Below are 72,089 nucleotides of genomic sequence, written 5' to 3'. Positions count from 1 at the left end.
AATCACAAACTGGAAAATATGTAATTCAATGTGGCTTTACTCTGGTTACCAGGTTGAATAACAGAACTTTCTTGAGTACTTGTCTCTTGTGACCAAGGGGACTGTGGGAAGTATTTAAGGGATTATTTTTTGAGTCAGAAAAAAAATATATATGCATTTTAATAGGGCAAATCTTTGCTATCTAGGAAGAAAATGATTTATTACCCTGGTCATGTCAGTGAGGTAAGCCTATCAATTAATTTTAAGACTTTACTGCATTTATGTGGGTTACCCAACAAAAAAGAGGATGATATATGACCACTGGCACTGAGTATAATATTATGTCTGGCATTAAAAAATATTTTAATTCTTACTTTGGTTTTTTCACCAATTTTCTTTAAATTTGTTATCTTTAACATTACTTAATAATTTAGGATATTCACACCATCTTTTAAACCAAGTTTGTGGGCACAAGTGACACTTTAATGTGAACATTTGATAAAAGAAGAATCTGTGCATTTTATTTTATTATTTATTTTTTAGAACTGTTGTTTTTTCAATGAACTTAGTTATGATTTTTAATTGAATTTATTGGTGTGACATTGGAACTCACTGAATAGGAGAACATATTTGTCAATGATACATCTGAAAAGGGGTTGATTTCCCAAATATATAAAGAACTTACATACCTGAACACCAAGAAGACAAACAACCCATTTAAAAATTGGGCAAAGGACCTGAATTGACACTTCTCCAAAGAGGATATACAGATGCCAACAGATGTATGAAAAAATGCTCAATGTCACTAATCATCAGAGAGATACAAATTAAAACCACAATAATAACCTGTACATTTTAGACTGTGGTATACGTATCTAAATGGTAAATACCCTGTACAAATATTGGGTAGGTAAGCAAATTTAAGCTATACAAAGAAATCATGCACTTTGACTGGACTGACAATGGAAATTGTAAGAGCAGGGCATCTGCTTTTTAAAACTGCCTTTGTTGAGCTCTTCCTCAACTTACTGTGAATAGCAAGGAAACTTAATTCCTGGCAAGTACTTGTCTTTAATACAGTTTTTACAGGTTTCTTTCTTGTAGCTTAATAAGGTCTTAATTTTTGTTTCTATTTTGAGACAAAATAAAATAAAATAAAACTCTTTGACTTTTCCATAACTGTTTTCTCCAGCTAGGGAAGATCTAGATGGAATTATTTTTGTCATTAATAAGTGATGGAACTAGACCCTGATGTGCATTGGTTCTTGCTATATTACTTAACCAAGATGACTGGAAAGAAATGTTATTTTCTCTCTACCAGACAGACTAGGTATGTTTGATGAGTCTTATCACTCAGGTCCAAACTTTCAGGTTCAAATCCAATATTTACTATGCTTGCTTCTCTCTTGTCAGTTAAATATTGGTCAGTATTATTTCGAGTTAAATGACAGACAACTGGACTCACATCCTACAGTTGGCTGTGACAGCACCATCAATTGATTCTCTCCATCCTGCCTAAAGAACAGTTAGTAAAGAACACTACAATATTTAAAAATAAATAAATGGAAATATTCTTCCCTTAGTTTTTTAATCTCTCAAGAGGTTAAATACTTTTACCTCAAGTATTTAGCTTTATGGTGTCTTTTGATTTCTCTCTTTTTTTAAATTTTAATTTATATTTATTGTTGGAAGTATTACAGTTCTTTCATTTCCCTCCCCCCAACTGACCCCCTCCACCTTGCTCCCACCCCCTCCCCAGGCCTGCACCCCGTTAATGACTGTGTCCATGGGTTATGCTTATATGCATATAACTTCTTTGGTTAATCTCTTCCCACCCTACACCCTCCTTCCCTCTTTCCTATGAAATATGATTGTCTGTTGCATGTGTCAATGTCTCTGGATCTATTTAGTTTGTCAGATTCTTTTGTTCATTAGCTTCTTCTTAAAGAAAACCTGTCAACATTTCCTGTAGTGCTGGTCTGGTGGTGATGAACTCCTTTCACTTTTCCTTGTCTGAGAAGCTCCTTATTTGACCTTCAATTCTAAATGATAGCTTTGCTGAGTAGAGCAATCTTGGTTGTAGTTCCATGTTTTTCATCACTTTGAATATTTCTTGCCACTGTCTTCTGGCCTGCAAAGTTTCTGTTGAGAAATCATCTGACAGTCATATGGGTGCTCCCTTGTAGGTAACTAACTGCCTTTACCTTGCTGCTTTTAAGATTCTTTCTTTGTCTTTAACCTTTGGCATTTTAATTATGTATCTTGCTGTGGGCCTCTTTGGGTTTCTCTTGTTTGGGACCCTCTGTGCTTCCTGGACTTGTAAGTCTATTTCATTCCCTGGGTAGTGGGGGGGGCGAGTTCTCTGTAATTATTTTTCAAATAGGTTTTCAATGTCTTGCTCTCTTTCTTCCCCTTCTGGCATGACAATAATATGAATGTTGGGCCTCTTGAAGCTGTCCCAGAGGCTCCCTATACTATCTTCCTACTTCTGTATTCTTTTTTCTTTTTGCTCTTCTGGTTGGGTGTTTTTAGTTTCCTCATGTTCCAAATTGCTGATTTGATTCTCAGCATCCTCTACTTTACCGTTGATTCCCTGTAAATTATTCTTCATTTCAGTTCATATAGCCTTCATTTCAAATTGGTACTTTATTATGTTATCAATTTTCTCAGTTATTTTTGTAAAACTCTTACTAATATGGTTGAGCATCCTTATAAACAAAATTCTGAACTCTGTGTCTGTTAGCTTGCTTGGATCTACTTCATTTAGTTCCTCTTCTAGAGATTTCTTCTGTTCTTTCCTTTGTGACATGTTTCTTTGCCTCCACATTTTGGCTGCTTCCAGGTGTTTGTTTCTATGTATTAGGTAGAGCTGCTATGACTCCTGGAATTTGCAGAATTACTTTGTGTAGTGGGTGTCCTGTAGGGTCTAGTGGCTCAGCTTCCCCAGTCACCTGAGCTGGGCCTTCTAGGTGCTCCCCTGTGTGGGCTGTGTGCATTCTCCTGTTGTAGATGAGCCTTGGTTGCTGTTGGCATCACTGAGAGGAATTGACCCCCAGACCAATCAGCTGTGGAGAGCAGCTGCAACTACAGCCAAAGAGCTGCTGTGCTGGAGACACCCCTATGGAGCAGGATTTACTTCAGTGGAGCTTTGGTGTTCACCAAGTGTGTCCCTTGAGTGTGTCACTCGTGGATGAAGTAAAGTTGTAATCCAGCATGGTCTAGTCTGACCACTGGGTGCACTGTCTCTGGGGCCTCCCTAGAGGTGCAAAGTCAGCCTCTGCCAGTGCCTTGCCCAGGGCGGCCCAGCATGAGCTACACAGCAAACTGTAGTTAGCTGCTACTTGTGCTGGGCTTGGAGGTATCCAGGAGAGACCAAGCTATGAGCCAATGCAGGCTGCCACTAGTGCCAGGCCTGGGGCCACTTATCAAGCCATATGGGGCATGCTGTTGCTTATTAGAGATTTTAGGAAAGTCCTAAGCATAAGGTTTAAGAAGTCACTTGCACAGAAAAGCCACTGGAAATTGCTTGGATCAGCTTGCAGGTAGGGAGGAGCAGAATCTCAGAGAATCATCATGCCAGGGCCAAAGGTGTGAGTCAGGTGGTGGATATTCAAATATGGTGCCTGCCTTCCAGCTGTGTGGGGGGATGACTCACCAAAGGAGCAATGGCCTCTGCCAGCTCTTCTGCCTGGGAGAAAGCTGTCCCTCCACCTCTCCCCAATTTCAGGCAAGTTAGTTCCTCCCTGAATGTCCTAGCTTCCTTTCAAGCTGCTTCCCTGTGCTGGAGCTCAGAGGGAGCGAGTCTGAGTGAGTCTGTTCTCAGGCCCTTTGAGAGGAGCCTCTTGGGACCTTCGCACCCTCTGGGACCCTCAGTGACAGTCCCTGCTGGTTTTCACAGCCTGAAGTTGTGGGAACTTCTCTTCCCAGCCCTGGAACCCTGGGCTGGGGGGCCTGTTGTGGGGCTAGGAACCCTCACTCCTCTGGGAAACCTCCACTGCCAAGATGTCCCTCCTGGGTTTAAACCGCTGCACTGGGTGTGGGCCCGTGGACTAGTGTCCATGATTCAGCCCCGATCTGCCCACACCTCGGCCCCTTTTCCAGGTCTCAATGCTTCAGTTTCCTGGTTGTAGGGCTTCTGTTCAGCTGTAGTTCAGGAGGCTCTGAGTGATGGTGGTTCTGTATTTTAGTTGTAATTTTGATGTGGTTGTGAGAGGCGGCGGGTGCAGCTGTTACCTACTCCTCCATCTTGTTTCCTCTCCCTCTGATTTCCTTCTTGATTTCATTGTTAAGCTAATCATTGTTTAGTAACATGTTATTTAGTCTGTTTTTCTAATTTTTTTTCTGGTTTCTGGAACAATGCATAAAAATTTTTAAAAATTAGAACCATACAAAGCAGAGTAGCTAACATTAATTGAGCTTATACATGCGTTTTCATTTTATCATCAAGAAAAACCTCTGAAATATGTACACATTTTGGATTTCTCTTACATATGAGTAAACTGGACTTAGCGAGATAAAATAATTTATATGAGGTCCCATGCCTTAATAAGTAGCAGATGTGAGATTGATATATTCCTCCTCATTAGGAGAAAATGAAAGTCCCCCATAAATTCACTTCATAGATTACAATTTGTCATTTGCCTTGCACAGAATTGTACTATGAATATATTAACTTATTTTTTTTTCATAAACGGACTCATATTATGCATTCTTTTTAAAAATTGCTTTTTTCAATTAAGAATATGTTGCAGACATCTTTCTGTATCTGTACATATATATTTACCCCATTCTTTTCAATAGCTCTATAGTATTCTTTTTTTTAGAAAGTTTAAATATTCATTTTTTATTCTCAATGATATCTTTTTAAAAAATTTATCTTTATTGTTGAAGGTATTACAGATGTCCCCTTCTTTATCCCTCATTGACACCTCTCCCCCACTCTTCCCCAGGCCTTCACTGCACTATTTTCTGTGTCCATGGGTTTTACACATATGCTTATAAATTCTTTGGTTAATCTCTTCCCATAGTATTTTTTATTATATTTTTGAGCTATACTTTATTTAAATAATTCTAAATTATAGTTCATATCGATGGACATATCTACTTCCATATTGATGGACATTTAGATAGCTTCCATTTTTTCTCTATTATAATCAATGATGAACTAAACATCCTTGTTTGTATTTTATTGTACACTTGTCTAAATGTTTCTGTAGAAAAAATGACATTCCAAAACTTCAACAACACAGTAAATCTGTTTATCTTTATAGATATTGCCAAATTGCCTTCAAAAATGTTGATACTGGTCTTATGCTATGGCCATCCCCATGAGAGAGTGACTCTTTTCTCATAGCTCCACCAACAATGGGCACTATCCATTGTTTTCATCTTTCTTCTATTATAAACAAGATTTTGTTTATTCCCATGTATTTACTAACCAAATGTATTAATTCTTGTTCAAGTCGTCACCTAATTATTGCTCATTTTTTCATGGATTATTTTAAATTATTTTATTTATTTGTAGATGCTATAATATACAATGAATATTTTATGGTATTTTCAAATGCTTTAGTTTTGTCTGAATATTAAAATAACCAAACCCATATCATATGAAATGTTAAAGTGTCTTCTTTAAGAAGAAAGAGATAAAAAGATAAAAAGATTATGAACAATAAAATATCAATAAATACTTATGTATCAACAAATGTATCCAAGATCTCAGAGGTTAGGTGGGAGGGAGGATAGGAAGAGATTGACCAAATAACTTATAAGCATATATGAACAACCCATGGACACAGACAATAGATAGGGGATGAACAGCGGATGGGAGGGAGATGTGGGGAGGGGGTAAAGGAGATAAAATGGGAGACATCTGTAATACTTTTAACAATAAAATAAATTTAAAAAAAATAAAAAACAAAATAAGCAGAACAGAAACAGACTCATAGATACAGAGAATATTTTGATGGTTAGCAGATGGGAGGGAGGTTGGAAAACTGGATGTAAAAGGTGAAGGGATTAAGAAGTACAAATTGGTAGTAATAGAATCGTCATGGGGATGTGAAGTACAACATAGGGACAATAGTCAATAATATTGTAATAAGTATGTATGGCGTCAGATGGGTATACAAGATTTATCAGGAAGATCACTTAGCAAGTTATATAATGTCTAATCACTGGGGTGCACACCTGAAATTAATATAGTAATGTTTGCCAACTGTAATTGAAATATAAAAATATTTTAAAAATAAAAATGTACTCTTCAGAAAATATAAAATAATAAGTTTATTTGTAGAAAAACTGGAAAATTAAGAAAAATAACAAATATAAAAGAAAAATTTTTAAATTGTTGTTAACCACTTAAAAACAAGTATTAACATTTGATGCTTTTCCCCCATATATATAATTGTAAAAAAAAACACGTGTGATCATTGAGAAAAGTGGGAAATACAGAAAACTAAAAATAAAAAATTAAACACTATATGCAAGTCTATCATATTTTTAGTCTAATTAGGATTATGACATGTACAGTTTCATATTCTTCTTTATTGCTTAGCATTGTATTGTAAACTTTTCCCAGGCCATTAAAGATTCTTCCAAAACTGTAATAAACTTTCTAACAGCTTTATTAAGATATAATTTGCAGGCCATAAAATACACTTCTATGTTTGCAGCAGCACAATTTACAATAGCTAAGATCTGGAAACAGCCCAAGTGCCCATCAGTAGATGAGTGGATAAAAAAGCTGTGGGACATTTACACCATGGAATACTATGTAGCTGTAAAAAGAAGGATCTTTTATCCTTTGGCACAGCATGGACAGAACTAGAAAGTATTATGCTAAGTGAAATAAGCCAGTCAGAGAAAGACAATTACCACATGATCTCACTTATATGTGGACTATAATAAACAAAATAAACTGATGAAAAAATGGATTCAGAGATGTAGAAGCATGGCACAGACTGAGGGATCTCAAAGGGAAGGTGGGGAGGGGGTGGGGAGAGATTAATCAAAGAACTTCTATGTTTATAAGCGTAACCCATGGACACAGAAATTGTATGAGGAAAGCCTGGGAGTGGGATGGATGCAGGGTAGAGGGGATCAATGGGGATAAAAAGGGGACAGCTGTATATTTTCAGCAATAATGATTTTTAAAAAAAGAAGTACAAATTGGTAGTTGTAAAATAGTCATGGGGGTGTAAAGAATAGCATAAAAAATATAGTCAATAATATTGTAATAACTATGTATGGTGTCAGATGGGTACTAGATTTATTGGGTGATCACTTTGTAAGTTATATAAACATCTAATCACTATGTCATACACCTGAAACTAATATAATATTACATGTCAACTGTAACTGGAAAATAAAAATTATTAAAAAAAGAAAACTAATTTAAAAATGAATAGAAAAATAATGTGTACAATTCAATTACATTTAGTTCACAGAGTAGTGCAAGAATCATAATCAATTTTAGAATACTTTCATAACCCCCAAAAGAAACCTTGTACCTATCAGCAGTCACTCTTCTTTCCCTACTGTGACTCAGTCTTAGGTAACAACTAACCTATTTTCTGACTCTACTAATTTGCCTATTTTAAAATAAAATTTTAATGCTAGCATATCTGTTTCTACCTACCAATATGATCACAGACACCTTCTTGAAATCCTCCAGATGATATGTGCTCAGGAAATGTAAACTTATACTTAATACAGTAATCATTTTATTACATGGTGTTCAATAACATAACTTTGGGTATACCATAGGTCAAATCTTGTCCTGAGGCAAAACATCTGCTTATGTCTTGGGGTTGAAGTCTGGAATATGAGTTAAGGCTATAAGTGCTAAAAAGAAGGTGGTCCTGCTTTACTTTGAACTTTAGCTTGAAGTAGCCACCTTGTCTCCAATTCTTCCTATACAAGACCTACCAAGTCTTCAAAGTGTATTTCAAATGCCATCACCTCCTCCTCAATATCTTTCCTGACCCTTTGGGGATTTAATCCTTTTTTCTCCTATTGTTTTATAGTACTTTAAACACCTAGTTATAGCACCTTCCACATTCTTTTTGGTTAAACCTAACAAATGCTAAACACATACCAGACCCTGATCTGGGCTCAGAATTAGAGGTGGATCTCATAGTACAAGATGTTGTATTGGTTAGTGGTAGCCAGGTCAGGGACTCTGGTACAGACTGCTTAGGTTCCATTTTCCAGCTCCACTTCAAATTAGCTATGGAGCCTGAGGAAAATTATCTGCATTCCCTGAGCGTTACCCTTGTCATCTGCAAAATGTGAATAAAATTTGTACCTTTCTCATAGCTTTGTTATGAGGGTTAAGTAAAGGAGACAGTCCCTGTAAGTATCACAAACCTGACACAAGTCACTAATAAAACCTTTTGATGAAATGAGCTGGAATTAAATTGAAAGTCCATTCAGGAGATGGAGAGGAGAAAGACTGGCATCTCCAGCCTGCAAAGGTTCTTCTTAAGCATTGGAATATTAGCGTGTCTTGCTTAACGCTTCAAGTCAATGGGAAGAGTGAGTGGGAGTAGGGAACTCATGAAATTTTGACAGTGTGTCTATATCACATCCACCCACTCACAGTCACCACAACTGTCTTACTTCTTCCCCCCCCCCCGTCACCTTAAGAACCAGAGACCAAGAAACATTGATTTTTAAAATTTTTTATTAAAAAAAATCAGCAAAAAACTGGTAGCATACACGTGTTTCATTTTTTGTTTGTTTCCTGTTCTGTGTGCATGCATGCAACCAATAGATCCAGTTTTGATTTTCAAGTGCATACTTTGCTATTACAGTAGACTTATCAATTATATTGGCTATATATTTTAGAGAGAAGCCATGGCTCAGTAAAGACAAAGAAGCTCCACAATGCCCAGGGGCTTCTTCCAAATACATTTATTAGGGTGATTGAGCAGAATCTGTAGAATTAGGGGATGTAGCAGCATAAATGGCAGTGTTATGCATTTAAAATTGGTGTGAGTTCTAGTCCTGCTTCTGACACTGGCCTTCACTGTGTAGCCTTTAATAAATTCCATTTTCTTTCTAGGGTTCAGTTTTTCCCACCTACACAGTTGAGGCAAAGTAGGACCCATTGTAATCTCAAAGGGTTTGCTAGGCTTTAACTTTCTGTGATTCTAAGTATGGGTCTGTAATTGGTGGCAAAGGAGGAATTAAGGTGTCTTATAGGAACACTCATTTCTTCATCCTTGACTCTCTGCTTCTTTCTCCACTCTCTTCTCCTTAGTGATATGCCAAGCTCTCATGGCTTTATCATCACCTCTCTATAAATGATTGTCAAAAATCTCCCTCTTGCCATGATCTTTTTTTTCTGAGTTCTAGTCCCTACTATAGTCTCCCTAGAAAGATATCTCAATGCAGAAATCACATCCCTTCTATTCTCAATTGGCTGGTTGCAAATTATCTTCTGCTAAAAATAGCCTCTTCCCTTCAGCATTTATTGAGGTTTATTTGTGGCCTTACTGTTGCCCAGGCCATCCAGATCTTCCACCTGAGCACTATCTGTGCTTTTCATTTAGCCATGATTCACTCTGACACATAGCCAAGTCCTAGTGACTCTTCATTCCCCATTCTCTGGTATTTACTTCTACTCTGATTTAACTGCCACCATCTTATATTTACTCATTTGTTGCAAAAAGCATCCAAGCTGGTCCCCCTGATTCTACACTGCCCCTCTAGTGTTTACCATAGAGAAGCCAGAAAAATCCTTTTAAAGCACAAATCAGATCATGCCATCCTTATGTTTAGATTCCTCTAATAATTCCTTATCTCAGAGTAAAAGCTAAAAATCCTTTAAATAACCTACAAGACCTTACATGATATATTCCCCCTCAACCATACCCTTTCCCATCACATCCTCTACCAAGTCTCCATTTCACTCACTCTGCCTTCCATGTGCCCTCCTCAGGACCTTTCCACTTAGAGACCTCCATTACTGGAATTATCTTTCCCTAGATAGCTCGCAAGCTTGCTCCTTCACTTCATTCAAGTCTCTAGTAATATATAACTTTCCCAGAGAGTGTATGCCAACTTAGGACTCTCTGTATTAGTTTTATACATTGCCATAACAAATTATCACAAATTTAGTGCCTTAAAACAACACAAGTTTACTATCTTTTGTTCTAGAATTGAGAAGTCTATCACTGATCTTATTGAGCTAAAATCAAGATTTCAGAAGGGTTACATTCCTTTCTGGAGGCTCTAGAGGATAATCTAATTTTTTGCCCTTCTCAAATTCTAGAGGCCTCCTTCCTCCATCTTCAAAGCCAGCAATGTTGTACCTCTCTGTTTTATGTATAGTTAACATTTTCTTTCTTTTTTTATTTATCTTATCTTTATTGTTGAAAGTGCTACAGATGTCCACTTTTTGACAGCATCAACCCCTTCTACCCCCAACCCACCCCAGTCCTTCACCACACTGTTGTCTGTGTCCATGGGTCAGGCATATATGCATATAAGTTCTTTGGATAATCTCTTCCCACCCACCCCTGTCTTCCCTCTGAGGATGGTGAGTCTGTTACAAGCTTCTATGTCTCTGGATCTATTTTGTTCACCAGTTTATTTTGTTCTTTAGATTCCACATATGAGTGAGATCATGTGGTACTTTTATTTCTCTGACTGGCTTATTTTACTTAGCATAATACTCTCCAGTTCCCTCCATGCTGTGCCAAAAGATAAAAGATCCTTCCTCTTTACAGCTGCATAGTGTTCCATGGTATAAATGTACCATAGCTTTTTTATCCACTCATCTACTGATGTGCACTTGGGCTGCTTCCAGATCATAGCTATTGTAAATTGTGCTGCTCTGAACATGGGGAGGTATATATCCTTTCTGATTGGTGTTTTGGGTTTCTTAGGATATATTCCTAGAAGTGGGATCACTGGGTCAAATGGTAGTCCCATAAATCCATCTGATCTAGTGTGTCATTTAAAGTCACTGTTTCCTTGTTGATTTTTTGTCTGGAAGATCTATTCAGTGAAGTCAGTGGGGTGTTAAAGTCTCCTACTATGACTGTATTTCTGTCTATCTCTCCAGTAAAGTCTTCCAGAAGTGTGTGTGTGTGTATGTATATTTAGATGATCCTATATTGGGTGTATATATGTTTACCAGGGTTATATCTTCTTGTTGGATCAATCCCTTTAGTATTATGTAGTGACCTATCTTGTCTCGTGTTATGGTCTTCATTTTGAAGTTTATTTTGTTAGATATGAATATTGCTACCTCAGCTCTTTTTTTTTTTTCATTTCATTTGCATGGAAAACTTTTTCCATCCCTTCACTCTTACCCTTTGTGAGCCTTTTGCTCTGAAGTGGGTCTCTTGTAAACAGCATAAATTTAGGTCATGTTTTCTAATCCATGTTTCTACCCTATGTCTTTTGATTGGAGCACTTAATCCATTTGCACGTAAGGTTATTATTGATAAGTACTTATTTATTGCCTTTTTAATTCTTTATATCTATGTTTCTCTCTCTATTTCTTATTATTACAGCAGTCCCTTTAACATTTCATGCAATGCTGGTTTGGTGGTGATAAACTCCTTTAGCCTTTTTTTTTTTTTTTTTTTTTTTTGTCTGGGAAGCTCTTTATTTCACCATCTATTTTGAATGATAGCTTTGCTGGATAAAATAGTTTTGGTTTCAGTCCCTTATTTTTCATTACCTTGAATACTCATGCCATTTCCTTCTGGCCTTTAGAGTTTCTGATGAGAAATCAGTTGACAACCTTATGGGAGCTCCATTGTAGGTAATAGATTGCTTTTCTCTTGCTTCCTTTAAGATTCTCTCTTTGTCTTCAATTTTTGACAGTTTAATTATGATGTATCTGGGCATGGGCCTCTTTGGGTTCTTCTTGCTTAGGACTCTGTGCTTCCTGAACTTGTGTGACTATTTCCTTTACCAGTTTAGGGACGTTTTCTGCCATTATTTCCTCAAACAAATTCTCTATCCCTTGCTCACTTGCTTTACTTTCTGTTTCTCCAATGATGTAAATATTGTTACATTTCACCCTGTCCCACAGATCCCTTAGACTCTCCTCTTGTTTTTTTAATTGATTTTACTTTTTGGCTCTCTGATAGTAATTTTTTCTTCCCTGTGTTCTAATCAGCTTCTTGTAATCTGCTGTTTATCCTTTTCAATGTATTCTTTATTTTTGCCATGTCATTCTTAATTTCCTTCATAGTTTCCATATCTTTTCTCATGCTGTAGGGCATCCTTACAATCATTATTCTGAACTCTATATCTTATAGGTTGCTTATCTTCATTTCATTCTTTTAATGAACCTCGGGCTATAGACCACAACAAGATGTAAACTCCACAGGGTGGTCCAAGAAGTTTTACAACAGAGTGGAGCAATTGCTTTGCTCTCCACCCCACCCTTCACCCCTCAAGTAAAAACTGCCTGGATCTTAAATGTCTGAGAAAGATGTCAGCTGCAGTCTGGCGTAATGACTCAGCACAGGAATCCAATTTCTTTCTCCAGAGCCCCTAACCTTCTACACTCCTCATACAGCTTTATTCCGCTCTGCCAGACCCCAAGGTGTGTGGCTGTGCTCTAAATTTTGTACATTGGCTCTTTAAGAGGTTGTCTGCATTTCTAGCCATCTCTCCCTGGCAGACAGAAACCCTGCTACTTTTCACAGCCAGATGTTATGTGGGTACCTTTCTCAGTTCTGGTGCTCTGGGCTGGGGAGCCCAGCTTGGGGTTTAGACCACAGAGCTCTCAGTGGGACCCCCGACAGCTGAGATATCTCTCCAGAACTTCAGATGCTGCCTGTGGGAGACCAGCCAGCCATCTTGCACCTCCTCACTCCTTACCAGTCTCTATGAGGTCTCCACTTTTTCTCCTTTGTTATGAGGGTTCTCTCCAGCTAGTCTTCAGTTGACTGTTCAGGGTGGTTTTTCTATCTTTTAGTTGTAATCTTAGTTTGGTCCTGAGAGAGCATCAGTGTAGCTTCCACTTAAGCCACTAACATGTTGGAATCAACATTTTCTTCTTACTCTGACTTTTCTTCCTCTCTCTTCCACTTTTAAGAATCTTTGTGATTATAATGGCACCAACTAAATAATCCAAATTAATCTCTATGCTAAGGCCAAATGATTGGCAACTTTAATTCCATCTGTAATTTAATTATCCTTTGCCATGTAAACTAACATATTCATAGGGAATTAGCATGTGAACATTTTGGGGAGTGCAGTATTCTGGCAAACACGCTTTCTTTCTCATAGCACTGCTTTATTTTATCTTCATGGTACTCATCATCACCTGACACATTATATACTATACACATTTTTCTAGTTAAACATGCATATAATCTAAGCAATAAAATAGTTTTATAATTCTTGTTAAAACACTTCCCCTTATTCAGAGGCAATCATTTCAAACTTTTCAATTTTGGGAGAAGGGTGTCCATAATACTAAATTACATGCTTATATTGTTAATCTTTCTTCTATGTTCTATAGCAGATGAGAATCTAGCTTTCACTTGTCCCCACACTTCCATTCATCTCAATCCTGCACATGCACGCTCATGAATATTTTCTTTCTTTCCATTCTCTCAATAAGTTCATAGGTAATATTGTTCATGAGATCAAGATTCAGTGTTCTTATTGCTGGGATTTTATGGCTGAGCCATATCATATATATTTTTACTTTTCCACGTGTATCTGTTTGGCTTTTTTTTTTTTTAATAACTATCACTTTTCATTAGAAAGTAATCTACATGTCTGTTAAGTTCACTGCTATATCCCCAGTACCTGGAACAATGTCAGAAACATTGAAGGTATGTAATATGCATTTGTTCAGTACCTAATATGTGCCTAGACTCATGCCTGTACTCTTGTACCAGAACCTTGGAAAGTCAGACTTGGGAAGGCCTTTAAGAATGAGCTAATTCTATGATTTCAAATCATTCAAGTCATAGACTCCTTTCAGGAAAATCACATGTTAGAATCCCCATAGGTCTAGCAGATAAAATCCAAATAAATTTGCTTAATGTGAGTTTGGAAAGTTGAAACTAGTAGTATGTGAGTGAATATTTAAAAATAGAATAATGTCAACAATAAAAATTAAGTTAAAAAATAAATTTAAAAATATATATCTAAGAACTTAGAAACAACATTCTTCTCCCCATTGAATAAAAATAACCACAATAAATCAATATTTGTGTAATATTTACTGCATTGTATCATTTCCAAAAACTGTGACAAGCTGTAAGCATATTTTAATATTGGTAAGGATATCTTAATTGCTGGTGGTGGAAATATTAACAGTTCTTATCTTTGAAATAGAACTTTGTTGAATATTTGCAAGAATAAGTGTTGTTTTCCCTGCAGTAATCAAAGTATTACCCTGTGCAGCTTCCACAGATGTGAGCACTGTACTGCTAAAGTGAAAACATTATTATTATTATTATTTATTATTATTATTATTATTATTATTATTATTATTATGTGTTTTAATATGTTTGGCAAGGTGGTCACTTCCCATAAAGCATTTTGAACATTCTGGCCAAACAAACAAAAAAATCAACTGAGTAGTACATTCATCCCAGCAAAATCAAGAAATAAAATTTGGAAATGTAAAAAAACAAAACAAAACAACCTCTCGAAGAAAAAAGAAGCCCCAGCTTATGACATTTGCTAATTTTTGCTGTGTAAATATTCCCACCCTGGCCAATTTCAAGCTACCAACATGATGTTACTGAACATGGATTTGGGGAGAAATATGCACAACCAGCTCTCAGGATTCAACTTGGCTCCAGCACCCCATTGGTTGAAATAGTCACCTACACATCCATCTCTCCATTCCCTCCTTATTACCCTTCATAATAACACTCCTGAATAACCCCTAAGGATCTCCAGAACATAGATTAAAAGACCATGGGTGAATATGACATCTTTAGGATACAGATGGGAACACTGAAGCCTGGAGAAGGGGATGAACCCAGGTCTTCTAATGCCCATTCTGATATTTTTTTTCTTGGATTATCTTGTCAATAGCCTAATTGGTCTCCCATTCTCCTGCCTCCAATTTTCCCACCTTATTCCATTGGTATTCTGGAAACAAATTTTACCCTAAAATACTTCTTTCAGCAGCAACATGCCCCAGCTCTACTCTAAAATCTTCTATGACTCCCATAGAAGCCTATAAGATCAAGTTTAAGCACCTTGGCATGGTCTTCAAGACTCCACAATCTTGCCAAGTTTTTTCTCTTCTTACTTTTCTACATAAACACCAAGCTTATCTCATGTCTAACTGATTTTCTCCCTTTTCACCTGAAGTTTTCTTTCCCATGCTACCTCTAGACTCCTAGACTCCTCTCTCTCTCTCTCTCTCTCTCTCTCTCTCTCTCTCTCTCACTTTCTCTTGAAATTTCTTTCCCATTCTTTTTGCCCTCTCCTTTTCTCTTCAAATCTCAGGCTCCAGCCCACACTCTAGCTCCTCAGGGAAGTCTTCTTAGACCACTAAAATCCATGGGGTTTGTTACCACCTCTGTATTCCCATTTTATAAATGAGTTTCTCTTTTCCCCCCATTCCCTTGTCCCACAGTGTGTGAGTTTTGTTATTGTTATTTAACTTTAAAACACATCTGACTATCTTTTTATGCATCTTTGGGTTAGTGTTTATATGTGTGTATCTGTGTGTTTATATGAGTGCTTATATACATATATGCATGTACTGTCTGCTTATATTCTGCTTGGGTGCATAGATCTGTGCTTCAATGTTTGTTTTTTGAGACTATGTGCATGTCTATGTATATTTGTGTGTCTCTGTACTGTTTTGTATGTCTGTGTGTTGTGTGCTCTATATCTCTGCATACATATTTTGTGTATTGTGTGTCAATGTGTTAATATTTTATGCACATATGTATATCTTTATGTATATGTGCCCATATGTACCTGTACATCTATCTATCTTTATATGTGGTGTTTCTGGGTTTGCGTGTATGCATGTTGTCTAACAGGACCTGTGTGGATTTTCCCTTTGCACTGTTGTTTTCCTCCAGCTCAGTCAAGCACAAGGTACACATACATAAAGAAGGGTCTCAGTTAATGTTTGCACACTAATGAATTGCTTTAATATTCCCTTTAAAACTTTTTCTAAGAAGGTGGGCTATGGTGGTGGAAGTAGGCAGTCACAATGACCTCTGGATACTACTGGACCTCAAGATATATGGGCTGTTTTCTCTGCAGTGCACCCACAATCAGTGAGCTTTCCACACATGCATACCATCATCCCAAGAAGCACTGGGTTTGAAGATAAACAAAAGGTGAACTGTCTGGATTAAAGAAGCTCTGTGTCTTCTTCTCCTCTTCTCTTCAGCCACCTCATCTTTCTTGGTGCAGCTTATGTATAGCCCTAGGGAGTGGAGGTGAAAGGTTCAGGCTTTGGAAACAATCCAACTTGAATTGGAAATCTCCATTCTGATACTTACCAGCTGTATGACTGTGAACAGGTCGTTGAGTCCTTCTAAACTTCAATTTTCCTCAACAAAATAAAGGGGAGAGAGATTCATAATGTCTTCTGTGCAAGGTAAAGACTAAGGATAATGTGTCCAGCCCTAAGCAGGAGTTCTATAAATGGTAATTTTCATATCACTTCCTCTAAGAAGTCTTTTCACACTACATGGTTTAAAGCTCAATAATAGATCTTGTATCAGTGTGTACGTGTGTGTGTATACCCATTGGTGTGTCCATATGTGTACATCTTGACTCTATATATACTAAAATACCACTAAACCAGGGATCACATCTAACATTTCTTCTCTCTCCCTTACAACATCCAGAGACGGGTTGAAAATGCTTTGTAAGTCGTCATTAAAGAAGAAAACAAAATAGTGTCATGCTTAACAGTATCATTTGTGGAAGACACACATATATAAGTTTAGATCTTGTCTAGACATCTTCTATACAGGTAAGTGATTTCACTATTCTGAGCCTCATTTTCACTTGCAAAATGGTGATTTATTCAATTAATACATTTTAAAAATTATTGAGTATCTATGTCAGGCACAGTTTTAGAAATGGAGGATCTAGCAATGAACATTAAATACAAAATTTCCTGCTTTCATGGCTTACATTCTAGAGTGGGAGGCAAACAACAAACAAGTAAACAAGTAAATATACATTGTATCAAGTAGTGGTGAATTCTACAAAGAAAAAGTAAATCAGTGTAAAGGAGTAAAGAGTGACAGAAAGGACACAAGAGTAAATACAATAATAGCCACCCGAGGGGTCATAAATATCAAATGAAATAATCCACACAAAGTGCTTAGTACAGTGCCTGGAAAGCTAAAGGACAATAGTGTGGCAAAGACCTGGGGCAGGGGGAGGGTGCAGGGTAGGAGGGGTGGGTGTGGGGTAGAAGGGGACAAATGTAATTGTTTCAACAATAAAGATAAATTAAAAATTTCTGGAAATGTTGGAAGGAAGGAAGGAAGGAAGGAAGGAAGGAAGGAAGGAAGGAAGGAAGGAAGGAAGGGAGGGAGGGAGGGAGGGAGGGAGGGAGGGAGGGAGGGAGGGAGGGAAGGAAGGAAGGAAGGAAGGAAGGAAGGAAGGAAGGAGAAGAAAGAAAGAAAGAAAGAAAGAAAGAAAGAAAGAAAGAAAGAAAGAAAGAAAGAAAGAAAGAAAGGAAGGAAGGAAGGAAGGAAGGAAGGAAGGAAGGAAGGAAGGAAGGAAGGAAGGAAGAAAGAAAGAAAGAAAGAAAGAAAGAAAGAAAGAAAGAAAGAAAGAAAGAAAGAAAGAAAGAAAAGAAAGAACAAAAAAGAAAGAAAGAAGAAAGAAAGAAAGAAAGAAAGAAAGAAAGAAAGAAAGAAAGAAAGAAAGAAAGAAAGAAAGAAAGAAAGAAAGAAAGAAAGAAAGAAAGGAAGGAAGGAAGGAAGGAAGGAAGGAAGGAAGGAAGAAAGAAAGAAAGAAAGAAAGAAAGAAAGAAAGAAAGAAAGAAAGAAAGGATAAAAGAAAAAAAAAGAAAGAAAGAAGAAAGAAAGAAAGAAAGAAAGAAAGAAAGAAAGAACAAAAAAGAAAGAAAGAAGAAAGAAAGAAAAAGAAAGAAAGAAAGAAAAAGAAAGAAAGAAAGAAAGGAAGGAAGGAAGGAAGGAAGGAAGGAAGGAAGGAAGGAAGGAAGGAAGGAAGGAAGGAAGGAAGGAAGAAAAAGAGTATTACACATACAGGAAGATCATTGGGAAGGCGTCCTGAGTCATGGGTCACCCTTCTCTCGTCGAGGCTGCGCCATAACTCCCTGGACCATGGTGCAATGGCGCATTAGTTCATGGCCTGGCCTAGCCAGGTGAACCTTTGAGCAGGCCTTGAGCCCAGTTACAGTTCATGTCTGGCAGTGGGAACCTGCGTGTTGGGAGTGGTGTCTGACCTGTCCAAGAGATGGTGGGAGAGCTCAGAGGTGCTAGGGCCAAGGGCTGCTAGGGCCAGGAGCTGCTAGGTGGGCAGCATGAGTCAGCAGCAGCTGGCTAGAAAGTTGACCAGCCTGCTGGTGGACCCAGCAGAGGAGATGAGAGGGTGTGCTGCCAGTGTTGATGCCCCATCAATGTGGAGGGCCTATTGCCATCAAAAGTAAGGATCAATTTCTTTTAAAAAGGGTATTAATTTAGAACATAATGTACAGTATGTGTCCATGAATAAAGCTCTAAAATTGAAGAGACCTCATTTTGATATATCACTGGTTTATTTAACTCTGAAATGTATGGATCTTGTCAGAAATGTTCCTGGAGTATTTTTGACATAAATAAGGTTGCAATAAAACAAAGAGTATGAAAACGAAGAGGTATGACATCATCAATGTCTTAAGTGGAATTGACCTAGTTTTAAAAAAATCTAAGAATCATATTTGATGGGTAGGGTCTGATCTCAGCAATTTTGGAACAGTGACCCAACAGATAAAAGCTGCCAGAGGAACTTTCTGACTTATCAGCAATGGAAGATGCTCTGGATGAGTTAAAAACTGTGCTCCACAGCTGTTTAACAGATGACAAAGAAAATAAAAGACTAGCATTTATGACATATCAAGATATTCATAACATTAAAGCCTTCTAGGAACAGATTGTTATTGCAGTTAAAGTTCCAGCAGAAACCAGATTGGATGTCCCAGTTCCCAGAGAACACTCTATCAAAGTAAGTTTATGGAACACCAAAAGGTCCATTAATGCCTATTTGTGCGAAGTAGGCTTGGATTGCTCAAGTAATAAGGTGTGTGAAGGTGTAGGAACCTCTTCGTCTGAAAGCAAACACCCACAACATCCTGATAAAAAAGAAAATCCTTGCTCTGGCCAGTTTTGCTCAGTGGTTAGAACGTTGGCACACACCAAACTGTAGTGGGTTAGATTCCTGGTCAAGGGCACATACCTGGGTAGGGGCACATGCAGGAGGCAGTCAATTAATAAGTCTCTCTCACATCAATGTTTCTCTCTCTCCCTCCTTCCCTCCTTTCCACTCTTTCTTTAAAAATAAATGGAAAAAAATATCCTCTGGTAAGGATTAACAAAAAGAAAAAAGAAGATCCTCCACTGCAAAATGAAGAATTGCTTGAAGTGAGCAACTGATAGGATTTGAGAATTCGTGTAATCAGTGTTTTTGGAACATCCCTATCAATGACCTATGCATCAAGTTTGATTCTCAAAGCAATAAATGACCAGTGAAGTTCTGTCATTCTCAGTAGCAGCATTAAGGCCAGTAGTTTTTTGAGCAGTTCACTACTTAGATTACTGGAGAGTTATGGTTTCCACATTCGAAAACAATTCTTTTTATAATTATTCATTGCTTTTTGTCAGTGAAATAGACATCCTGCCTACTGAAATAACTTTATCACAAAGGATACCATTAAAACAGATGGTCAGACCTGAAATGGGCAGTTCTCCATAGACTCTGCCCCTTCCTTCAAGGATCATGTGTCTTTATCACAAGAGAAATTGCCTTAACACTGTTCATGTCTGTAATTAGCTATTGTACATTGGATGGATGTACACATGAATCTAAATGTGATTCCTTTGTATATATCTGTATAACATTTAGATTACTAATAAAATATGTCTAAGTGAAATTTTCATCATTGTATAGTCCAAACAATGTATATATGGAAAGTAACAAATTCTCTAATTTCTGTGGTATCTATAACTTATTAGATTTCTCAGAATGAGGGTTAGAAGAGAGTTTTTTCAAACTTCTACACATAGAAGTATCATATATATGCTATACAATTAAAGTTAATAGACTCAAAGAAATTCAGTATGATCAGTATGATTCCTAATGCTAGACTTGAATTTCAAGCTACTTAGAGTTATTGTATTTCAGCAGACCAGTGGCATGATGTAAGCCTTTAAGGACAAGTGTAGAAATGCCATCAAGTAGTGGCTTGATTGCAATACATGAATTCAATTATGGTGAAAGTTGGAAACAATTTTAACCTTTTTGCCAGCAGATTTTATAATATATTTCTGTATGTAGCCTTACTCTTTAATCAAAGGATTTTATTTATAATGAGCTAGTTGTACCCTGCCCTCTGTCCAACTCTAGGCCCCCATTTCCAAGTACCTAGCTAATTCTATCTCACTGGGTAAGTCATTTACCACTCTGTGCCTCAGTTTACTCAATATTTTAGCATTAGACAGTGAACTCCTTGAGGGACTTTGTCTTAATTATTGTTATGCCCAGCACCTTGTCCCATACCTGGCACATAAAAAGTGTTCAGTAAGTGTTTGAACAAACAAAAAACAAATAGTAGCTATCATTGTTATAGTTGTTATTGTATTTATAGTATAGTTTGTTTTTAAAAAATCTGAAAAGATACAAACATCAAGTCTAATAGTGCTCATGTTAAAATTAAGGAAGCTAAGGTTCAGAGACCCTTAACTTGGCCAAAGTCTCAGAATGAAGTAAATGCAGAACCAGGTCTGTCTCTGGACTTCCTGACTTCCCCTTCAGTGCTCTTCTTGCTCAACAGGGCCACTGAGCCCACTGCAGGACTGGAAGTCTTCACCAGAGAAACGCTGTACAGGCTTCCCTGTGTATTTCTTTCTCTTTAGATCCGGGATGTTCTAATAAGAGGCAAACAAGCAGTTTAAAATATACAAATCCACCAGGCCAGGGGTAAACTGACATCAGTCGAATAATACATGGGCTTTCAGATTCTCATCATGTAGAGGGAAAAGTGTGTGTGTGTGTGTGTATGTAGATGTATGGTGGTAGTGGTGGTAGGGTATTGGTTGGAAAATACAAAGTTCGGGGTTCCCTGAGTGAAGACCCAAGAGAAAAGAATGACTAGAAGTTCCAGAGAGGTGGACTGAATGAAGTAACCAAAACACAAGGGGCAACCAAACCAGGAGGATTGAATCTGGGAAGCAGAGGGTTTTGACAGAATTCCATGTGATAATGGCAAGCCCTAAGATACTGGAGTCTCCTTTTAGCTCTTGCAGGACCCCCAGTCATGTGTATGTAATCATCCTTTGGTAAGCATATAGAGGAGATGATGTTTCTCCGTGCAGTCTCACTCCACCTCGTTGCAAAGCTCACTCCTCCTCCAATCAAAGCTTCTCTTACCCTTCTAATTAAAAAGAAAGATAAGATTATATGTTACTTAGAAGCCAGTATGAATTTGAAATGCGTTTCTCCTTTTGGATGTGTTTTATTTTCAAAGCTTAGTAGACTGTGGGCAGTGCCAAACCTAGACATAGACTGCTGGTGGACTTACAATCACTCTTGGGCCTGTGAAGAGAAGCAATTAAGCTTCCTGGGAGGCTTAATGTCATTCTCTCACAGGTCAGGAATTTGTATCAAATGAAAGTCATTGAAAAATTCAAACTAATAGACTTAACCTTCCCTTAAAAATAAATAAAAGATCCCTTATGAGCACTGATGGGAACCCTTCCCACCAAAGAGCTGGAGCTGTGGGAGAAAGTGGTTCATAAAGGTTATTATGCTAAGTGAAAAAATTCAGTCAGAGAACGACAAATACTGTATGATTTCACTTACATGCAGAATCTAAAGAACAAAATAAAAAAAAATAGAAACAGACTCACAGATACAGAGGATAACTAATGGTTGCCAGAAGAGAGGAGGTTGAGGGACTGAGTGAAAAAAGGGATTAAGAAGTATAAATTGGTAGCTACAAAACAGTCACAGAAATGAAAGATATACCATAGGGAATATAGTCAATAATATTGTAACAACGATGTATGGTGCCAAGTGGGTACTGGGAATATCAGAGGAATGTTTTGTAAAGTATATGATTGTTTAACCATTATTCTCTACACCTGAAACTAATACAAAATAATATTGAGTTGAATGTAAACTATAATTGAAAATATTTTTTAAAAAGCTTTTCCAATATGAGATAAGGGGGTATATTCCCTCATGACAGCCTTATCCAGCTGAGCAAGCAAGAGTTAACTGTATGATGCTGAATATTACACAAGCCAGCAAAGTTGATCTCTTCTCCCAAGAACCACCAGAAAGGGAAATATCCCCATATTGGAGGGAGTAGACTCATCCCAAAGGTCACCCACACCTCTAAAGCATGTGAAGGAAACCCCAAATAAACACATCCTGGGAGATCGAAGACCAGAGAGCCCTATTGGCTCCATAGAAAGTCAAGTCAATACCCTAGCGGGGGGAGAAATTGCTTCGCTCACCATTAAATCTTCAACCCCAGGCAAGGGAGGAAGGGGGATACTCATGTGACATGTACTGAAATAAGGAAGGAAGGGAAATATGAGATGGGACTGGGAGTCCAAGTGAGAGATATAGAGAAGGAAGGGACGTGAGAAAGCACAGGCACTGGCAGCCATCAAGAGCTTGAACCTCTTTGACAGCAAGAGGCTAGAAGAAAAGACAGACGTGGCTCTGGCTGTGATGGGATTCTTACTGGGCCTGCTGCTCCTGGGGCACCTAATGGTGGTCACTTATGGTAAGGCAGAAAATGGTGGCCTGGATGCCACTGCTGGTACAGGCAAAAGGCTGGAGAGTGAGGGGTGGGATTGAATGCCTACTGAGGAAAGCCTACTTCTGCTGAGCTAGTTTCTCAGCCAGTGCTCCAGACTCTCTCAGCTTTGGTCAGAAGAGAGGGAGGTAGTTCAAAGCTGGTGAAGAAACCAGGAGGTAAGTTTTCATAGAAATTGAAAAGTATCTTCTCTTGGAAAGTATCCAGATAATTTTGCAGTACTTGTTTTTATCTCTGAGATATTCAGAAGGTGCTCAATGCTACCCAAATCCCTCCACCATCTACTGTCTTTCAACTGAAATTCTACCATTATAGTCACAGAAAGTAAAAGTATACCATAGGGAATAGAATCAATAATATTGTATTAACAATGATCTCTATTAATACACTCATCTCCCAAAGAAGACATGTTGAAGAGCTAGATAGGACCTTAAAAGTAACCTCAATCTACCCTTCACTGTTATCTGTTCACATACTTCCAGTGACTGCTAGTTCACTACTTTTCCAGGTCATCTAGTTTATTCAGGGACATCTCCAACTGTTACAAAAATTCTTCCTCATATTGAACTAAATCCACTTCCCTGTTACTTCTTTCCAAAGGTCCCAACTCTGTTTCTTGGAGACATACAGATTATATCTGCTCCCTCTATACTGTGACAGCCCTTTACATTTCTAAGAATAGATCTCATGTCCCCTTGACTCATTTCTTCTTCAAGCAAAACAGCCCTAGATCCTTCAACTTGTCTTCACAGAACTTAGTTTCTTACCACCTTCTGGGGTAACTCACTTCCCTGTGGACATGACCAAGTTTTTTCTGGGGTAATTGGGAGACTAATGCTGGACACATATTCCAAAAGAGATCTGATTATCCCATAGTAGCATTATTTCCTTCAGTCTTCTTCCATCTTTATTTATAGCCCTGAGAACTGAGATAGCCTTTAAAGAAACTAAGACTGAGTAATAGCTAAATGCAACCCATGATAGGTTAAAGGATTTCTTGCTGCATCTCTGCTTGTTTCATATTCTTAAAGGGAGAGGCTGGATGGTGTTAACTTGATGTCCTTTGTATGGTCAGAAAGAATCCAGCTTTCCATAGCTGACTCAGTTTAGATTATCTTATCCTGGGGCCCTGGGGCCCATAAAATTCTGTAACTTCAAGCTAGAATTAAGTCATCTGAAAGGGAAAAACATTGGTGGCAGAATTAATGCTCCTAAAATAGTGTTCTTCCTAGAACTACAATATTTTCATTTTCTAACACATTTTAGAGTGCACTTGCCTACCTTCAAATGTGTTGGTTTGAGGTGGGACTAATACAGGCAGGGTTGGGGTTCATGGGAACATTTTTTAAATGTTAAATTTAAATCATGTGTGGGCATGCATGTGAGAGCTCATATGTTTATTGTGTCATCCTCAGACTCTAAGGTCCTCCAGACTGGGGAGCAGGGCTTTCATTTGAGTAGAGGGTCTTACACTATAGACCTGAGATTCAGGACATACTGAATGGCCAATCATGCCTTCTTCTCCCTGGAATTTAGTGTCCCCAGCTTATTTGTATAGTGAGGAGATCGGCTTGGCTGGCCTCAAAGGGCCCTGCCAACTGGACAGCTGTTTAGGGCTGTGGCTTCATCTCTAAAAAGCCTCTAGGGACTTGAATCAGCTGTTAAGTCTAAGACACAGGTTGAAATAATCATAATAAAAATAAATCATAATATTTGCATTTTATAAACATTATAAAATTTTATAAACATATGTTATTTAAGTTAATACTCTATCTAGGAGGCACCCCAAAAGAGGAAAAGTTATAAGACAAAGGAATATGGGGTCATGGGGAGATATTACCTTCTGTGTAATAGTGACAGGAAAAAAATTCAAAACGGGACATAGATTAGTTCTGTAAAGGGGACCAGTCAGAAAACTAGGTCTTTCCTTTCTTTAGGACCATTATACAGGTCCTAGACTTTTGCTTTCATAAGTCCAGGTCCTAGACTAGAATGAGCCTCAGTACTGTTCCTTCTTTCTCAAGTTAAACCCGTTTCCAGCAAAGCTCCTTGAGTCAAAGCTAAGCCCTGGTCTTTCTCCTGATGGTGTGTGTGTGTGTGTGTGTGTGTGTGTGTGTGTGTGATATTTGAATAAAATTAAATTTTTTCCTGGGGGAAAAGAGCAAGGGTTTAAAGTTCTAGGAAAGGGAGGAGATTAAAGATGGTGGTGGACTGAGTGGAAGTTACACTGGCACCCTCCTAGGACCAAATGGGAATTACAACTAAAATATAGAAAAACCATCCTGATTAATCAGCTGCAACTAAAGATGAGCTGGAGAGCACCCTTATAACCAAGGAGGAAAAGTAGAGACTGCATAGAGACTGGTAGGAAGTACAGGGATGAGAGAGGGCTGGCTGGACTCCCACATGCATCAGCTGAAGGTCCAGAGGGATATCTCCCCTGTGGGGGGGTTCCCACTGAGGACTCTGAGGCCTAAACCACAGGTTGGGCTTCCTAGCCAAGAGCACTAAAACTGAGAATGGTGCCCACATAACATCTGGCTGTGAAAAGCAGCAGGTTTCTGTCTTCAAGGGAGAAACAGCTGGAAATACAGACACTCTCTTAAAGAATCACACACAAATTTTCATGTGTAGCCACTCACCTTGGGCCCCAGCAGAGGGAGGGTAGAGTGGACTGTAGCTGTGTGAGGAGAATCTAGGGTTGCAGGCTCTGGGGCTAGAGCTCAGAAGACAACCTTCTGGATTCCTGTGCTGAGTCATTTCCCCATACTGCAAAGGACATCTTTCTCAGGCAGACATTTACCTTCCAAGCAGCTTTTGCCTGCTGGGGAAGCAATGGTCCTACCCCAATGGGAAACCCCTCACCTTACCCTGTAGAGTTTCTACAGCCTGAGGATCACTAAGAGAATCAGATTAATCAGCCTGTCAGAGTGCTTGACACTTTACCTGGCCTGCTTCTGGACCCAGGCCTTGGAAAAACAAATTTTGGTGTGCATCTTGGTAATGTCCAAAAGCACCCAGCCCCAAGAGAGGGGACCTCAAGCTGTGGGTTGTTAATAGGTCTAAAGAGGGTACTCAAGGAGAGTAACAAACAGTGTCTGACATTGGCCTGCACCAGAGACCTTCCAAAAAGACTGAGATTCCTAGCAGTCTTACTTAATACATAGAAACAAACCCAAATAGGCAGCCAAAATAGGGAGACCAAAAAACAAGCCCCAGATGAAAGAACAAGAGAAGCCTTCAGAAAAAGAGCTAACTGAGATGGAGATAAGCAATCAAATATAGAGTTCAGAATACTGATTGTAAGGATGCTCAACAGTATGGAAAGAGATATGGAAACTCTGAAGGAAATTAAGAATGGCATAACAGAAATAAAGAATACATTGAAAGGAATAAACAGGAGATAAGAGGAAGCTGAGGATCAGATCAGCAAATTAGCTGACAGGGTAGAAAAAATCAATCAGAGAATCAAAAAAGAAAAAACAATTTAAAAACAGGAGGACAGTCTAAGGGAGCTGTGGACAACATGAAATGTAATATTCGCATCATAGGAGGGCCAGAGGAGGTCAAAAGTAAGCAAGGGTTAGAGAACCTGTTTGAAGAAATAAAGGCAGGAAACTTCCCAAACATGGTCAAGGAAAAATTCACACAATTTCAGGAGGCAAAGAGAGTCCCAAGCAAGAAGAACCCAAAGCGGCCCACACCCAGGTACATCATAATTAAAATGCCAAAAATTCAAGTCAAAGAGAGAATCTTAAAGGCAACAAGGGAAAAGCAATCTGTTACCTACAAAGGAGGTCCCATAAAGCTGTCAGCTAACTTCTCATCAGAAACTCTACAGCCAGAAAGGAATGACATGAGGTATTCAAGGTAATGAAAAACAAGGATCTGAAACCAAGACTACTGTATCCAGCCAGGCTATCATTCAAAATAGATGGTGAAATAAATAGCTTCTCAGACAAAAAAAAAAAAAAGGCTAAAGAAGTCTATCACCACCAAACCAGCATTGCAGAAAATGTTAAAGGGACTGTTGTAATAATAAAAAGAGAGAGAAAAACATAGGTATAAAGAATTAAAATGGCAATAAATAAGGCCCTATGAATAATAACCTTAAGGACTTTAAAGGATAGATCAACAGTGATACAGTCAGAGTTGTGGACTTTAACACCCTTCTGACTTCACTGGATAGGTCTTCCAGACAGAAAGTCAACACAGAAATAGTGACTCTAAAGGGCTCACTAGATCGGATGGATTTAGTTGGTATTTATAGAACATTTCACCCCAGAGCTGCATAATATACATTCTTCTCAAGTGCACATGGGCCATGCTCAAAGATAGACCAACTATTAGGACACAAAACAAGTCTCTACAAGTTCAAGAGGACTGAAATCATGTCAAGCATCTCAGATCAGAATGACATGAAATTAGAAGTCAACTACAGTAAAAAAGATATTCAAACACATGGCAACTAAATAGCATGTTATTAAACAAAGAATGAGTTACCAATAAGATCAAGAAATAAATAAAAAACTTCCTAGAAACAAATGAAAATGAACACACAACAACCCAAAAATCTATGGAACACAGTGAAAGCAGTCATAAGAGGGAAGTTCATAGCACTACAGGCCTACCTCAAAAAGTAAGAAAAATTTTTAGTAAACTAGCTAACCTTACAACTTAAAGAATTAGAAAGCTCCCCTGTGAAGCCATCTGGGCCAGGGCTTTTGTTTGCTGCGAGTTTTTTTGTTTTTTTAATTATTATTACTGCTTTGATTTCATTGTTATTAGCCTATTCAGGTTTTCTGATTCTTCCTGATTCAGTTTTACATGATCTCACTCATATGTGAAATCTAATAAACAAAATAGACTGAGGAACAAAATAGACCCAGAGACATAGAAGCATGGAACAGACTGGTGAATCTCAGTGAGAAGACGGGGGTGGAGGAGGGGGCGGGGAGAGATTAATAAAAGAACTTATATGCATATATGCATAACCCATGGACACAGACAGTGTGGTGAAGGCCTGGGGGCTGGGGCAGGTGCTGGGTAGAGGCCTCAATACTGAAAAAAAGGGAGGATATCTGTAATCCTTTCAACAATAAAGATAAATTTTAAAAATAAAATTCTAGGAAAGGTTTTTTTAGAAAGTAGCCAGCAGATGGGAGAATTCTTTTCCAGGCAGTCAGAGGATACTATTCAGCCTTAGGATAGCATCCCTTTAAACCATCTCAAGTAGGCCCAGGTAATGGCCTACTGAAGCCAGAAACCCCTTAAGTTTAGTAAGTCAAGAAAGTAAGAAAGCAGTATAGCTTCTGAAAGCTTTTATTCTAAGTCTCCAGGCCCAGCTGTGCTCCTGCTATCTGTGTAACTTTGGATAAGCATCTTCCTCTCTCTGGGCCTCAGCCTTACCCATATGTACCATGAGGGAATGCCATTAAGTGGTTTCTAAAAGCCCTTAGACCTATGCAATTTTAGAACTCTCCAAAATACTATCTTGCCTGGTCCCTCAAGACCTGTTGCACCAAATACCTAATCATTTGATGGTTTTCATGGGTCCATAGTGGGCAGAGCATCCCCTCAGGTTTGGAGGCTTTCCTGAAAAAAAATTTTCCCTACCCAATCTTCCAGGAAAGTCAGGGGTATTGCTTAATTTGGCCAACATTTCACATTGACTGCTATGCCAGCCCTGTTTTTAGAGGTAAAGGCTACCGTATGCTCGTTGGCTTCCCTACAACCCAGGGATGGCCTATTACCTGCCCATAACATGCTTTGTTCCATCAGGCTGGGAAGGGTAATTTTCTTACCTGCTTATGTCTTAACTTCTCCTTCGGGTCATTATTAAATCTGACTGTGATCCAATCTAATTAATCTGTCCACCTTGGGGAAAACATAGTGAAGGCTTCTATAGGATAAAAGATACAAGATAAATATGAGAAGTTTCTCTTGAGGCATGGGACTCGCATTTATCGAACACCTACTGAATGCCAACCACTATGCTAGGTGCTTTCATACCTATGAGCTCATTTTATCTTCACTCATGATCTCACTCATATGTAGAATCTAAGGTTTATTATCATCTCCATTTTATTGATAAAGCTCAGACAGGTCTAGCAATTTACTCAAGGTCACACAGAGAGATACATGGTAGAACAGACCTTGGATTTATATTGGTGTTATTATTCTTACTCATCATGCAGTCTTTCACTACTCTCCTGATTTCACTAGGTGCTCTTACTCAATGTGTGTTTAGGTTATCTGAGTACCACAGGGATTGTTGGAAGGTATAAGTCAATGCTATTTAGGTTACCTTCACTTTGGAGATCAAAATACATAAGGAGTAGTATAATGTTACCTTTCTTGTGATGCCCTGTGCCTACCATACACTCTCTCTTTATGCTGTTAATGAACAAGTAGGAAGAAGAGGAGAAAGAACACAAAAAAGAAGGAAGATGAAGAGAAAGATGAAAGGATGAGTGGAAGAAGAGAGGGGAAGAAACAAAGTAAAAAGGGAATAAAACATGCAAACCTATTCTGAGATGGAAGAGTTATGTTTGATCTAATACTAAAAGTGACTTCCAGGATTGGAAAATTAGGACTGGCTGTCCATGTTCTTGACAGACCAGAGTGAACTATGTGAGAATCCCGGACTAGTTCCCAGAGACAGTAATGTGAGCATGTGAGCCAGGCCCTGCAGTTTCCCCAAGGTTAGAGGGAAGACATACATCCATATAGACAAAGACATTTTTAGGTGCTCCAGATGTCCTCACAGCAGAATGCTGCTTTGTTCCACAGGAAGGGAGTGTGAGAATGTTTTTAAGAAAAGGGGAGGGAGATTTGGGAGGACTGGAAGAACATTAGTGGAAAAGGTGCTCTTTGGCTTCCCTACAACCCAGGTGAGTGTGCCACCTATGTCTGCATTCTTCTTCTGTCGCCCATCTTTAGGCCATCCCGTCCTTGAAGCACCTGAGAGTGTGACAGGGCCCTGGAAAGGGGATGTGAATATTCCCTGCACTTATCGTCCTCTGAAAGGCTACACTCAAGTCTTGGTAAGATGGCTGGTACAACGTGGCTCAGACCCAGTTACCATCTTCCTACGTGACTCCTCTGGAGATCATATCCAGCAAGCAAAGTACCGGGGCCGCCTGCACATTAACCATGAGGTTCTAGGAGATGTGTCCCTCCAACTGAAGACCCTGGAGATGGATGACCGGAGCCACTACACTTGTGAAGTCACTTGGGAGACCCGTGATGGCAACCAAGTGGTGAGAGATGAGATCATTGAACTCCGTGTCCAGAAACGTGAGTCACTGTGGGGATAGGAAAGCACTGATAGGACTATAATCCTAGAAAACCCTGAGAAACCCAGGCACATTTGTGCTAATCAGAGGAAGTGGACAGGTGGAGTATCTTCAGGGTCATCACTTTCATGGCACAATTTTATTTATTATTTATTTATTTATAAATATATCTTTATTGTTTTCATAGAGAGGAAAGGAGAGGGATAGAGAGATAGAAACATCAATGATGAGAGAGTCATTGATCGGCTGTCATGGCACAATTTTAAAAGTGTTGGGAAGGGTCCTTGGCCTTCAAATCTCTACTCCTTCAAGTGTCCTTGAAATTTTAGCATACATAGTCTTGTTGCCCTCCTTTGGCTCTGGGCTGTAAAACTCATAAAAATGAGTAAATATTACCAGGATATTGGAGAGTGAATTGATGCTGACAGAGAAACTCTGGGGAAAGGGATGCAAGATTTAGCCAAGATGACTTTTGTTGACAATTATACAAATATCTGTCCCTATAATCCAAAAACTGAAAATAATCCTCAAACCCTATTTGAGCTTAAAAAAGTGATATTATCATTTTACAGTCCATTTATTTTTAACTCCAGATAATCCCAAACTCAGATAATACAAAACAGTATCTAATTTTATAAAGGAAGCTATTTTTATTTGCATTGTACTCTTTGCTTCTTCCCTCCAAGGTCAGGAGCCCTTTTAGTTCCCTTTGCAGATATGTACATACCCTTATACCAGGAAAAGTTGATTCAGCCTTGTGTTCCCATTCCCTTATAACTTACCAGAGCCTCCTCTCTTGTCTTCCCTTTGCAGTCCCTGCTTCCAAGCCCACAGTGACAACTGGCAGTGGCTATGGCTTCACAGTGCTCCAAGGAATGAGGATTAGCCTTCAATGCCAGGCTCAGGGTTCTCCTCCCATAAGTTATGTTTGGTACAAGGAACAGGCTAACAACCCAGAACCCATCAAAGTAGCAACCTTGAGTATATTACTTTTCAAGCCTGCAGTGGTGGCTGACTCAGGCTCCTATTTCTGTACCGCTAAGGGTCGCATAGGCTCTGAGCAATGCAGTGACATTGTGAAGTTTGTGGTCAAAGGTGAGTAACATTCTCTACTGGTGAGCATCTCCATGGACAACCTGATTCCAGATATACCTCAGTAGAGTGTCTTTATTACAGAGAATAGAGATTGATGTGTGTGTGTGTATGTGTGTGTGTATTGAGGCTGGAGGGGTACTGAGTTGTAAAATCACAAAGAAATAAAAATTCTGGACTGGGGAAAATAGGGCTGGATATAATGCTTGTCATATTGTAGGTTAAGTAAATAAAGATGATAAAGGGAAAAGTGAAATTTACTAGGTACATAGTTTCTTTTCACTTCCCTCACTTTTTCCTAAAGCCAACTATAAGTTCTAGTTGAGGAGTCAATGAAGATTGACTGGTTAATCATGGTCTAGCTATTTCTTACAGCACTATCCTGGGAGCACTACAAATTGTGTATATAAAGACTGTAGACGAGTTTAAATGAACAGTCCAGCAGTGATGTCTAAATGAGTCTTGCTGCCTTCCAACAGATCTCCTTGGAAGGGAAGACATGTATTCCCACGAGCCTGCCATTTCTCAAAACATTTTGGGAACAAACTGCTTTTAGGGAATTATCCTCAGAACCTCCTGAAAATTACTATCCTCTGAGGATAGTTCTATATAAGGAAAGTCAAACTGGCTGTCACCAGTTTTGTTAGAAAAGTGATGTTAGTTTGAAATTCCTGTGCTTGACTGAAGGGATTTTTTTCCCAAGTTAAGTTGTAGTGATAATGTGCATGCTGTAGGTTTTGATCTGTTAGTTTTGGGAAAATAAAGGGCTGTCTCACTCTGAGACATTTATATGAATACTGGCCCAGTTCTCTGAAAGTTTACAATCTGCTCAGAGAGAGCAGGGAATCTCCAGCAAGTCCAAGAATGTGTACTTCATAGAGAAACATGTTGAACATTTTCACCTTTCTGTAAGTTAGTTCCTAGACCATCTGGTCAGGACCTTGTTCACAACAAATCAACCTGTATATTTCCTATCACAGTCCATGCTTACAGGCAACAAAGCAATGCTCATGATTGCCCCTAGTGACAGATAAGGAAACAGGCTCAGAGAAATTACTCTCAACCTTCCACCTTTTCTGCTCTGAGCCAAGCTTCTCTCTCTTGGATTTTTTTTTACATGCCCCCTTCTCCACTTAAACCTTGACCCATGAGTCTGGTCCCCTGTTTCATATCTACCCTACATAGTTCTCAGCCCCTCATCCCTCTGCCTTACCCGCTGTGCTCTTTCTCAGCTCTGCGATGGCCCTACAGATCATGTCTTTGCTCATGCCTTGGACTGACAAGCTCTATTCGCAAAAAAAGACAGATATGCATTGTTCCATGTTAGTTTTATGCTCTGTGACATCCACTTCTTCTCCCCATGCTGTATGCCAATACCTTTTCTCATCTTTGTCCTATTCCTAATATCAGATATTCATCTTCCCCTTATCTAAGAAGATCAAGAAGCTCCTCAGATGTGAATTCTATCAACCACCTTCTCTACCTTAACATTTCACAGCAAACCCTCTACCTGGGATCTTAACCTCAGCTACTCCAACTCCTTGTTCCACCCATTATCCTCTACCTAAGCTTAATATGTATGTATATATGTATACACACACACACGTATATATATAAGCCTAACATATAAGTATAAATAACATATATGAATTTTACATTAAATATTATTTTGTGTTAGTTTTACGTGAACAGCATAGTGGTTAAACAATCATATACTCTACAAAGTGATCCCCCAAATGTTTCAAGTACCCACCTAGCACCATACATTTTTATTATAATATTATTAATTATATTCCCTATGCTGTACTTTACATAACCATGTCAATTTTGTATCTTCCAATTAGTAACTCTTAATCCCTTCATATTTTTTACTGAGACCACCAAACTTCCTCCCCTCTGGCAACCATCAGTCTGTTCTCTGTATCTATAAGTCTGTTTCTATATTATTTGTTCATTTATTTAGTTATTTAAATTCCACATATAAGAAAATCATATGGTATTTGTCTTTCTCTCACTGACTTATTTCACTTAGCATAATACCCACTAGGTCCATCCATGCTGTGACAAATGGTAAGATTTCACTCTTTTTTATGGCCAAGTAATATTCCATTATATATATATATATATATATATATATATATATATATATATATATGTATATGTATATATGTATATATATGTATATATGTGTGTGTGTGTATATATATATATATATATATATATATATATATATATATATATATCACCACTTTCTTCTTTAAAAAATGTACCTTTATTGTTGAAAGTATTACAGATATCCCCTTTTCCCCCTCATTGGTTTCCTCCACTGAGCATCCACTCCCGCCCCCAAGGTGTTCTTCACACTATTGTCTGTGTCCATGGGTTATGCATATATGCATGTAAGTTCTTTGATTAATCTCTGCCCACCCACTCCCCCACCCTTGCCTTCCCTCTGAGATTCATCAGTCTGTTCCAAACTTCTATGTCTCTGGATCTATTTTGTTCATCAGTTTATTTTGTTTATTAGATTCCACATATGAGTGAGATCATGTGATATTTGTCTTTCTCTGACTGGCTCATTTCACTTAGCATAATACTCTCCATGTCCATCCATGCTTTCCCAAGGCTATAAGAGACCCTTCTTTTTTGCAGCTTCATAGTATTCCATGGTATAAATGTACCACAAGTTTTTATCCACTTATCTATTGATGGGCACCCGAGCTGTTTCCAAACATAGAGATGCATAAATTCTTTCCGATTGGTGTTTCAGGATTCTTAGGATATATTTCTAGAAGTGGGATCACTGGGTCAAATGGCAGTTCAATTTTTAATTTTTTAAGGAATCTCCATACTGTTTTCCACAGTGGCTTCACCAGTCTGCATTCCCACCAGAAGTGTACTAAGATTCCCCTTTCTCCAAATCCTCTCCAGCACTTGTCATTTGATGATTTGTTGATGGTAGCCATTCTGACAGGTGTGAGGTGGTATCTCATTGTTGTTTTAATTTGCATCTCTCTGATGATAGTGACTTTGAGGATTTTTTCATATGTCTCTTAGCCATCTGTATGTCAACTTTGGAGAAGTGTCTATTGGGTCCTTTGCCCCATTTTTTAATTGGATTGTTTTTCTTTTGTTAAGTAGAGTGAGTTCCTTAAATATTTTGGAAATTAACACCTTATCAGGTGTATCGTTGGCAAATATGTTCTCCCATACAGTGGGCTCATTTTCATTTTGTTGATTATTTATTTTGCTGTGCAGAGGCTATTTATTTTAATGTAGTCTCATTCGTTTATTTTGTCCTCTGTTTACCTTGTCCTAGGAGATGTATCAGCAAACATATTGCTACCAGAGATGTCAGATTTTGCTGCCTACATTTTCTTCTAAAATTTTTATGGTTTCACAACTTACATTTAAGTCTTTTATCCATTATTAGTTTATTCTTGTGTATGGTGCCAGTTGGTGGTCTAGCTTCATTTTTTTGCATGTACCTGTCCAATTTTCCCATTACCATTTATTAAAGAGACTGTCTTTACTCCATTGTATGTTCTTTCCTCCTTTATCAAATATCAATTGAGAATAATGGCTTGGGTCAATTTCTGAGTGCTCTGTTCTATTCCATTGATCTATATGTCTGTTCTTGTGACAGTACCCAGCTGTTTTGTTTACAGTGGCTTTGTAGTATAACTTGATATCTGGTATTGTGACCCTTCCAACTTTGTTCTTTCTCAAGTTGGCTGCAGCTATTTGGGGTGCTTTTTTGTTTTGTTTTGTTTTTTGTTCCATATAAATTTTTGAAATTTTTGTTCTAGATTTGAGAAATATGCTGTTGGTATTTTAATAGGGATTACAATGAATTTATACATTGCTTTGGGAATATGGACATTTTAATGATGTTAATTCTACAAATCCATGAACATGGTACATTCTTCTAGTCCTTTATATCTTCCTCTATCTCTTTTTTTGACATCCTGGAGTTTTCTGAGTAAAGGTCTTTTACCTCCTTGGTTAAGTTCATTGCTAAATAACTTAATTTTTTGTTGTTGTAGTAAATGGGATTGTTTCTTTAATTTCTATTTCTGAGAGTTCATTGTTGATGTATAAAAATGCCATCCATTTCTGGGTGTTAATTTTGTATCCTGCTACATTGCTGAATTCATTTATTAAATCTAGTAGTTTTTCTGTAGATTCTTTAGGATTTTCTATGTACAATATCATGTCATCTGAAAATAATGACAGTTTTACTTCCTCTTTTCCAATTTGAATGCCTTTTATTGTTTCTTCTTGTATAATTGCTATGGCTAGGACTTCCAGTACTATGTTGAATAAGACTGGTGAAAGTGGACATCCTTGTCTTGTTCTTGATTTTTTTTTTTTTTAATTCTGTGTCTTCCCGAATGTGTACTTCTTAATCCCTTCACCATTTTCACCCCATCCCCCAACACTCCTCTCCTCTGACAACCATCAGTCTGTTTTCTTTATCTAAGAGTCTATTTCAATTTTGTTTGTCCATTTATTTTATTCTTAGAATTCCACATGTAAGTGAAATCATATGGCATTTGTCTTTCTCTGTCTGACTTATTTCCCTTAGCACAATGCCCTCTAGATCCATCCACAGTGTCACAAATGGTATGAAGTCATTCTTTTTTTTTTAGTATGTTTACTTTTTTCTTAAAGTTTCTTTATCTTTATTGTTGAAAATATTACAGATGCCCCCTTTTTATCCCCATTGATCCCCTCCACCCTGCATCCATCCCACTCCTAGGCCTTACCCAGACCAGTGTCTGTGTCCATGAGTTATGCCAATAAGCATATAAGTTCTTTGATTAATCTCTCCCCACCCAATCCCTCCTCCCTACCTTCCCTCTGAGATCCCTCAGTCTGTTCTATGCTTCTATGTCTCTGGATCCATTTTGTTCATCAGTTTATTTTGTTTTTATATTTCACATATAAGTAAGATCATGCGGTACTTGTCTTTCTCTGACTGCCTTATTTCACTTAGCATAATACTTTCTAGTTCCCTCCATGCTGTCCCAAAAGATAAAAGATTCTTCTTTTTTACAGCTGCATGGTGTGAATGTCCGAATTTCCTGATTTTAAGGAAAATGTTTTTAGTTTTTGACCATTGAAAATGATATTGACTGTAAGTTTGTCATATATGGCCTTTATTATGTTGAGGTATGATCCTTCTATGCCCACTTTGCTGATACTTTTTAAAAAAAATAGGTGCAGGATTTTGCAGAATGCTCTTTCTGCATCTATTGATATGATCATGTGATTTTTCTCTTTCAATTTGTTTAAGTGATGCATCACATTTATTGGTTTGCAAATATTGTACTATCCTTGTATACTTGGAATAAATCCCACTTGGTCATAGTGTATGATCTTTTTAATTTATTGATGATGGATCTGATTTGCTAATATCTTGTTGAGGATTTTAGCATCCATGTTCATCAGGGATACTGGCCTATAATTCTCTTTCTTTGTAGTGTCTTTATCTGGTTTTGGAATTAGGCTAATGCTGGCCTCATAAAAAGAGCTTGTAAGTAGTCTTTCCTCTTGTGTATTTTGGAATATTTTGAGAAGGATAGGTGTTAGTTCTTCTTTGAATGTTTGGTAAAACTCCCCTGTGAAGCTGTCCAGACCATGGCTTTTTTGTGCTGGAAGTTTTTTGATTACCGCTTCAATTTCATCAGTAGCTATTGGCTTATTCAGGTTTTCTGACTTTCTGATTGAGTTTTGGAAGATTGTATTTTTCTAGGAATTTTTCCATTTCATCCAGGTTGACCAGCTTGTTTTTATATAGTTCTTCATAGTATCTTTCTTACAGTCCTTTGTATTTCTATTGGGTCAGTTGTTACTTCAACTCTTTTGTTTCTGATTTTATTTATTTGGGTCCTATCTCTTTGTGTCTTGATAGGCCTGGCTGAAAGTTCATCAATTTTGTTTATCTTTTCAAAGAACCAGTTCTTGGTTTCATTGATTTTTGTATTGTTTTTTGTTTTTTTTTTAGTCTCTATGTCATTTATTTCCACTCTGATCTTTATTATTTCCTTCCTTCTAGTTACCCTAGGCTTTTCTTGTTGTTCTCTTTTTAAGTCTTTAAGTTGTAAGGTCAGAGAGTTTATTAGAAGTTTTTCTTGGTGTTTGTTTTTTTTAGGTAAGCCTGCAGTGCTATGAACTTCCCTCTCAGGACTGCTTTCATTGTGTCCCATAGATTTTGGGTTGTTTTGTGTTCATTGTCACTTGTTTCCAGGAAGTTTTTGATATCTTCCTTGATCTCCTTTGTAACCTATACATTGTTCGATAACATGCTATTTAGTCTTCATGTATTTGAATGTTTTTTAGTGCTTTTCTTGTAGTTTATTTCTAGTTTCATGCCATTGTGATCTGAGAAGATGCTTGATATGATTTCAATCTTCTTGAACTTGCAGAGACTTGTTTTGTGTCCTAACATGTGGTCTATTTTGAGAATGTCCCATGTGCACTTGAGGAGAATGTATATTCTGCAGCTTTGGGGTGAAAGATTCTGTAAATGTCTTAATTTTTTGTGATCTAGTGTGTCATTTGGGATCGCTGTTTTCTCCTTGATTTTTTTCTCTAGATCTATCCAGTAATGTCAGTGGGGTCTTAAATTGCCCTTCTATGATTGTATTGCTGTCATTCTCTCCCTTAAAGTCCTACAGAAGTTTTTTTTTTTTGTTTTTTTTTTTTATATTTGGGTGTTCCTATATTTGGTGCATATATGATTACCAGGGTTATATCCTCCTGTTGGATCAATCCCTTTAGTATTATGCAGTTACCTTCATTGTCTCTTGTTATGGCTTTCATTGTGAAGTCTATTTTGTCAGATATGAATATTGCTACCCCAGCTTTTCTTTTCTTTTTTTTCCATTTTCATTTGCATGGAAATTTATTTTCCGTCCTTTCACTTTTCATCCTGTGTGTGTCCTTTGTTCTGAGGTGGGTCTCTTGTAGAGAGCATCTATGTAGGTCTTGTTTTCTTATCCATTCACCTGCCCTTTGTCTTTTGATTGGAGCATTTGTTCCATTTACTTTTTAAATGATTAACAGATACATATTTATTTGCATTTTATTATTTATATTTGTGTTTATCTTTTATTTTATTTTTTCTTAACAAAGTGTTTCTAACATTTCTTGTAATACTTTAGTTCTTTTCTTATATAAAAAGTTCTTTATTTCTCCTTCAATTCTAAATAATAGCCTTACCTTCTACGGTAATTTGGTTGTAGTGTCTTATTTTTCATAACTTTGAATGTTTTCTGCCAATCTCTTCTGGCATGAAAACTTTCTGTTGAGAAATTAGCTGACAGTCTTATGGGAGCACTCTCTTAAGTAACTGTCTTTCTCTTGCTGCTTTTAAGATTCTCTTTGTTTTTAAATATTGCTGTTTTAATTATGATGTGTTTTGGTGTGTGCCTCTTTATTTTCAACTTGTTTGGGACTCTCTGGACTCCATGAGCTTGTATGTCTTTTCTTCACCAGGTTAGGGAAGTTTTCAGCCATTATTTCGTCAAATAAGTTCTCGATTTTTTTGCTCTCTCTCTTCTTCAGGTACCTCTATGATTTAGATGTTGTTATGTTAGATGTTTTCCCAGAAGTCACATAAAATAACCTCATTTTTTAATTTGTTTTTTTTATTTTGATGTTCTGATTGTTTTCTGCTACATTGCCTTCCAAGTTGCTGATTCGATCCTGTGATTCATTGAATCTTTTCTTGATTCCTTTTAATGTATTCTTCATTTAGAATATTGTATTCTTCATTTCTGACTGTTTCTTTTTGGTTTCTATGGTTTTTCTAACATTGTCAAAGTTCTCAGTAAATTCCTTTAGATCTTTATAACTATTGCATTGAACTCTATCTGGGTGTGTTTTGGGGGTGTGTGTTTTTTTAGATTTCTCCTGTTCTTTTGTTTGGGACATGTTTCTTTGTCTCCTTATTTTGACTTCCTCCCTGTGTTTGTTTCTATGTATTATATAGATCAGCTTGGTCTCCCAGTCTTGGTAGAGTGGCCTTATGTAGTAGGTGTCTGTGGGGCTAAGTGGTATAGTCTTACTGATCTCCTGAGCTGGGTGCTTCAGGAATGTTGTTTGTGTGGGTTATGTGTACTCTCTTGTTGTAGTTGAGTCTTGATTGCTTTTGACCCACCCATGAGTGTGGGTTGACCCTCAGGCTGGACACTGTCAAAATTGACACTGGCCGCAGTGTGTACAAGTTGTTGTGAGGTGAAGTGTAATTTGTCTGCTGCCTGCTGAGATGTCCCTTTGGTTGTATTGCTTATGGAGCTAATCAGATTGTGGTTCTAATGTGAAGTCTTAAGCCATCCATTAGGTGAGTTGATTATGGAGCCACTTGGAAGAGATTCTGGTGCAAGTCAATGTTAGACACTGCCTATGATAAAACCTGAGCTGCCTGATAGGAGCTACATGGGATCAATATTTGATAGCTGCTTTGCTGGGTCTGGGTGATTTAGGGTTAGGCCAAGCTGCATACCAGGGCCTGCTGCCATCAGTACGGGGCCTGGAGCAGGTCAGCAAAGGGCCCAAGGCACCCTAAGGTCTACCACTACTTGCTGGCTGCTCATTAGCCTCAACTTCTGAAAGAACCTCGGGTAATACGTGAGCTGTGTGACATGGGTTCTCAGGGAGTCATCAGGTAGGGGTGAGCAGTGTTTACCAGGTTAATACAGATTCAAACTTGACACCAGTGCTGGGTCAGCCACTTAGCAAAAGTCTCTGGGTACACCAAGTGCAGTGGCCACCCTTTGGGTCCTGTAGACCTTTTTAGTAGGGTGGGGTCTTTGGGTATCATCAGGGTAGGGCCAGTAGAGTTCATCAGGATAAAAATATATTAATATTTGGCCATGTGAAAAGGGAGCTTTGAATAGGAATGGTTGGGTCTGTTGATAGTTTTCTGGAAAGAAGACAACACAGGCCCAGGCTGGCTGCTACAAGCAGGTTCTGCAGCCAGGTTTAAGCTTGTCAAGTCAGGGCCTCTGGTGAAGCTAGTGCAGTTCCCCAGGCTGATTCTGTGTGGGGGTGGAGGCTGACCCAACACATGGAAGGTGGTGCTGATTAGGCACGTGGGGAAAAAATGACCGCTATACAGCCACACAACTCTGTCTCCACTTGTGTGTCTCTGGCACCACTGAGTTTGCCTGAAATTTCTTAACATTTTCCAAAAAAGACTGCACCCAGGGCCCAGGTAGTTGGATGCCAAAAGGTCTTTCTGTCAGTGTGAGATTTGCAGAATGGGGCCTCAAGGACTTGGCAAGGTGGGGCTATGGCATTTCCCCAGGCTAATGGCATATGGAGGGGAGTACTAAAACCAGGAAAGATGACACCTTGGGCATTGTGGGTGACAGACTCAGCTCAGGGACTTTTGTGGCTATCTTTCCATTCTTCTTCAAAGCCACACAACCAATCTCTCCCTGTATGACTCCAGTCTCTTCTGGGCTGATGACTTTCTTCCAGAGGGTGAGTGCCCATGAGCGATATTTTGTGTGCTGGCTCTCTAAGAAGGCCCCTGGGTTTCCAGCAGTCTCCTGTCTCACCTGGGCAGATAGAATCTCCTCTGATTTTCACAGCCAGATGTTATGTGAGCTCTTCTTTCCGGCACTGGTTCTCCAGGTTTGGGATCCTGGCATGGGGTTGAGAACCCTCACTCCTCCAAGGAGACCTCTGCAGCTGAGATTTCCCTCCAGATTCTCAACAACTTCATGTGAATGTGGGGCCAGCCCTCTTTTGCATCTCTGTCCTTTTTACCAGTCTTGATGTGGCTTATTCTGCACACCCTTAGTTATAAGACTTGTTCAGCTAGTCTTCAGATGGTTATACAGTTTTATTGTTTTATAATTTAGTTGTAATTTTGATATGGTCCTAGGAGGAGATGAGTATAACTTCCACCTACTTTACCACCATCTTGGATCCTTCTATATATGTTAATTTAAAAAATCTTTCTATCTGCCACTCCATCTCCATGACCACTAACAACTTCACGAAGAAGGTAGTTTCTGCTGGCTGTTCTTCCCAACTTACCACAATATAACTTTGTAAATTGGAGTCATTACTGACCTCCAAATCACCAAAGCCTGAAACCTATTCATTCACAACCATCCTCCTCAACATTTCTGTAGCAGTGGACCCTGTTGACATTCCTTCCTCCTCAAAGCTCTTTCAAACACTGTTATTAACACCACTACTCTCTCTTGGTCCTCCTAAGACCTATCTGACTGATTCTTCTCAGACCGCTTTGCTGGTTCTTCCTTCATTCATCCTTTGATTACAAGTTTCCTCGAGGACTGAGTTCTCCATCCTTTCTTCCTATGTTTCTATAGCATTTTATGAGGATTTCATTCACTTCTGTGGCTCCAGATATCACCTCTAGGCTAATGACTCTCAAATCAATAATTTTATCCCTAATTCCTTTCCTAAGGGCTACATCCTAGTGTTTAGCTTCACTTTTAATATTGCTCATTTAAAACTGATATTATTTTTTACTCACTAAATTGCTACTTCAACTCTATTAAAAGATTCAGCAATATCTTTGACTCCCTTTCCTATGCCTCTTAATTCATTATAAAGATCACCAAATGCTGTGAATTCAACTAGCGAATTACCTCTCTTATTAATCTCCTCCTTTCTTTTTCTATACCCTTGTAGTTTCATTATCCATTTTCTGAACAATTTAAAAAGACTTAAAAAAAACTCCTCATGTCCATCTATTCTCACAAAACCATCAATTTAATCAGTATTTATTGAATATCTATTTTATGTTACTAGGAGTAAAAGTCATTAATGGTTTTACACAGTCTAGCAAAGTACCTGGCACATAGGAGGCACTTAATAAATATTTGTCAATAAATGGATAAATTATGTTATTCCCTCACCTTCAAAAACTTCACCACACTGTTGTTAAAATTATTTCCCCAAAACTTAAATTGGGAAATGTTTACTCATTCCTCAAACCTTTCTCATGGACCTTTCTACCAAAAAAACAAAGCCTAAATTTCCTTAGTCTGTCACCAGCTTACATATCCATCCTTATCTTCTAAAATCTCTCTCCACATCTGAGACAGAAAATGCTGCTCCTTCTTCCTGCAATTTTCTTCCTCATTCTTAACCTAATGTAAGCCTATCAACCTTTTGCTGGCATATCCTTTTTAAGACATACTTCACATACTATAAAATTGAACATTTTAAAGTATACAATTTTGTGGTTTAGATGATTGCACAATGAGCATCATCATTATCTTATTCCAAAACATTGTTATCATCCCAAAAAAGAATACTGTATTCATTAAACCATCACTCCCATTCCTTATTCCCTTAACCCCTAGAACTAAGTAATTTGCTTTCTGTCTCTATGCATTTACCAATTCTAGGTACTTCATATAAATTTAACCATACAATGTGTGACTTTTTGTATATGGTTTCTTTTACTTAGCATAATATTTTTGAAATTTATGCCTGCTGTAGCATATAGCTGTACTTCATACTTTTTATGGCCTGGGAAAAAAGAATGAAGCTGGAGGTATCACACTACCTGAGCTCAAATTATACTACAGAGCTACTACAATAATCAAAACAGCATGGTATTAGCACAGAAACAGAGACACAGATCAGTGAAACAGAATAGAGAGCCCAGATATAAAACCACATGTATATGGGCAGGTAATTTTTGACAGAGGAGCCAGAAACTCACAATGGAGTAAAGATAGTCTCTTCAATAAATGGTGCCGGGAAAACTGGAAAGCCACATGCAAAAAAAAAATGAAACTGGATTACAGTTTGTCCCCATGTACAAAAATTAACTCAAAATGGATCAAAAACCTAAATATGAGACCCAAAACCATAAGTTACATAGAAGAAAACATAGGTACCAAACCTATGGAGCTTGGTTGTAGAAAATATTTCATGAACTTGACCCCAAAGGCAGGGGAAGTAAAGGCAAAAATAAATAAATGGGACTATATCAAACTAAAAAGCTTCTGCACAGCAAAAGAAACTGACAAGAAAACAAAGAAGCAGTCAACCAGATGGGAGAAGATATTGCAAATGGCAGCTCCAACAAAGGTTTAATTTCCAAAATATATAAAGAACTCATTAAAATCAACAAGAAATAAACAAACAGCCCAATGAAAAAGTGGACAGAGAACCTGAACAGACACCTCTCCCAAGAAGACATACAAATAGCCAATAAATATATGAAAAAATGTTCAACCTCACTAGCAATTAGGAATATGCAAATCAAAACTACAATGACATAGCACCTCACACCTGTTAGAGTGGTTATTATCAACAAGACAAGCAATAACAAGTTTTGGAAAGGTTGTGGAGAAAATTCACTGCTGGTGGAATGTAGACTGGTGCAACCACTATGGAAAACAGTCTGGCAATTCCTCAAAAAATTAAGAATAGAGCTACCATACAACCCAGGAATCCCTCTCCTGGGTATATACCCAAAAAACTCAAAAACATTTATTCACAAAGATATATGTACCCCTATGTTCATTGCAGCATTATTCAGGGTTGCCATGACATAGAAATAACCAAAGTGTCTTGTGATAGGGGATTGGATAAAGAAGATGTGGTACATATATACTGTGAAATACTACTCAGTCATAAGAAAAGATGAAATACTGCCATTTGTGACAACATGGATGGACCTTGAGGATATTATGCTAAGTGAAATAAGTCAGAAAAAACTAAGAACCATATGATTTCACTCATATGTGGAATGTAAAACTGAAACTCATGGACAGGAATAGCAGTGTGGTGGTTGCTAGCTGGAATAGGGTGGGGGGGAAAGGAGGTCCTAATATATGGTTAAGATATGACTTTGGATGGTGGGCACACAGGGCAATGTACAGATCTTGTAATATAGAAACCCACACCTGAAACCTAAATGTTCATATTTACCATTGTCACCCAAATAAATTTAATAAAAAATCATTCTACACTTTAATGTTTAGCAGGTTAATATGTATAGATCTTTCTTTTGTTTACCAGTAGGGGGTGCTAAAGCACAAGTGTTTATTTTCTCTTACCTGCACTGCTAAGACTTCTAGGATCTCTGGGATAGTGTCTCCCCAGCCCTGGAAAATGCTCCATATTACCCTAGGAGGTGGTGGTCTCCACAACCCAATTGCTTAGGTCTCAGGGCACCACATGGTGGATTAGACTTAATGAGCTATGTTTCTCCTTTGTGTTCCTGGTACAACCTTTCTGTAGCCAGAAGCTGTCAGTGAGCTGCTCTGTCAGAGTGCACACAGCTGCCTCTGCCAGGTTGCACTGCAATGGTAGGGAATGGGAAGGATGCAGGGGAGAAGGTTTGTGCATCCATCTCTTCCTTCCCTCCAGTGGGTTTAATTGCAATGATAACAGAACACTTGGGCAGAAAAGGTTTGTTTTTTTCCAGTCCTTTCATGTGTATTTTACTGTCAGGTGGGCCACAGAAGGATGATGGTCAGGTTGCTGCAACTGCAGAGTGCTTTGTCTGGTACTGATGAGCTGTGGAATGTTGGAACTTTTTGCACTGCCTCTCTGCATCTGACTCTGCGTCCAGTCTCAACATGAGACAGTCACCATGGCCTGATCACTGTTTCTGCCCCTTTGGTTTGCTCAGTGGGGTTTTCACCTGGATCCTTCACTTCTATCATATGTGTCGGGGCCACCACAAGCACTACAAGCACCCGACTGTGATGACTTCTGTCTCTGACCTTTTTACCATCCTGTCTCCACAATTTGCTCAGGTACACCCACCTTCAGATGACTCAAGGCAGGGAAATCTCAAATATGTTTGTGTGTTGAGCAGTAAATCTTTTGTTCAATTATAGCTAACATGTAAATTCAAGAGGAGGGAACTGGAGGTCCTCCCACACTACCATGCAGATGATGAGACAAAGTATTTTCTAATTTCCTGATGATTTTTTATTTAACCTAATGGTTACTCAGGAGTGTGTTGTTTAATATCCATATAATAGTTAATTTTAAAAATTTATATCTGCTATTTATTTTTAATTTCATTTTATTGTGGTTGGAGAACATATTTTACATTATTTCAACTGTTTCAAATTTACTGAAACTTATTTTCTTGCTTAACACATGATCTAGTCTGGATAATGTTCCGTATGATAGAGAAGGATTGATGTGTATTCTGCTGTTGTTGAGTGGAGTGTTCTATATATGTCTGTCAGTTCCACTTGTTCAACAATGTTGTTCCAGTCTTTAATTTTCTTGCTGATCTTTGCCTAGTCATTTTATCCAAAATTGAGAGTGGAATATTGAAGCTTCAAACTATTATTATTAAATTGTCTGTTTCTCCCTAAAACTGTCAGTTTGTGTTTTATGTATTTGAGGGCTCTGTTGTTAGGAGCATATGTTTATAATTGTAGTGTCTTCTTCATAGATAGACACTTTACCTTGGTTTTCAGTAACAATTTTGCCCTCAAGTCTATTTTGTTGGATATTGGTATAGCTAATGCTCTTTTATTTTGGTTACCATTCGCAAGACATATTTTTTTCCATCCTTCTTTTTCTTCTTCTTTTTTTTAACATCACTTAAATGCCTTTATTTATTTATTTATTTATTTATTTATTTATTTATTTAGTATTACAGATGCCCCTTTTTTTCCCATTGATCCCCAACACCCCAAAACCATCCGACCACCAGGCCTTCCCCATACCAATGTCTGTGTCCATGGGTTATGCCTATAAACATATAAGTTCTTTGATTAATCTCTCCCCACCCACTCCCCATCTCTACCTTTCCTCTGAAATCCCTGAGTCTGTTCCATGCTTCTATGTCTCTGGATCTATCTTGTTCATCAGTTTATTTTGTTTATTACATTCTACATATGAGTGAGATCATACAGTACTTTTCTTTCTCTGACTGGCTTATTTCACTTAGCATAATACTCTCCAGTTCCCTCCATGTTGTCCCAAAGGATAAGAGGTCCTTCTTTTTTACAGCTGCATAGTATTCTATAGTCTAAATGTACCACAGCTTTTTTTTATCCACTCATCCACTGATGGGCACTTGGGCTGTTTCCAGATATTAGCTATTGTAAATTGTGCTGCTATGAACATAGAGGTGCATAAGTTCTTTTTCATTGGTGTTTCAGGCTTCTTAGGATATATTTCTAGAAGTGGGAACACTGGGTCAAATGGCAGTTCAATTTTTAATTTTTTGAGGAAACTCCATAATGCTTTCCATAGTGGCTGCACCAGTCTGCATTCCCACTAACAGTGTACCAGGATTCCTTTTTCTCCACACCCTTGCCAGCACTTATCATTTGTTGATTTGTTGATGGTAGCCATACTGACAGTGTGAAGTGATACCTTATCTTGGTTTTAATTTGCATCTCTCTGATTATTGACTTTGAACATTTTTTCATATATCTGTTGGCCATCTGTATGTCCTCTTTGGAGAAGTGTCTATTTAGGTCCTTTGCCCATTTTTTAATTGGATTGTTTGTCTTCCTTTTGTTAAATTGTATGAGTTCCTTATATATTTTGGATATTAACCTCTTATCAGATGTGTCATTGGCAAATATGTTCTCTCATACAGTGGGCTCCCTTTTCATTTTGTTGATGGTTTCTTTTGCTGTGCAGAAGGTTTTAATTTTGATGTCCCATTTGCTTATTTTCTCCTTTATTTCTCTTGCCCTTGGAGATGTATTGGCAAACATATTGCTAAGAGAGATGTCTGAGATTTTGCTGCCTATGTTTTCTTCTGGGATTTTTATGGTTTCACAATGTACATTTAAGACTTTTATCCTTTTTGAGTTTATTTTTCTGCATAGTGTATGTTGGTGGTCTAGTTTCATTTTTTTTTTTTTTTTTTTTTTGCATACACTTGTCCAATTTTCCAAGCACCATTTATTGAAGAGACCATCTTTACTTCATTGTATGTTCTTACCTCCTTTGTCAAATATTAATTGACCATAATGGTGTGCGTTGATTTCTGGGTTCTCTCTTGTGTTCCACTGTTCTATATGTCTGTTCTTGTGCCAATACCAGGCTGTTTTGATTACAGTGGCTTTTCAATATAACTTGATATCAGGTATTGTGATTCCTCCAACTTTGTTATTTTTCAAAATTGCCTTGGCTATTCGGAGTCCTTTTTGGTTTCATAAAAATTTTTGAAGTGTTTGTTCTAGATCTGTGAAATATGCTGTTGGTGTTTTAATAGGGATTGCATTGAATTTATAGATTACTTTGGGTAGTATGAACATTTTAATGATGTTAATTCTTCTAATCCATGAACACGGTATATTCTTCTAGTTGTCTGTACCATCCTCTATCTCTTTTTTCAATGTCCTATAGTTTTCTGAGTACAAGTCTTTTACCTTCTTGGTTAGGTTTATTAGTAATTATCTAATTTTTTTTGTCTTTGCAATGGTAAATGAGATTGTTTTTTAGTTTCTCTTTCTAAGAGTACATTATTGGTGTGTAAAAATGCCATCGATTTCTGGCTGTTAATTTTGTATTCTGCTACCTTGCCGAATTCATTTAGTAAACCAAGCAGTTTTTTGGTGAAGTCTTTAGTATTTTCCATGTACAATATCATGTCATCTGCAAATAATGACAGTTTTACTTCCTCCTCTCCAATTTGGATGCCTTTTATATTTTCTTCTTGTTTGATTGTTGTGGCTAGAGCTTCTAGTATTATGTTTAATAAGAGTGGTGAAAGTGGACACCCCTGTTTTGTTCCTGTTCTTAGGGGAAATGGTTTTAGTTTTTGCCCATTGAGTATGGTGTTGGCTGTATGTTATTCGCATATGGCCTTTATTATGTTGAGGTATGATCCCTCTATTCCCACTTTGCCGAGAGTTATCAAAAATGAATGTTGGATTTTATCGAATGCTTTTTCTGCATCTCTTGATATGATTATGTGACTTTTGTCTTTCAATTTGTTTATGTGGTGTATCACATTTATTAATTTGAGAATATTTTATCAGCCTTTCATCCCAGGAATAAATCTCACTTGGTCACAGTGTATGATTTTTTTCATATATTGCTGGATCCAATTTGTTAATATTTGTTGAGAATTTTAGCATCTATGTTCATCAGGGATATTGGCCTGTAATTTTCTTTCTTTGTAGTGTCTTTATCTGGTTTTGGAATTAGGCTAATGTTGGCCTCTTAAAAAGAGCTTGGAAGCACTCCTTCCTCTTGGGTTTTTTGGAATAACTTGAGGAAGACAGAAGTTACTTCTTCTTTGAATGTCGGTAAAACTCCCCTGTGAAGCCATCCAGGCCAGGACTTTTGTGTGCTAAGAGCCCTTTGATTACCACTTCAACTTCATCCTGAGTTATCTGCCTATTCAGGTTTTCTGACTCTTTCTGATTGAGTTTTGGAAGGTTGTATTTTTCTAAGGATTTGTCCATTTATTCCAGGTTGTCCAGCTTGGTGGCATATAGTTGTTCATAGTATTTTCTTACAATCCTTTATAGTTCTTTTGGGTCAGTTGTTATTTCACTTTTTTTTTCTTTTTTCTGAAGAACGGTATCTAAGAATATTTACTGATAAAAGACAGGTGTTCAAAGATGACCCAGCTTGTATTGTTGATTTCAATGCTAGCTATAAATTCACTGAGAAATTTATTCTATACAGGCATAGGTAGGTTTGTGTTATCCAAATGCATATTTAACTCAGTTTGAAATTCTAAAAGTAGAACTTTGAGCTAAATGATAACTTTCCAAATATTTTTTCAGTTTTACAAACCTAGACAGGTGATATATAGACTTAAGTGTGTGTGAAGTATAAGGCCAAATTGGAAAGTGGATATGTGAACACCTCACTACCTGCCCCTCCCTTTGCCTGGTCTGCTGACCATTCCTTGTTGAAGAGCAGCAATCTGTTTTCTTCAGAGGCTCTTCAGTAACAGTAACACTGATCCCTGAACTTGCATCTTTAAACACGTATTTCAGGGACTAGGAGCTTCTGGGTCCATAACTTTAACACAGCCTTCCATAACAGTCTTTTCACTTTGTCTTACAAAGCATGACACAGCAGTAACAGCAATGAACTGTTTCAGCCTCTTCACTTCTGCTGAAGCTACAACAACTTCTCCAACATATAAAGGAGCTGGAAAGTTAATTTCCTGGGAAAGAAATACACAGCCTGGCCCTAGCATTTTAGTACCCAGGAGAGCTGAAATAAGTCCATTGATCAAAACTCCATGTACAATTGTCTTTTCAAACTTGGTGTGTTTTGCAAAATCTTCATTTAAATGCAAAGGGTTGACATCTCGTTAATTCTGAGAAGATAGCCACATCCTTCTGTGTGAAGGCTCTGCTGAGTTCAGCCCAGTTTCCAACTCGGATGTGCATATGCTGAAAGTGCTGCCTGCTTATCACTGGCTGGTTCATGCAGATTCTCCTCTGAAGCCTACCCCACCAAAGATAAGGGCTGGAAATTTCTGGGAACATCTTCAGCACCCTCAAATTCCATCAATGGGACCTCTTAATCTGCTTCAGTCTCCAAACATTATGCTGGCTCCAAAAAGTACTCTTAAGAACAGTTATGTTTCTGAAATTGAGGAATATTCAATCCAATATTGGTTCCCTACTATTATAAGTTAATGCAAGGAGAAAGGGAGAAACCTGAATCACTCTGAAAGCACATTTCTTGCCTTTATAGGGTCCTAACAGAGTCAAAGAGCTCCACAATTTGACAAGACCACTGCTACATATTTTCAAGATGGCTGACAAAATCTTCTCTTTGTAGGTTAGCAGGTCCAAAGGTAAGGCAGCATCAATCTCCCCAAACAGGTCCTTCAGGGCTGAAATAAGCAGCTGCTTGAACTGTGCAGCATTCATTCCAACCTCATGCTCTTGAAATTCTAGGCAGACTTTCATGTAGTGGTGCTCAGAGGAATTTTTGTAAACTATTCTTTCATATATGGCAGCTCTGGCTAGCATCTTTTCCAGTGCTGATTACACCTGACTCCCAGTGCATGTGCTCTGCACACGTGGTCCAGCTCAGTCCGCGCAGCAAACTTCTGCTCCGAACTGTGCTGTACAGAGGCCTGCAGAGGCCCAGGGTAATGCGCAGCCAGGCCTCACCCATAGCGTTCTGGGCCTAAGCCTACAGGTACTTTGGCCCGGCCCGCGAAGCTGGCTGTGGGCCACTCGCCACCTGCCACCTGCCCTCACCTCTCTTATTTCTGATTTTTTTTTTATTTGAGTCCTCTCTCTTTGTTTCTCGTTGAGTTTGGCTGAAGGGTCATCAATCTTGTTTATCTTTTCACATAACCAGCTCTTGGTTTCATTGATCTTTTGTATTGTTTTTATAGTCTCTATGTCATTTATTTCTGCTCTGATCTTCATTTTTTCCTCCCAACTACTTTCTCTGGGCTTTTCTTGTTCTTTTTCTAAGTTTTTAAGTTATATGGTTAGAAAATTTATTAGAATTTTTTTTTTTTTTTGAGATAGGCTTCTTGTGCTATGAACTTCTCAGGACTACTTTCATCATGTCCCATATTTGAAATTGTGTGTTCATTTTCATTTGTTTCCAGAAGATTTTTATTTCTTTCTTGATCTCTTTGGTAACACATTCATTGTTTAAAAACATGCAATTTAGCCTCCATGTTTTTTAATGATTTTAGTGTTTTCATTTTAGTTGATTTCTAAATTCAGAGCATTGTGGTCCGAGAAGATGCTTGATATGATTTCAGTCTTTTTGAACATTCAAAGACTTGTTTTGTGCCCTAACATTTGTTCTATCTTTGAGAATGTCCCTTTCACACTTGAGAAGAATGTATAATCTGCAGCTTTGGGGTGGAATGACAATTAAATCTATCTCAACTAGTGTGTCATTTAAGGTCACTATTTCCTTGTTGATTTTTTGCCTGGAAGACCTATCCAGTGAAGTCAGTGGGGTGTTAAGGTCTCCTACTATGACTGTATTGCTGTTGCTCTTTCCCTTAAAGTTCTCTAGAAGTTTTTTATAAATTTAGGTGCTCCAATATTGGGTGCATATATGTTTACCAGGCTTATATTCTCTTGTTGGATTAATCCCTTTAGTATTATGTAATAACCTTTCTTGTCTCTCATTATGGTCTTCATTTTGAAGTCTATTTTGTCTGATATGAGTAAAGCTACCCTAGCTTTTTTTTCATTTTCCTTTGCATGGAAAATTTTTTCCATCCCTTCACTCTAACCCTGTGTGAGTCTTTTGTTCTGAGGTAGGTCTCTTGTAGACAGTATATATTTGGGTCATGTTTTCTTATCCATTCAGCTACCTTATATCTTTTTATTGGAGCATTTAATCCATTTAAGTTTAAGGTTATCATTGATAGCTACTTATCTAATGCCATTTTAATTCTTTATGTCTATGTTTCTACCTGTTTCAATTTCTACTTCTAATTACAGCAGTTCCTTTAACATTTCCTGCAATGCTGGTTTGGTGGTGATAAACTCCTTTAGCCTTTTTTTGTCTGGGAAGCTCTTTATTTCACCATCTATCATGAATAGTCTTGCTGGATAGAATAGTCTTGTTTTCAGATCCTGTTTTGCATTACCTTGAGTGCTTCATGCCATTCCCCTCTGACCTGTAGAGTTTCTGATGAGAAGTTAGCTGACAGCCTTATGGGAGCTCCTTTGTAGGTAAGAGATTGCTTTTACCTAGCTGCCTTTAAGATTCTCTCTTTGTTGTAAATTCTTGACATTTTAATTATAATGTGTCTGAGCATGGGCCTCTTTGTATTCTTGCTTGGGATTCTCTGTGCCTCCTGAACTTGTGTGACTTTTTCTTTCACCAGGTATGGGAAGTTTCCTGCCATTATTTTTTCAAACAAGTTCTCTAACCCTTGCTTACCTTCGACCTCCTCTGGGACTTCTATGATTTGAATATTGTTATGTTTCATGTGGTCCCACAGCTCCCTTAGACTATCCTGTTTTATAATTGTTTTTTCTTTTTGGGTCTCTGATTGAGTGTTTTTTTTCTACCCTGCTTCTAATACACTGATCCGATCCTCAGCTTCCCGTAACCTGCTGATCATTCCTTCCAATGTATTCTTTATTTCTGCTATGTCATTCTTAATTTCCTTCATAGTTTTTATATCTTTTCCCATGCTATTGAGCATCCTTACAATCAGTATTCTGAACTCTATATCTGATAGATCACTTATCTCCATTTCATTTAATCCTTTTTCTGGAGACATCCCTTTTTCTTTCATTTTGGGCTTGTTTTTTGGTTTCCCCATTTGGCTGCCTATTTGTGTTTGTTTCTATGTATTAGGTATATCTTCTAGGACTCTGTCTTTTTGGAGAGTCTCTAGTGCTGGCCAATGTCAGATGCAGTTTGTGATTGGCCTTTAGTACCCCGTTTTGAGCTATCAACAACCCATGGCTTGAGGTCCCTTGTGTTGGGGCTGGGTGCACTTGGAGAGGACCAACATGCATACCAAAGCCTGCTTTTCGAAGGCCCAAATCCCAAAGCATATCAGGCAAAGACTCAAGGCACTCTGAAGTCTACCTCTGCCTGCAGACTGATTAATCTGATTCTCTTAATGAGCCTCAGGCTGTAGAAACTCCTCTGGGTAGGGGGAAAGGTTTTACAGCAGGATGGGGCAATTGCTTCCTCATCACCAGACAAAAGCAGCAAAATGTCTGCCCAAGAAAGATGTCCTTTGCAGTATGGGGGAATGAATTGGCACAGGAATCCAGAGGGGTGCTGTCTGAGCTCTATCCCCAGAGCCCACCACTCTAGATTCTCCTCATACAGCTCCAGTCCACTCTGCCCTCCTTTTGCTGGATCCAAAGGTGAGTGGCTGCACCTGAAACTTTGTGTGTGGCTCTTTAAGAGGGTCCTTGCATTTCCAGCCATCTCTCCTTGGAAGACAGGAACCCGGCTGCTTTTCACAGCCAGATGTTATGTGGGCATCTTTCTCAGTTCTAGTGCTCTTAGCTGGGAAGCCCAGCCTGGGATTTAGGCCACTGAATCCTCAATGGGAAACCCCACAGATGAAATGTCCCTCTGGACCTTCAGCTGCTGCATGTGGGAGCCCAGCCAGCCCTCTCATGCCTCCTCACTTCGTACTAGTCTCCACTTTTCCTCCTTGGTTATAAGGGTGCTCTCCAGCTCATCTTCAGTTGCAGTTGATTATTCAGGATGTTTTTTCTATATTTTAGTTGTAACTCCCGTTTGATCTGGGGAGAGTGTCAGTGTAGCTTCCATTCAGTCTGCCACCATCTTTAATCTCCCATTCTTTATTTTCAAACCATTTGTGTTTTTAAATCCTAAATATACATGGAATGTAATTGGATTATGTTCTCTCATTTATTTTTCCAATCTTTACTTTTAAATTTAAACATTTAATCTGTCTACATTTAATGTAATTCCTGATAAGATTTATGTTTGAAATTAGTTATTTTTTATATCTTGTCTTTATTATTCCTGTATTTTTTCTTTAATGCTGTCTTTGGTGTTAAATAGATATTTTCTAGTGTACTTTGTAATTTCTTTTTTGTTTCTCCTACCATATATTTTTAGTTATTGTCTTGGTGGTTACCCTAGGACTACCACTAATTCTTAACTTACTTTGGTCTGATTTGTATTATACCAATTTAATTTCAATCACATATAAATTTTTGTTTATATATAGCTTTATTCTTCCTCTTTTTATGCTATTATTGTAACAAATTACATTTTTATACATTATAATTACATCAACATGGATTTGTAATCATTTCTTCATGTAGTTGTGCTTTAAAACAGATAGAAAAAAGGTGTTACAAACAAAAATACATTTATAATTTCTTTATACTTATTCAGTTATCTTTACTGGTGCTTTATTTTTTCACATTGATTAAAATAACTATTTAGTGCCCGGCCGGGGGTGGCTCAGCACTTGAGTGTCGACCAAGGATCCAGGCGATCGGGGTTTGATTCCCGGTCAGGGCACATGCCCGGCGGGGTTGTGGGCTCGATCAGTGACTCTCATCATTGATGTTTCTCTCTCTCCCTCTCCTTCTCCTTTCCTCTCTCTGAAATCAATAAAGATATACTTAAAAAATAAATAAATAAAAATAAAATAAAATAACTATCTAGTGTCCTTTCATTTCAGCCTTAATAATTTCCTTTAAAATTTTTCATAAGTCAGATCTAGTGGCAATAAACTCTCCCAGTTATTGTTTATCTTAGTATGCCTTAATTTCTTCTTTGGTTTTAAAGGGTAATTTTGCTAAATGTAAAATTCTTGATTGATAGTTTTTTGTTTGTTTCAGTACTTTGAATATGTTATCCCACTGCCTCATGTCTTCCATTATTTCCAATTTGAAATGAGCAATTAATTTTATTGAGAATTCTTTTACATAATGACTTGCTTCTCTTATTCTGCTTTCATATTTTCTCCTTGGCTTTGACTTTTTACTATGTGTCTAAGTGTGGATTTTTGTTCCTACCTAAAGTACATTGAGCTTTTTTATTTGCAAATTAAATGTTTTTATAAAATTTTGATTTCTTTGATATTTTAAAAAATATTATGTCTTTCCGTTTTTATCTTCTATTTCTAGAACTCTCATTACTGAATTTTGGTATACTTGATGTTCCACAGATCTCTGAAGTGTTGCTCATTTTACTTTTAATTAATATATATTTTTATTGTTGACAGTATTACAGATGTCCCTCATTTCCCTCCCTTACCTCCACACAGCCCCTGCTCCACCCCAGGCGTTCACTACACAATTTTCTGTGTTCATAGCCTATGCATATATGTATATAAATTCTTTGATTTGCCTTTTCTCATCCCCCACCCCCCTCACCTCTGAGATGTGTCAGTTTGTTCCATGTATCCATGCTTCTGGACCTCTTTTGTTCATCAGTTTATTTTGTTCATTTCTCTTCATTCATTTTTTTTCATTCTCTGAAGTGACTCATTTCAATTGTCATATCTTCAAGTTTATTGATTCTTTCTTCTGCCTGTTAAAATTTGCTCTAGTATATTTTTCTCCCTACTAGTAATTGTTTTTCCTTTCCATTATTGTGCTTTTCAACTCCAGTATTTCTAGGTGTCTCCTGTTTTATAATTTCTGTCCCTTTATTGATATTCTCTATTTGGTTTGAATTTTTCTCATTGTCTTAGTTGTTTGAATTGTTCTTATTCTTTCGGTTCTCTAGACATTGTTCCCTTTATTTCTTTTAACACATTTAAAATAATTTTTAATATATTTTCCTAGTACATCCAATATCTGTGTTTCCTCAGGGACAGTTTCTATTCATTTTTTTCTTACCTGTTTATACTTTCTAGTTTCATTACATATCTCATATTTTGTTGAAAACTGGACTTTCTAAATAATATAATGTGGTGACTCTGTAAATCTGATTTCTTTCTATTACCAGGGCATGTTGTTGACACTGCTTGTTGTAAAAGTTGCTGTTTGTTTCTTTCATGATTTTTATTAATTTGCCACCCTCCCCTCAGGCCTTCACCACACTGTTGTCTGTGTCCATGGGTTATGCGTATATGTATATAAGTTCTTAAGTTAATATTTCCCCACACACTGACACACCCCTGACTTCCCTCTGAGATTCACCAGTCTGTTCCATGCTTCTATGTCTCTGGATCTATTTTGTTCATCAATTAATTTTGTTCATTAGATTCCACAAGCGAGTAAGATCATATGATACTTGTCTTTCTCTGACTAGCTTATTTTGCTTACCATAATACTCTCCATGTCCCACCCTGCTCTCTCAAAGGATAAAGAATCTTTCATTTTATAGCTACATAGGCTTCTATGGTGTAAATGTCTGAGAAGCTGCTTGATATGATTTCAATCTTTTTGAACTTGTAGATACTTGTTTTGTGTCCTAATATGTGATCTATCTTTGAGAATGTCCCACGTGCAGTTGAGAGAATGAATATTCTGCAGCTTTGGGGTGAAATGTTCTGTAAATGTTACTTTAATCCATCTGGTCTAGGGTGTCACTTAGAATCACTGTTTCCTTGTTGACTTTTTTTCTTAAAGATCAATCCTGTAAAGTCACTGGAGTGTTAAAGTCCCCTACTATGACCGTATTGCTGTTGATCTCTCCTTTAAAGTCCCCTAGAAGTTTTTTGGGGGGTCTCTTGTAGATGGCATCTATTTGGGTCTTGTTTTCTTATCCATTCAGCTATCCTATGTCCTTTGAGTGGAATGTTTAATCTATGTATATTTAAGGTTATTATTGATAGGCATAAAGAAATAAAATGGTAATAGATAACTACCTGTTTCTCTTTCTTTTTGTTTCAACTTCTCATTACAGCAGTCACTTTAACATTTCTTGCAATGCTAGTTTGATGGTGATAAGCTCTTTTAGCCATTTTTTATCTGAGAAGCTCTTTATTTCACCATCTATTCTGAATGATAGCTTGGCTGGATAGAATAGTCTTGGTTTCAGATCATTTGAATACCTTGTTTGAAGCTTTCTGCCACACTCCACAGCTTGTTGTTTCTTCTGCTGGGGCTGGGTATATTTAGATGGTACCAAATGTGCACCAAAGTTTGCTTTTCCAAGCCCTGGGTCCAGAGAAAATCAGAAGTATCAAAGCACCCAGAAGCTGTTAGTAAGTTTTTTAATGATCCTAAGGCTGTAGAAACTTTACAGGGTAGGGGAAGAGGTTTCCCAGGAGGGCAGGCCAATTGTTTCACCCTCAGGCAAAAACTGTTTGGACGGTAAATGTCTGCCTAAGAAAGATATCTGCCATATGGAGGAATACAACACAGGAATCCAGATGGCTGCTCTCTGATCTCTATTCTTCGGAGCCAGAAATTCAGACACTCTTCATGCAGATCTAATCCAACTGCCCTCCCTCTGCCAGAGCCCAAGGTGAGTGGCTGCACACAAAACTTTGTGCATTGGCTCTTTAAGAGCGTGTCTGCATTTCTAGTCATCTCTCCCTGACAGAAACCCTGCTGCTTTTCACAGCCAGATGTTGTGTGAGAACCTTTCTCAGTTTGGGCCCTGTGAGCTGGGAAGCCCAGCTTGAGGTTTAGGCCACAAAGTTCTCAGTGGAGATCCCCCCACAACTTGGATATCCCTCCAGACCTTCTGCTGCTGCCTGTGGGCTCCCAGCCAGCCTTTTCTCACCTCTGCACTTCCTACCATTCTCTATGCAGTCTCCACTTTTCCTCCTTGGTTATGAGGGTGCTCTCCAGCTAGTCTTCAGTTACAGTTGATTATTCAGTTGATTTTCTATATTTTAGTTGTGTTTCCAGTTTGGTCCTGGAACTGTGCCAGTGTAGCTTCCACTCAATCCATGATCATCTTGGAATCCCTCAGCTAATTATTGAATAGATATTTCCTTAAATATCTAAAACTAATAAATCTCCAAGTCTTCACTTAAGGGCTCTGTTGCTTGTTAAAATGTCTTAAATACTCACCTAGGAAGTTTACAACTGTCCCATAGCCTTCATTTCCTGCATTTTATATCCTCAAGGCTAGCCAGAGGTAAAAATGTATGACCTTCTTATGTCTTTCCTGGGTATGTACACAACTCTATGCATGTGTGTACATTTCTATATTCCTAGAAAAGAGTCAGAGCTTTTCAAAGTCCATATGAACATCTCATTCCTCAGTTTTTCCTTTTAGTTTTTTGGTTAGGTTCTTGTTTCTGTGAACTATTCTTCTTTGCTTAAGCAGCTATGGGACAAATTTTTCACCTCCCTAGGGAAAATTTTAACACTGAATTACCAATAAAGTAAAGCCTTTTGAATCAGGTCTTTCAGGAAATTGCAGCACAAGTCAAATAATAACAGTTGTTTTGGATTTAAATTTGTTCTGCTTACTCCAGCACCTAGGATTGGGTTTAATTTCAAGGCTAGTACTGGATAGTTGAGAGGAAATGAGGATAGGGTAAGTTAAAATACAATGAAACATGCAAGTTCTTAACAAGACTCAGGTAGCCTTATTTGCTTCTGGACCCAGGGCTTAGAAAAGCAAACCTTAGCCCTGTCCAAACACACCAAGCCCCAGCAGAAGGAAACACAAACTGTGGAGTGTAGAAAGCTTCAAACAGGGCATTCAAGGCCAGTCACAAACAGCATCTGATATTGGCCTGCAACAGAGACCATCTAAAAGACTGAGAGTTCTAGCAAATCTACCTAATACATAGAAACAAATCCAAACAGGCAGTCAAAATGGGGAGACCAAAAAAAAAAAAAAGCCCCAAGTGAAAGAACAAGAAAATTCTCCAGAAGAAGAGCTAAATGAGATGGAGATAAGCAATCTAACAGATATATAGTTCAGAATGATGATTGTAAGGATGTTCAACAGCATGAGAAGAAAATGCAAACTAAGAAAGAAATTAAGAATGATAAAAAAAGACATTGGAAGAATGAAAAAAAGACATTGGAAGGAATAAACAGCATATTACAGGAAGCTGAGTATCAGATCAGCAAATTAGAAGACAGGGTAGAAAAATCACTCAATCAGAGAACAAAAACAAAAAAAACAACAACAAACAAAAAGCAGGAGGACAGTTTAAAGGAGTTTTGGGAGAACATGAAATGTAACAATATTCACATCATAGGAAAGCCAGATGATGTAGAAAGTAAGCAAGGGTTAGAGAACCTGTTTGAAGAGATAATGGCAGAAAACTTCCTTAACTGGTCAAGGAAAAAGTCACACAAGTTCAGGAGGCACAGAGTCCCAAGCACAAACAACCCAAAAAGGCCCACACCCAGACACATCATAATTAAAATGCCAAAAATTCAACACAAGGAATCTTAAAGTCAGCTAGAGAAATGCAATCTGTTACCTACAAAGGAGCTTCCATAAGGCTGTCAGCTGATTTCTCATCAGAAACTCTACAGGCCAGAAGGGAATGGCATGAAGTATTAAAGGTAATGCAAAACATAGATCTGAAACCAAGACTATTCTATCCAGCAAGGCTATCATTCAAAATAGATGATGAAACAGAAAGCCTCCCAGACCAAAAAAAAAAAAAAAAAGGCTAAAGGCGCTTATCAACATCAAAAAAGCATTGTAAGAAATGTTAAAGGAACTGCTGTAACAGGAAGTTGAACTAGAGGGAATGAGAAACATAGGCATAAAGAATTAAAATTGCAATAAATAAGTACCTATCAATAATAACCTTAAGTATAAATAGATTAAACATTCCAATAAAAGGACATAAGATAGCTAAATGGATAAGAAAACAAGACCCAAACATATGCTGTCTACAAGAGACCCACCTCAGAACAAAAGACTCACAAAGGCTGAAAACAAAAACACCACAAAAGCTTCTGGACAACTTTAAAGGAGATATCAACAGCAATACAGTCATAGTAGGGGACCTTAACACCCCACTGACTTCACTGGATAGGTCTTCCAGGCAAAAAATCAACAAGGAAACAGTGACCCAAAATGACACACTAGTTGAGATACATTTAATTGTCATTCCACCCCAAAGCTGCAGATTATACATTCTTCTCAAGTGCACATGGGACATTCTCAAAGATAAACCACATGTTAGGGCACAAAACAAGTCTCTGCATGTTCAAGAAGACTGAAATCATATCAAGCATCTTCTTGGATATTTACACCATGGAATCCTATGAAACTGTAAAAATGTAGAATCCCTTCCCTTATGAGACAGCATGGTGGGAACTGGAGAGTACTGTGCTAAGTGAAGTAAGCTAGTCAGAGAAAGAAAAGTATCACATGATCTTACTCACTTGTGGAATCTAATGAACAAAATAAATCAATGAACAAAATAGATCCAGAGACATAGAAGCATGTAACAAATCTCAAAGGGCAGTCAGGGATGGGTAGGTGCGTGGGGAGATATTAACCTAAGAACTTATATACATATATGCATAACCCATGGACACAGACAATAGTGTGGTGAAGGTCTGGAGTGAGAGGGACAAGAGGTAGGGTATCAATGGGGAAAAATGGGGACATTTGTAATACTTTCAACAATAAATATTTTTTTAAAGAAAGACTGGGTTGTTTTTCTTCCATAAATTCTCCCTGGGTTTATGCAAACTGTTGGCTAATTTTTCAAATTCTTAAAAAGAAGTTGATTATAAAAAATTTGCCTGTTGTTTTATTGTTTTTGTGAATAGGTGAATATTCAGAGGTCATTACCATTTCCACTGGTATCACACAAAGCCACCTTCTTTGTGATATTTCACAAAGAATGAACTGCAAAAGATTAGTTGAAAGTTAGTAAAAACAAAATATGTTTTTGCCATCCAAGTTGAAAGACACTATGGACTCTAGATATACATTTCTTGTGTGTCTATGAACCCTGGGTTAATAATGCTTCCATAGAATGATTTTAAGTGTAAACGGGTAACACACAACTTTCCACCATCATGAGAGAAGTGCTGAGACAGATCCAAGTATATACCTTACTGGCCTTCACTTCCCAATATTTCTAGATCATTCAACTGTTCACTCAAGGGTGTCAGGAACCTTGACTGAACTCCTTTTTCTTTGCAGACTCTTCAAAGCTACACAAAAACAAGACTGAGGCACCTACAACCTTGCAGTTCCCTTTGAAAAGTAAGTTTTACTAGGGTACTTTTGCACTGATAGAGGTCTGAAATGGTGTCATGGAAGCCAAGGGAAAAGGCCCTATGCCAAAAGATGGGCAAATAAGAAGTTACTGGGTTCCTCAGTGAGAACACGGTAATAATTTAATGGAAATAAAAGAAAGATAGCAAGGATTTAAGGATTATAAAGAAGTGGACTGTGAATATATATACACTTCTTTGTGAAAAGTTCTTAAGCAAAAAGAAGTTAAAATATTCCCATGGGAAAAGAGAAAACTGAAGACTTCTATTCTGCTCTTAATCTCACTTGCTGTGGGACTTTGAATAAGTTGCCTCTCCTCTTTGAGCCTTCTTCTCATTACCAACAGTAATAAACTAGGGTACTTCACCTCATTGTACTAGTGGTCAATGATATGGCCAGGAATTCTGGGAAGCTCAGTACAGATGTCCAGAGAAGGATCCCCAACTTTGCAGTTGCTCTCCACATCCCAGCTCAGGGCTGGAAGAAGGCCCTCTGATTCTAATACCCTGTTGTCATAGCAACACCCACAGTGAACTCATCCTGGGCCTGGACCACTGAAGTGAATCACTACCTTGGGGAGACCAATGCTGGACAAGGTAAGAGCAGTGTCACAACTCCTATCCTTCTTTTTTTTTTTTTTTTTGGCTCTAAACTTTGCAACTGACACTTTTCATAATATACATTGTTTTATGGCATTGAACTCTGCAACCACTGCTTTGGTCCAGACAATGGTCAAAGACCCTGGAGATGAGGAGGGTAGGTGGGATGGAGAGGGAGAGATAGATATGCAGGGATGAGCAAAGTCAGAGCCTGGTTAAAGAAAGTGGTAGATATGCTCTTAGCTGGTTCGTTGTTGCCATACTTCACAAACATTTTAAGCAAGAACAGAAATGGGTCCATGATCTCAATCAGCTCTCTTAGAGATGGACATTGAGCCAGGTAAGGGTAATGGCAAGGCCTCATTACTGGAACTCTTCACCATGGTTCACCAAGCAGCTTGCAACTGACTTTTGAGTCCCCCAAAGTTTCAACAATCCTTAAGTCATGGTCTCAGAGATCCAAATTCCAATGAGAAGCTCTTTCATGTTTCACCTGGAGCTGGTAGTAAGCTCTTATGCACTAGTATGACTTAACTGATTGTTAAAATAATAAAATAATTTTATACTCATTGATAATTTGATGCAACCCTTAGTGCTGAGCTCCCCATTATCATCTGGGCTGCCCTGCTCTATTTCTCAGAACTCTGGAGACTTTGGGATAGAATCAGTTTCTTTGCTCTGTCCATCTTCAACAAAATTGTTGATGCTTTGAATTGCAGGGGACCTCTATAGACTAGTTCTATAGTAAGCATCTGTTTTGATTTATTGGTGCTAAATAGTTTGATGACTATTACTCCTGATCTCATCCTCTGGGTGCCTATAATTGATGGACTTCTTAATACTCCTGTACTTCTCCGCTCCTGGTTGTAGAGCTTCTTGTATATCTCTAGACATAGCCCAAACCTGTTTGTTGTGCCATCTTTGCATTGCCACTTTTCGCTTGAAAGCTTTCATAACTCCATGCCTCTCCCAGGGCAACATCCAATGGGAAAAGGGAGATTAGAAGATATCTCTTGGGGAGTTGGTTTAGGGAAATGAGACAATAACCCTGGGAAGAATACATATTCTCAGATGTTGGGTCTGTGCCTTAAATCCTCTATCAAGTTTTTCACTACTTAACTCACTCCCAGCGGAAATCTTCCTTTTACATGCATCAGTTTGTAGCTTGGGACTCTCAGCTCCAACCAGAGCTGTGAGGACAACAAATATCAGATTTCTAAGACAGAATATTTTGGTGTCTTGTAAAAACAAAGTCAGTTTCAGCAGCAAATTCTAAGGACACTAGGATTCCTTTACCTATTCTTCTTTATCCTTTGATCTTGCCCCCTAGATTCATAATATTGTAGCTACAGTACATTAGACATCATCCAATCTTTTCATTGAAATTATGGGGAAATTAAGGCCTAGTCAAAAATTCGACTGAAGTCACTGTATTTATTTTTCTATGACTGCTATAAAAATTACCCCAAACTTAGTACCTTAAAATAACACAAACACATTATCTTACAATTATGGAGATCAGAAGTTTGATACAGTTGGCTAAAATCAAAGCCTCAGCAGTGCTGTGTTCTTTCTGGAGACTTAGGGGGAGAATCAGTTTCTTTTCCCCGTCCATCTTCTAAAGGTTGCTCACATTCCTTGACTCTTGGTCCCCTCACACCATTTTCAAAAACAACAATGTTGCATACTTAAATCTCTCTGACTCTTACTTCCTCTTCTCTTTTCCTCTTTCACTTTTACAAAACCCTTGTGATTACATTGAATCCACCCAGATAATTCAAGATAATATTTTCATCTTCATGGCAGCTAATTAGCAACCTTAAGTCAATCTGCAACTTTAGCCCCTCCTTACAATGTAAACTAACATGCCAGCTCTGGGGATTTGGATGTGAACATCTTTGGAGGACCAATATTCTGCCCATCACAACAATATAGCAAATAAATAACAGATCCAGGACTGGAAACCCAATCTAGTTGTTTCCTTTAGCTTGTAAACATGATTGGAATAGGTAACCCAGGGGATTCAGTGGAAATATGTTTTGAGGGAAAAGAAACCTGAGTACTTGCCCAGAGAGTGTGAAGGAAAGAATTTTGTGGTTAGAAGTAATTAATAAGAATCTCAATAAGGTAGCATTTTTGTGAAGCTGGTAAGTAAGAGTACCACTTTATCCTCTTTAAGAGAAAGTAAAAACCTCTTGTTTTGGCCCCATGGAAAGCATAGAAAACTAGTCATATGCTCAGGCCCATCAAGCCATCAACCAGTGGGTTTGGAAGAAATTGTTTATACATGGGGTCTCTAGACTCTCTAAAGTCTTTGTTATGTGCCTGGGATTTTGTTTGTCTTCTGACTAGCTAAGAAATTTAGTAGAAGATGGAAAATGGAAAATAAAGAGGTGTGGACTAGTCTGGGCTGATCATTTGGATCTCTGTTTCTGGACAAATTTTTAACCAGATACCACTTGGTCTTATTTTGCCTTCTAGGAAAGGGCCTGCCCATCTTTACCATAACTCTCATCATCTTTCTGTGCTGTATGGTGGCCTTCATGGCTTATATCATGCTCTACCAGAAGACGTCCAAGCAAGGTGAGTGATGAGTATGACTGGGTGACTCTTGGCCATTCATTCATTTTGGTAGTATAGTTGAGCATGAACTCTGTACTTGGCACTGTGTTAGGCACCTCAAAGAGTTCCCAGCCAAGTTTAGAAGTGAGGGTAGATGTAAATAAAGTCAGATAAAAAAAAAAGTCAGACATGCAAGCCAACAATAACAGCACAACTTATGAAAAATAATTTACAAATCCTTGGTGCCTAGATTAGTACAGCTATCTCTGTAATAAGTTTTCTAATGAAGAAACAAAAGAAAGAGAAATTACAATTTTTGGCCTCCACTTGCTTACAATTTCTTTAGGGGATTTAGTACAGAAGCATGGAGTTTATCAATAATGATACATAACAATAAAGGCTAAAGAGTCAAAGCCTGGAGTTCAATACAATAGATACTAGAGGGATATAGAGGGGAAGAGAGACAGGGCTAGAATAATTAGAAAGGACTTTCAAAGGAAGGCGGAACTACGACCAGGCCTTGGAGAATGTAAACAACTTGGAAAGGAGTATTATTCCAGAAAAGAAGAACTATATGAGTAAAGGTGTAAAGACTTAAAATATAACTGTTAGTGGGGTTATCAATGAAGAAAATGTATGTAGCTGAGCAATGATAAAATAGAGCGAAAAAGGAAAGTTAATTCCTGATATAGAAGGTTTCAAATGATAGGTTAAGGAATTTGGACTTTCTTCTCTAGGCCTTGCAAAGGAAATAAAAGAGTACATTTTTTTAAAGCAAGGGAATGGCATGATTAAGGTACATTTGTCAGGGAAGTTTTACAACTGTGAGCCAACAAAGAAGGAAAAAGAGAATTTAGATGTTAATTTCTAAGTAAAATCTAGCTACACCTAAAACCAGCTGCACTAGCTGTTTTACCTACCATTAGTGTGTTTATTCCACTGTAGCAGCTCCAAATCCCAAATAGCCTGGTTTCCACATGGGCTTCTCCAATCAAAGAAGAGAAGGGAGCCTTGAGTATCTCCTTTTTCTGTATCTTAAGTATCAGTTTTGGTCTTTACCAGTTGACACGGCTATGACCCATGAGATTAAACTTGGAAGTGGAGATATCTCAAGTGGCCACAAATCCCTGGAGTACTAAAAGTAAAACATTCATCATAGTTTCAATGAGACTGGTTAAAAACTTTAACCATATTAGACTGTTTCTCTCCCAAAAACCTTCCAGGTCTCCTCATAGCCCAGGGAATAGAAGTAAAAATGTAGCATTTCATTAAAGGCCATCTACAATGTGCCTCTAGCTTATCTTTTCTATTCCCACCACTCCCTTACACCAAGATTCATTCCGGTCACTGAAGTCAAGTAGGCTATACAGGTAAATAGGCTGTACACTCCACACCTTTATGTTTTTTCCCTTCCTGGATTGCCTTCCCAAAATTCCTGATTTTTACGTCTCCATAAGGGAGACAATATTGGGGCATCAATTTGATTCAACATGTAGTTACTTGGTGCCTAACATGTGCCAGGTGCTGGGCATATAAAAATGTAATAGACACAACCCTTGAAGTATGGGAAGCTATCAGGCCAATGGAGGAGGTAAAACAAGGGAATACAAGGCTTTATCACAAGAGAGAAGGCCTGCTGCAGCATGCCACTTTTAATTTGTTGTAATGTAATGCATTCATTCCCAGTTGAATCCCTAAAAGATTATAAGCACCTAGAGGACAGTACCAGGAGACATTCATTTTTGTACCAGGCTATAGAGCTTTTAAACCTGCACGGAATATAGATGTTTCTCCTAGGGGGTAATGGTGACCTATTTCAGGACCTTTCCTGGGCTCAGGGTGGGGATTAGTGCATTTAGCAATGACTTAGGCCATGGTTCCTGACATCAGACTAATTCAGGCCCTTCTGTCTAGGCTCTGGCCTGGCTGCCAAGTTTCCCAAAAGGCCTCCCTTTGGATCTACAGCAAGATTTCTGGGTGGGAAGTGGATTCGGTTCCAGTATCCCTCTCCCCATCACACTAAGCAACTGCTCTAGCCCAATGGCCTGAATCAGAGTATGCCAAAGAGGACAGTTACCAACTGTGCTTCCTCTTCCTTTCCCTGAGAAATCTACATTCCTGTGTTTCAACTCACCTTCCCATTACCTCCTGGTTTCTGGAAAGTTGAATTTATTGAGATCTCCCTCTATGTCTCCTCTTCCTTCACCTTTTGACTGATAATGAAGTTCTATGCTTGGCTCTTGTCCACTCCCCATGGAAACCTCTGACCTGATTTCCCTTTCTTTTCTAGAGCACATCTATGAAGTGGCCAGGTAAGATAGTCTCTCCTCTTCTATCTTCTAACTCTTTCCCTGCCCTCAATTCTGTTGATTACTGGCATGGAGGAAATAGTGTTTGGCACAGACACAATCCTAAGCCCAAAGGTCTTCAGGGTCAGATTTTTTTCCTCTTCAGAACACCTCCTGATGTTCTGTTTTAGCCCACCAAAAACACAGGATAATTCAGGTCCACCAGCCCTCTGTTCTCAGAATCTCTGGGTTACAGCCTGAGGGTCAGTTGACAAGGATTGGGGCAGAAGGGTTAGAAACCAGGGTTCCAGCCTCAAGTCCCTTCTTATGGGTGATGGGCTTTTGGGCCACAGGGTACATGCCAGGGAGACCAGCAACTCTGGTGAAACCATGAGGGTGACCATCTTCAAAAATGGCTGTTGCAGTGAAGAGCCAGCTACCCGGACTTCAGGAAATGACTACTCTAATGAACCCAGCCTGGACCAGGAGTACCATATCATGGCCCAGATAAATGGTGACTACCCTCCGCTGGTGAACATAGTTTCCCTGGATCATGAGCTCCTGACCATCGAGGACAAGAGTGTCTGCTAAAACTGCCCTACTAGTTTGCTGACATAATTTCCTTTTAGCTCCTGCTTTCTGCATGGTCCCCTTCTCTTCCCGGATAGCCCAACATGTATTATCTGCCAACATTGGGATCCCTAAGTGTGATTGGCTTTGCCTAAGAAGTTGCCATGTGCACACAAGCAAGCCTGCTTCTGGGTTGAGCCCTGAACCTTCCTCATATCCTTGCCTGGGGCTTCTGCTGCTTCTCTCCAAGCACCAGGGGGAACTTCCCATAGCACTAAGACACCAATTAACTTTGGCCTCTTGTCACCATAAGACCAGAGGGAAGCTCAACTCTGCCAGCTCAGGGGACCAGTTATGTCCAGAATCACTTTTTCCAAGGCCAGATTGTTTTTGAGATTGTCATATGACAGGCTAGTGTTCATTTCTGCTCTTACACTATGAGTCTAGTGCTCTGATATTCTTTTGGTGCTCAATAAATATATAATCATAATAGCAACCTTGATTGTACTGATCTTCTATCAAGGACCTACTGAGAGTGATTAAAGTGAGATTAGTTGAGATGACTGGGTGCCGGAAGCTGTTCCATTCTTGCTGCTTGACACAGTCCTTCAAGGAGGAGACATTTGCACAGCCAGTGCTCCATGGGACTTGGTGTATGGCATATCCTTCTTCCCATGCTTGTTCCCCTTTCTAAAGCTCTGTGTCCTTACCTGAGTCACTTCACCAGAAAATGGCATTGCCCTAGCTGGAAACTTTTCCCTAGCAGGGGAGTCGGATACAACTGGAAAAGACAATGATTCAGTAAAAGCCCCAAAGTGTACGGGAAAATCATGTGCCGCTTATGAGGAACTCAGACTGTCAGCAGAAAGTTTAGGACTTGTTAGGCCCACTACCACAGGTAGTTCCCCACCAGGGAAAAGGCCTGGGTCTGGGCCCTTGCTGATTCACCGGCAATCCACAGGGAGTTGACCAGTGAGTTCCCACTAGGGAATGTATTACTGGGAGATGTTTATATTAATGGAAAACTCTGGGGATCCCCACAAGGAAAGAGCAGTCTAAAAAAGAGATTATTTCAATCTATACCTGAACCCTTATCATAAAGAGAATATTACAATGAGGACGGACTGCTGCAGGGAATGTAAACGGAGAGACTAAGGCTAGGTCTCAGACAGGCGGTCAATCACCATAGCTAAAAACAATCACGTGCAAGCTACATAACCCTAACTTAGGACTTGCACAACCTTTATGGAAGAAAAGCTGACTTAATTATTCTCCTTTTAGCTATGTGGTAGAGCAATAAAATAGTAACTTCAGGATATAAATAACAAACTAGATATTAACCTGTAGAATAGCCTATAGAAACAAACAATAGGTAAGACTAAAAATTAACATACCTAAACAGATGTAAATTCTTTAGCAAAGGTGAGCTAAGAAGGTATATTCATTAACTGTGAAAGGCCAAAACAGAAACCGGAACAAAGCATGTTGTCATGTTGTTTAACCAGCAATAAAATCAAATAGTATAAATACAGTTGTAACAAGGAAATAAAGAGAGAAGATGATTGTCCTGATGCTCTGAACACTGTCTCCGTATCCTTCAGTCATTCTTCTCCGACGCCATCCACACCCTTGGAGACCCCTGGACTGCTGGGGCAGGACCCCTGCAACTGGGGCCCTGGGTATATAAATAGCACCTTTGTTTTTTGTTTTTGTTTTCTTCCCACCCATGCCACCCTTATCTCACTTCAGAGGTGAGCCCATCTAGAATACAATGATTCTTTGGTAAAATAGTATTCAACTGCCTTCCATTGTTCCTTTCCCAATCATCCTGCCAGCTCCACCTGGATAACTCTTCCAAGGTCAATTAAAAAGATGAAAAAAGCCTTTATTCTCTCTCTGGAGACTGTGGATGCAGAGATAAAGGGTTGTCCTTCTTTCCAAAGCATGGATGCATCACCCTCAAAGATTTCCACCTCCTGGAATCCTAAAAATTTTGGAATGGTTGTTTTCATCATAGGTCATCTCTGGTCCCTTCTTACAATGTGGAGTGCGGTTCAGAGCAAAGAAGTATTTCTCTTCAAATAAGGATGGGGAATAAGAGAGAAAGAGAGAGAGAGAGAGACAGACAGAGAGAGAGAGAGAGAGAGAGAGAGAGAGAGAGAGTGCTTGTGCACACATGCATATTTAAATCAGTCTCTTCTGCTCTTCTGTGAGGACTTGTTCTGGGACAAGTCAATACTACTTTCCCTCCCTCATGTAATTCATGTTAAATCAACTTCTTCAGTCTTTATAGAAGCTGACATGTTTCCACTTTTGTTTCCAATGCAACCTCAAGGTCAACTCGGGTTTCACCAGGAACTGCTCTCCTTTAGGATGAGTATGGAAGTCAAAATAGCACACAAAAGTGAACAATGAGGAGTCCTTCACTTCACCACCACTAACCTGCCAAGTCCATGGTAAAAACCTCAGCACTTCCCTCATCCCCAGATATCAGCTTCACACAGCTCATGAAAGGAGAATCTTTTTCTTCCCCATCATGCTTACAATCCTCTGAAACAGGGCCCCCACCCAGTGGAAACCTCAGCTTCCTTCACGAAACATCTCTGTGTCCAGATCCCACAGCCTTTGAAAACAGCCATTATTTATTCCTACTATCTTTAGTTCAGAGAAAGGAATTACTGAGGTTGAGAGGAGAATTTTAGTTGCATGTCCCTTGGTAAAGGAGCCCTAAATCCAAGGACTACATCTTCCATAGAAGCTATGGGTCATTAAGGATATCTCAGAGTCTCTTGTCTTAGAGAATTTAGAGACTGTTGATTCTAATGTTTCCATAATACAGATGAAAAAATGAAGCCCCAAAAGAAAGAGTGACTTGTTTAAAGTCAAACACATCAAGTCGGTGGTAGAACAGAGACCAGATTCAGGCCTGTGAACTGCTAGGAGAATATATTCATTGAAGCAGAGAAACTTCTGGAGATCATCTATGTTCCCAAACTGATCTTTTTTTTTTTTTTTCATACAAGACAAGCCAGTGAAACTGTCTTAAGTATAAGGCTACCCCAAAACTGCAGGATAAAGCTAAACAAAAATAAGATGATAACATAGGATCTGTCTTAGGTTGGTGGCTGGTCAAGGGAAAGTAAAGGCATAAAAAGAGGAGATCTCCAGAAGAGAGGGAAAGCATGAAGTTCCTCAAAGGCAGCTTCCCAAATTTTGTTCCATAGCATAGTAGACCCAGGAGATGGCCCACAGGGGGAAAAAAAATCACAATCAGATAGGTATGGGAAATGCTTCATTCTATAGCTCCCTCTTAGAACTTTCCAATGTAATATTAGAATATTAAAGGTTCTATAATATCCAGCAATAAAGCACCTGTATAACTTTGTGTTACCAAATAATTCCAAAACATATTTGTCCTCTGAACCTACTTGTTTTGACCTCCCCTTGCAACCCTTGACCTAATTTATCAGGAAGAAAAACCATTCATGTTGGCTATACCTTGCATGCCTTATAGCATTGTGGTGACCACACTTTAATTTTTTCTTTACAAAATGCCTAGTTGGCTTGTGTCCCAAAGACCAAAAGCTAATGAACTACTTGAAAGTCAATCAATCAGTAAACATTTATTGAGTATTTTCTGTAACCAGAGTTCTGTGAGGTAGGGATGGAATCGAAAGACAACAATAAAGAAAACACAGTCTTGTCCTTTAGAAGCACACAACCTAGTGTGGAATTCAAAAATATCTTATGGAAAAGTTCATTAACAATTCAAGCAGTGTTGTTGGGCAGTAGGGGATAAAGGAGTACATACAAGGACCCAGGCAAGAAGTTATTGAGAATAAAGAAGGAAAAAGTATAGTTTGACTTTCAAAAGTCCCTGGAGAGACTGGACTTTGCCTGGGCCAAGAAATGTGGGAAAAAATTGAGTAAGCAGAAAGAAATGGAGATGATGTTCTCAGAAGGAGAAAAGACATGAAGTAAAGGAGAGAGATAGGTAAGGTCAAAATGCACTTAGAGCCAAAGCTGAGTGTCAGAAAAATGGGTTTCTAAGCACTGCCATGACAGTTGTGTGAGACTTCTGGTATCCTTACTGGGAGATTGTAGAACGGGGAAAGTGAAGGAAAAATAGTAATGACTCAAGTAGCACTTTCATTCCTGGGCTCTGGATACATTTTGAAGACTACCATGCCCCCCTCAGGCTCCCACGTTGTATGTAGACATCACCCAGGGCTATGGCTCCCAGAGCTGTCTGACTTTCCCACTGGTAACCTCAACTACAATGCTTATATTCTCTTAAAGTTACTTAAAATAACTTATGAGAGCTTAATTGGAGTTTGCCATGTGTTCTTTTATCCAGTTGATAGTCTATTTGTTGGATCCCAACTGTCCTGGCTTGGAGTTGCTAAGCATGTGCCGCACTTGGGGTATTTGACAAACTGACACTCTACTACATGGAGTGTCCAACTCAGCTTGTCAAATACACGGAGTGTGGCACTGCAGAAGGCCGGGCCAGGGGCTTCAATGGGGACATGAGATCTTCTTGGGAGATGTAGCCCTAGAGGGGAAAAAAGAAAAAAGAGTCACATCCTGAACCACAGGGAAACTGAACAAATTCTAGGGACTAGCCAAAGCACTAGAATAAAGGAAGTGAACAATATAGGCATAAGGCTACTAATCAAAAGAAGCCTGAGGATAGGTAGGGAACTCCCAGTTGACACTGCAAGTGAGGCCCCAGTGTTCAGCTGAGGATTCCTCAGGCCTGAGTCTTATAGCTATGGCATTTTTAGGAGTCACAAGCTTTAGTGGGATCCCCTATGTAGCATAGAGAGAACAATTTGGTTACCATCCATCCTGCCTCCTTAACCTCAGAAAGGGACCAGGACCTAGAGTCAGTGCCTGTGCCCCCTTTCCCTTCCCAACTCTCCCAGACAATGTTGTACAGTGTTGTGGATATGAACTTAAACATTGAGGCTAAACATGGGCTTAAATCCTGGTTCTGCCATTAATTAGGTGGAAAATTTTGGATAAATCATTTCATCTCTTTTTGCTCCAGTTTTCAACATCCCCAAAATAGGTATAAGTATAGTACATACCTAGTAAGTTATAGTGAAAATGAAATTAGATAATGTACATAACATTCTTAGTTCATTATTTGATACACAACAAATGCTCAAAAACAATGGTGCTT

The 72,089-nt window shown here is 38.4% G+C and overlaps 1 protein-coding gene and 3 pseudogenes across 6 annotated transcripts; 2 read left to right on the top strand and 2 right to left on the bottom strand.

Moving 5' to 3' along the window:
* Positions 1-18,460: 18,460 nt before the first annotated feature.
* Positions 18,461-19,341, top strand: LOC308550963 (transcription factor E2F6 pseudogene; annotated as a pseudogene). Its single transcript has one exon. The product of its transcript is annotated as a transcription factor E2F6 pseudogene (transcript).
* Positions 19,342-22,759: 3,418 nt separating this feature from the next.
* Positions 22,760-67,393, top strand: VSIG4 (V-set and immunoglobulin domain containing 4). Of its 3 annotated transcripts, none has more exons than XM_081124811.1 (8): positions 22,760-22,927; positions 29,903-30,259; positions 31,072-31,353; positions 60,808-60,870; positions 61,401-61,478; positions 63,963-64,064; positions 66,334-66,355; positions 66,757-67,393. In XM_081124811.1, the coding sequence occupies exons 1-8, from the start codon at positions 22,873-22,875 to the stop codon at positions 66,920-66,922; spliced, it is 1,125 nt and encodes a 374-aa protein (XP_080980937.1). In that variant the 5' UTR covers positions 22,760-22,872; the 3' UTR covers positions 66,923-67,393. The 3 variants fall into 3 exon arrangements, with proteins under 3 accessions (XP_080980937.1, XP_080980936.1, XP_080980938.1); XM_081124810.1 differs by having other exon boundaries at positions 22,787-22,927; positions 66,685-67,393; XM_081124812.1 differs by lacking the exon at positions 31,072-31,353 and having other exon boundaries at positions 22,787-22,927; positions 66,685-67,393.
* On the bottom strand, positions 49,198-49,805 carry LOC308550700 (hydroxyacyl-thioester dehydratase type 2, mitochondrial pseudogene; annotated as a pseudogene). The gene has a single exon. The product of its transcript is annotated as a hydroxyacyl-thioester dehydratase type 2, mitochondrial pseudogene (transcript).
* LOC308550701 (ribonuclease P protein subunit p14 pseudogene) lies at positions 49,923-50,308 on the bottom strand (annotated as a pseudogene). The gene has a single exon. The product of its transcript is annotated as a ribonuclease P protein subunit p14 pseudogene (transcript).
* Positions 67,394-72,089: the final 4,696 nt, after the last annotated feature.

The sequence above is a fragment of the Miniopterus schreibersii genome (genome assembly GCF_964146895.1).
Source record: "Miniopterus schreibersii genome assembly, chromosome: X".
NCBI lineage: Eukaryota > Metazoa > Chordata > Mammalia > Chiroptera > Miniopteridae > Miniopterus > Miniopterus schreibersii.
Note: the sequence above shows the minus strand (reverse complement) of the source record. Positions and strands in the feature narration are given on the sequence as shown.

Bases quoted from the DNA above. Each gene is read 5' to 3' on its own strand.
- VSIG4 (XM_081124810.1), top strand. From the start codon at position 22,873: ATGGGATTCTTACTGGGCCTGCTGCTCCTGGGGCACCTAATGGTGGTC. The intron at 30,260-31,071 runs GTGAGTCACTGT...TTCCCTTTGCAG, and splicing joins TGAACTCCGTGTCCAGAAAC to TCCCTGCTTCCAAGCCCACA. The intron at 61,479-63,962 runs GTAAGAGCAGTG...TTTGCCTTCTAG, and splicing joins GGAGACCAATGCTGGACAAG to GAAAGGGCCTGCCCATCTTT.